The sequence below is a fragment of the Vicia villosa genome, unplaced genomic scaffold (genome assembly GCF_029867415.1).
Source record: "Vicia villosa cultivar HV-30 ecotype Madison, WI unplaced genomic scaffold, Vvil1.0 ctg.001467F_1_1, whole genome shotgun sequence".
Classification (NCBI taxonomy): domain Eukaryota; kingdom Viridiplantae; phylum Streptophyta; class Magnoliopsida; order Fabales; family Fabaceae; genus Vicia; species Vicia villosa.
This window is the reverse complement of record NW_026705627.1, coordinates 176,740-248,828: the sequence shown is the minus strand read 5'-3', so window position 1 is coordinate 248,828 and position 72,089 is coordinate 176,740. Positions and strand designations below refer to the sequence as shown.

General features: G+C 35.9%; 4 protein-coding genes and 1 non-coding gene across 5 annotated transcripts in view; 2 read left to right on the top strand and 3 right to left on the bottom strand.

Annotated features, from left to right (window-relative positions):
- LOC131635342 (omega-3 fatty acid desaturase, chloroplastic-like) overlaps positions 1–271 on the bottom strand; it is a 3,032-nt gene extending 2,761 nt beyond the window's left edge. The window contains exon 1 of the mRNA XM_058905958.1: positions 1–271. This exon is cut by the window's left edge and continues 680 nt beyond it. The gene's annotated coding sequence lies outside the window, so the exon portion shown is untranslated.
- Positions 272–10,527: 10,256 nt separating this feature from the next.
- Positions 10,528–17,403, bottom strand: LOC131635341 (uncharacterized). Its single transcript, XM_058905957.1, has 24 exons — positions 17,243–17,403; positions 17,000–17,133; positions 16,310–16,394; positions 16,119–16,172; positions 15,875–15,966; positions 15,683–15,786; positions 15,401–15,476; positions 14,734–15,187; positions 14,289–14,627; positions 13,987–14,193; positions 13,816–13,914; positions 13,657–13,729; positions 13,329–13,456; positions 12,924–13,212; positions 12,402–12,643; positions 12,188–12,312; positions 11,985–12,102; positions 11,834–11,889; positions 11,637–11,730; positions 11,383–11,566; positions 11,203–11,274; positions 11,015–11,124; positions 10,879–10,941; positions 10,528–10,737 (listed from the first exon to the last, which is right to left on the bottom strand). Exons 1-24 carry the CDS (start codon positions 17,291–17,293, stop codon positions 10,630–10,632), a joined length of 3,357 nt encoding a protein of 1,118 aa, XP_058761940.1. The 5' UTR covers positions 17,294–17,403; the 3' UTR covers positions 10,528–10,629.
- A 141-nt stretch (positions 17,404–17,544) lies between these two features.
- On the top strand, positions 17,545–17,617 carry TRNAA-AGC (transfer RNA alanine (anticodon AGC)). The gene has a single exon. It is a non-coding gene; the product is annotated as a tRNA-Ala (tRNA).
- A 31,304-nt stretch (positions 17,618–48,921) lies between these two features.
- On the top strand, positions 48,922–53,430 carry LOC131635350 (acyl-coenzyme A oxidase 4, peroxisomal-like). The gene is made up of 13 exons (XM_058905967.1): positions 48,922–49,079; positions 49,227–49,328; positions 49,667–49,773; positions 50,029–50,106; positions 50,196–50,319; positions 50,421–50,494; positions 50,785–50,844; positions 51,005–51,114; positions 51,443–51,602; positions 51,883–51,959; positions 52,127–52,298; positions 52,537–52,629; positions 53,059–53,430. The coding sequence occupies exons 1-13, from the start codon at positions 49,061–49,063 to the stop codon at positions 53,182–53,184; spliced, it is 1,302 nt and encodes a 433-aa protein (XP_058761950.1). The 5' UTR covers positions 48,922–49,060; the 3' UTR covers positions 53,185–53,430.
- Positions 53,431–53,687: 257 nt separating this feature from the next.
- On the bottom strand, positions 53,688–54,865 carry LOC131635351 (protein ZW2-like). Its single transcript, XM_058905968.1, has one exon. The coding sequence runs from the start codon at positions 54,601–54,603 to the stop codon at positions 53,905–53,907; it is 699 nt and encodes a 232-aa protein (XP_058761951.1). The 5' UTR covers positions 54,604–54,865; the 3' UTR covers positions 53,688–53,904.
- Between the last annotated feature and the right edge of the window lie 17,224 nt (positions 54,866–72,089).

Sequence of the window (72,089 nt, the reverse complement as noted above, 5' to 3'; positions counted from 1 at the left end):
GAAAGTTTATGGCTTTAAACAAGAAGAGAGAAAAGGGTGTGTTTGGAATTGATGAGTTATGGCTTCTGGGAATGAGAGACTTATAAATATAGTGTTTGGTGATGAAGGGGTATGTGAAGTTAGTGGGAGGGTGCAATTAGTGATTTATGTGTTTGTGTAATTAAGAAACACGATTATGTTACATTACCTATGACCAAACCAAAACGTGTTTACTTTTACTAGGAAAATCTTTGATGGGGATGATGATGACTCTCATGTGAAGAAACAAAGACTTGTTGAATGGAATTTTAATTTCTGTTATTTTTTATTGGTGCCGTGTATTTGACCTATCATGGTAGTGGAATGAAAAAAAAAATTAATAAAATATTTATTTATTTATTTTGGATTTTAATTTATTTAATTTATGAATGTTTTATGCGGTTGAATCATGGGTCGGTGTGAAAATAAAAATGTTGTTGTTGGGTGTGAAGTGGAATGGGAAATTTTATTGCGCAGCCATGCATGTGAAATTAGGGTGATATGTTTGTTTTCTTTTTGTTTATAATAATTTGCCACCGGCCTACTACTTGGTCGGAATGAAAGCAGGTGAAAAATGTGTACTTTGTGATTATTCCTTTTGTTCCAAATTTTTTTTATTAGTGTTTTCCTAATTGTTGAATGTTGAGGTTTTCTTATCACTTTTATGTTGAGTTTTTCTTATCACCTTTAGAAAGTAAAATAAACTTTAGAGTTTTATTTTTATCATAGGTGTAAATATAATTTAACTGTTTTTTATTTTTAAATTACTTTTAAAATACTAGTACAGTATATATTGATTTTGTTGAATTATTTAAATCTAGAAATATGTTTTGAAATTTCAGAAACCAAAAATTATTTTAGAAGTTGGTAGAGGTTGGCTGCAGGGTTGGCAGCGAGCGACGGTGGTCGGTGGGTTGATAATGGTTGGGTCAGTTTCGATGGGTGATTCGAATTTGTCGGGTATCAGATCTTATCCATGCAATTTTTCTGTATTGTTTCAATTTGCGTATCAATTTATTTATGAGTTATGTTTTTGACTCGTTAAGTATAAGTTGAGTTTCAGCCATTATAAATATGTATCTTCTTCATTTTTGTTTTCACAACCTTTAGAATTTTAGAGTTGAAGATTGAAAGAAGAGTTTGGAAATCATAGTGATAATCTTAGAGAAACTAAGATAAATTTCTAGCTGTGTGTTCTCAGAATTTGGAAATTTTTTGGAGATATCTAAAGGAGATTGGAAAATACTTTTAACATAGTGTTGGTCGATAGTGTTCAAATGCTTAATAAATATTTTTTTTTGTATTAATTCGATCTCGTCGACCAACTCTATTATTCAATATTGTTGCATCTCGCATAAATTTGCAAGTTTTATCTTTCCACTTATAGGAGTAGAACCCAATAGTTAGAAAATGTGTGTCTTTACTTCGTCACTCCCACTAGAAATTGGGCTAGTAGGTAAATTGGCAGTTCGAGTGGTGGAATCATAGTACTTATCTATTCTTATCATATCATATTCAATTTCTACGAAGTTGAAGCAAAGGAGGACGAAAAAGGTTGAATATGATAGTGTTGTTCAGTGGGATGAGGTTGTTACAGTTGTCATATACATGTGTAAATGATATGGAAGTATCCAAATGAAATACATGAATTTGAGTCATCATTCTCAAAGATATTAGATAACAGATTAAAATAATATTGAATATATGTAACAAATATTTAACAATAATTAAATATCAAACATCAACAAACATTAAGCACGACTTTAACTCATGTATCATAATCATCAAATAAATCTGACATGTGGATCTTTATATCTCCAAGTTGATGCGGCTAGAGAAATCATTTCCAGCGAACAAAAGAGTTTAACTAGGATGATTCAATATTCAATAGAAATGTTCTATCCATGTATCATCTTTACATAGGATATTCTCATTGAAGATGCCCTCGGGGTCTCATTCAGTCATACTTCAATTATATGGTGACTTGAGTACATCCCCATAACGCATCTTGGACATAAATATGTTGAGTACAAACTAGTAATTAGGAGGCATCAATAAAAATTTAAATCCAACAAAGAAACAAACAAGCGTTCATCCCCTCTAGTGTTACGTATCAGAGCAACGACGCCGACTCGAACTAACTGAAGGTAACAATCCTTCACTCTTAATCACCTGCACGTTACCCACGTAGAGGCAACATTCAAATAGAATGGGTGATATATCATAACATTATAAAGAAACGTATGATAATAAGCATATGAAGAATAAAGTCATACACATTTCACCAACTTCACAAAATTACCATCATCTGTCATCATTTAAAATGCAAGTATCAACACAAACAACTTATTATCACTTCATTGGTTATAGAATGCAATGAGACCAACACCGACTCAGATACATGTGGTACCAACAGGGCATAGGCCCTCAACAACTTGCTCATCCAAGACAACAACAGAGCATAAGCCCTCAACAATGCAATGTATACGACACTGACATGCAACAACACAGTTATGCAACCACAAGGCATAAGCCTTCTACAAATGCCAATATAGGTCACCACCTCATTGTCATCATACAGCCACATCATACAATTATACACAACAATCAGCAAACAAGGTTCAAGATGTATTTCTCAAATAATCATTCACTCTAATGCATAAACTTAGCAAATTCAAGTATTTAGTTTTCACAAAAATCGGCTCAAAGACCATTCAAACGATTCCAGAAAATTACGGAAAATTCACCAAAACTCAAGATAAATCATTAGTGTACACGACCTGATTCAGTTTTTAAAAATATAAAACTTTTTCTCTCAGGTCTCGCTAAGCGCCCTTAGCTCGCTAAGCAAACTAGCGATTATGCAGAAAAATTCTGCTATGGACAACTATTGTCCAAGCCACTTGTTCCCCCAAAAATCCATCATAGACAGTCCAGTTTTACGAAAGAATCATATATTCACGTTCCTCTATTCATATAAAATCAATTGGGATCATAAAAACGCAATTCTATGACGTCACTTTCGACACTGAATTTATGGTCAAAACATGGAATTTTGTGAAAATCAACTACAAGACCAAATTTCACAAGATAGAAACCATACAACACATATACATCACATAGCAACAAGTAATTGTCATCAAACACGCATCAATTTATCAATTCTATGGATTTTCCATTCAAGACCTAAGAACATCAACATATAACCAAAACCTCATTCCTATCTACTAATCATCATACCCAACCTTATAGAGTTAGAACCCCACCCTTACCTTGGATTGGTGATTCCCTACTCTTACAATGGATTCCTTGCTCTAGCCTATTTGTGCCTCTTCTCCTCTTCCACGATAACTTCTCTTTTTCACGTTGTGTCTAACTTCCCTCTTCTTGTTTACCTAGAATTTTGGTAAACAACCACTAGTCTCTTATTAAAGGTTACTTTGCAGGATCGACAAGTGAATCCTAAGACTTTATTGTGCTAAAATGTATTTTATTGTAATGTTTCTAGTAGTTTGATTGTATTTTGTGAACAAAAGGATGTAAATTAAAAGCCTAAAACTTGGAATACAAGGAAATGACTTGAAAGAAATGCATAGCTTAAAAGTAACGTAAACCTTTAAAATAAAGTAAATACATTGCATGATAAGAAAATGGTACGCAACATAGGCCCAATTAATAACGTAACCCCTTACTAACTTTTACCTCACTAACGGATTTAACCTAGAACACCACCATTATTCCTCATGCTAACACAACATAGGCCCAATTAATTATTTAATCATATTTTTCTATTATGATTATTATTCAACTTCTAATAAAATAGCATATACACTAATGTCTAGCCACACCCTCATGTTCCTACACTTTTAGACATACACCCCTCCAAACAACACAAATTCACAAATAAATCACAATTTCACCAAATAATTCACAATCGAACAATTAAATAATTGAATAAAATAAACAGGCGTTACATCTAACATCTATAAGCTTTCATCTTCCATGCATGATAAGATTCCTTGATAGTTCGATCGAAAAACTGTTGTCATAAAAGATTATTAGCCCTTGCTTTTGAGGCACTTTCAAATGAGCCAACACATTTCTTAATCATACACCTTGGCAAGCATATGAAGCAGCAACTACAAACTCTGCTTCTATTGTTACAATGTGACTATTGGTTGTTTCTTCGAGGATCTTGAGATTGACCATGATTCTATCTTGAACACATTCCCGGGGGTACTTTTCCTATCATGTACATATCCTGCATAATTAGAGTCAGTTCTTCCTAGTAACTAAAAGTTGATTGTGCCTCCATGCTTATATAGAATGCCAAAGTCCAAGGTGTCTTGTAGGTACCTCATGGTTCTCTTGACTGCAACAACATGCATTTATGTGGACCTTTTCATGTATCTAGCCACCAAGCACACATAAATTGTCATGTCTAGTCTTGTTAATATAAGGTACATTAAGCTTTCTACCATCTATTTGTAAATATTGCATTTGAATGATGTATGAGATTAAAATTCTGAAAATATTAAAATAGAGACACCAAATACGAAATTTTTAAAATGGGAATAAAAAATAAAACATATAAAACACTAAAACTGCATTTAAGTTTATTAAATAGAGATTAAATGTTATGCACTATCAATTCATCACAATCATTCATAGTTATTACTTTATATATAATTTAAATAAAAGTCAAACATGATTTAAAATCTTACTGTTACAATTCATTGTCACTGTAAAAATATTTTATACCGTCGTTATACTCCATTTGTCTCACAATAAGTGTCTTCTTTAAAAATTTTATATTTTTTAAGATAATGATTAATTGGATTTATTTCAATAATAAGATGAATATCATTTACTAAAATAACCTTATTAATAATAATTAAATGAATAATTACATAATTTAAAATACAATAAATAAGAATAAATCAATAAAAAGAAATAATAAATATCACATTTGAATTCTAAATAGATAAATAATTTAAAACAAATAAAAAAAATATACTATTTTTTTGGTAAGATGACCCTATTCAACGTTGTCTTTAGGTATTAGGAGGTATGTTTTGTGTTTTGACCTTATACTTATAACATACTCATATACTATTATAAATTTTAAATTAATGACTAAAATACAATGAATTCGCATTGTCTTGGAAAGAGTCAAACCTATTTTTGAATCTATTATGGATATACTCCATGACTTGACCATGCAACCTCCAATCGTACTCGTACGAAATTCATGTTCAATAACTATTAAAATAACATTGACAATCAAAGTTCTAAATATTATTTTTCATCAAAGTTCTAAATATTCAACTGCCAATGCGATACTATATCTCAAATTCAATGGAATGAATATGTATCGTTTAAAAAAAGTGTTAAATAATATATGAATCATAAAAACCTCTTCGCCAAATATTATTTAAATTACGTATACTTATATTTGTTTGACTTGATTAAATGGATTTTAAATATTTGTTTAAAAAATAAATTAAATTAAATTCATTTTAGTTTTAAATTAAAATATAACAAGTTGAACTAGTAGTTTGCTTTATTGTTACAAGATTCCTGAGTTTTCTTTAAAAAAATAGGATACTACTTGGACTAAGTTTTTTAGGAATTAAAATGTAATTTAATTTTGCACAATTAACATAACTAACATAACATGGTGACATAGTAGACTTCTTTGTGGACAACAAAGTTATATTCTCTAGTTTCTTTTTACATATATTAAAAAAATATAATTACTTTTTATTTGAAAAATAAATTTTAAGTTATTTTATGAAAATATAATTCATTATAAATTAACATAAAAGAATAATAATATTTAAAAATTTAATAAAAAGAAACATTTTTTTCATTATTGTAAAATAAATTATAATTTAATATGATTACTTTTAAAAAATTAATATATAATTAGAAATGGAGAAGCTGCTCAGTCTTATCTCATTAAATGAGATCGACTACATGGATCAATTTGTGTCATAATGCTTTATCTATGATCATGCTTTTATGCAAATCATTAGTTTCAAGATCTTTATTAATAACTTCTTTTATGGTCTATTTAAGTCTTCATCTCCCTTCAATTGTTTAACTTCTCTCTATTCGATTCACTCTCTTTATTCTAAAATCTATAGGTTTTCTCTCTATGACTCTATATGTCTAAATCATCTAAGTTTATGCAACCCAACTAAGGGTGTTCATGATTCATAAACTGCACTGAACCAAACCATAAAAATGGTTCAGTTCAGTTTTTAATGACCACATTAATAACAATTCAATTAATTAGTAAAACAGTTTCAATTCAGTTAGAAATTGGTTTAAACCGGTTTGTATATATAAACTGATTTAAAACCAATTTGTAGTTATAAACTAGTTTTACATTAAAAATTATTTTAAAATCAATTTATTTTGAAATTTTATTTTATTTTTAAACTTTATATATATATATATATATATATATATATATATATATATATATATATATATATATATATATATATATATATATATATATATATATATATATATATATATATATATATATATGAGAAAAGGGGTGATGCACTGACAGTGTAAAATATTTTTACACTGTCAACCAATCACCACCCATGTATCTAATTAAACTACTTTTTTATTTTAAAAAAAATTAATGACATGGAACATTTATGATTTTCTATTGAATGACAGTGTAAAACTATTTTACACTGTCAGTGCACTACCTTTTAACTATATATATATATATATATATATATATATATATATATATATATATATATATATATATATATATATATATATATATATATATATATATATATATATATATATATAAAAGAAGGTTTATTTAACATAATTTATTAAGTGTGGTATATAACAGTAAAGAGAAAGGGTGATATCCATCTAAATATGTAGTACGTTATTGATGCTCAAGATTTATTTAGTCCGATCTGAATTCCAATTTATTAAATACTTTTATCGGTGACGAGAGAGAATGGAAATTAAAAGAAAATTGAATCTGAAGTCCAATCAGTGGGCTTTTTGAGAATTTGGATTACAAGAGCTTTGGAAAACTAATTTCAATTTTCAGAATATCATATTTGTGTAAAATTAATGATATCAATAACTAAAATGGCCGTGATTGAAAAGTGATTTTATTTTGATTGTGAAAAGAATTACGAAATTAATTTGTTAGATGCAAATAATATGGGTCATGGTACACTAGCTGTCAATAATAATTTAGAAATCAAATTTAAGTTTTGAAAAATGACTTGATGAAGAAAAATAGGAGAATATTTTTAGAAGAAAAAAAAAACAGATTTTTTCCCCAAAATTTTAGTTTTGTTTTTAGGGAATTTTTTTATTTTTGATAAAAAAAAAATTTTTTTCAAAATTTTTTTTTTTTTTTAAAATTAATATTTTTTAAATTTTGAAATTTTTTATGAAAAATTAATTTATATAATTAAACTAGTTTATAAAACGAAACTGGTTCTGAACCGATTTTAAACTGGATTTGAATTGTTTAAATTAAATGGTTATTTTCATTTCTAATCATATCATGTCTAGTCTTACCACACATCCAACACAGTATTATCATCTCTGCTACCCTTACTTTATTCTTGTGTTAATTCTTAACCGCTCAATATTCTGTCTCGTACAACACTGTTGGAGGCAACACGGGGGGTCAACGATAGAGCATTTTAATTTGGGACACACCTTTATGAGAGACACACCACATACTCACCCAAAACCTTAAGGTAATATGTGTGTGGGTTCTCTCACTTATAAAGTGTTAATTCTTTCCTTTTCTAACTAATGTGGGACTTCTTCCTCACACTTGATTCTCAACATTCCCCCTCAAGTGTGAGTCTATACAATTCTCCCCCTCGTGTGAAAGCTCTCTATCCGTTGACTTTCTTCAACTACAAGTAAGTCTTTCTTCATCTACAAGTAAGTCGGTCCCTTTCTCGAACCAAAGGCTCTGATACCACTATTAGAGGTAACACGGGGGGGGGGGGGGGGGGGGGGGGGTCAACGAGTGAGCATTTTAACTTGGGACACACCTTTGTGAGAGACACACCACATACTCACCCAAAACCTTAAGGTAATATGTCTGTAGGTTCTCTCACTTATAAAGTGTTAATTCTTCCCTTTTCTAACCAATGTGGGACTTCTTCCTCACAATTAATTCTCAACAAACATCGCGGGTCTTACCGCAGTCTGATAACATTTTCCCTTCAGTTTTTGCAATACCTTTGTGTCACATAGAACTCCTGAGACCCTCATCTATTTCAGTCGCCCAACTTGAATTAGATGATTTACATTTTCTTATATTTCTCCATTTATATGCATTAAGACCCAAGATATTTAAACCGTGCGACTTGAAGGATTATATGATTTTCAACTTTCACCTCTAGGTTTAAAACACTTATTCTTTTGCTGAACTTACATTTCATATCTACGCCTTACTTCGACTCTTTAAGTAGGAGTATATCATCGGCAAAAAACATGCATCTCGGTGCTAGTTCTTGGATGTGTTTTGTGAGTACATTCAATATTAAGGTAAAAAGGTAAGGGTTTAGGGTGAACCTTGATGCAGATCTATTGTAACGGGGGATATATGCAAACTATGTGTTCGCACACTAGTCCATATCATTTTCATACATATATTAGATAGCTCGAATATATGCAATTCTAACTCTTTTCTTCTCTATAATTTTCCACAAAATCTCTCTAGGCACTATCATACGCCTTCTTTAAGTCAATAAAATTAAGTGTAAGTATTGTTGGTCCATTCAATAGTGCTTCATCACTCGTCGTAGTAGATTGATTGCTTCCATAGCCGATCTTTCAAGCATAAACTTGTTGAGTCTCTTTTGTTAGTCTCCGTTCAATCACTTTTTCCAATAACTTCATGGTAGGACTCATAAGTTTAATCCCCTATTATTTGCACAATTTTGTATATCCCATTTGTTCTTATAGATTAGAATTATAGTGCTTCTTCTCTATTCCTCTGATATTTTCTTTAACCTCATGATTCCATTTAAGCGTTTGGTAAGCCACTCAATACATTTATCTCCAAGAATTTTTCACACTTCAATGGTATGTTGTATGACCAACCGCCTTACTGTTACTCATCCTTTTCAACACTTCATTTACCCCTTTGTTTTTGAATTTGACTGTAGTAATTATAGTTTCAATCCTCTTCTCCAAAGTCGAGTCTGCTAGAGTCCGGTGAGATATCATATCCTTTATTAAATAGATTGTAGAAATACTTCTTCCACCAAACCTTTATATCTTTTTCCTGGACCAATACTTTACCTTCTTCATCTTTAATACACTTTACCTACTCAAATCTCTTGTTTTTCTAGTAAGCCTATTTATACATTTTTCTCCCTTATTGGTTCCTAAAGATTCGTATAATGCGTTAAAAAAACTTGGATTCTTGCTTCACTCACCGTCTTTTTGATTTCGTTCTTAGTTTTCTTATGTTTTTTTTCCAAGTTTAAGTATTTTTACACCTAGACCATTCTTTAAAATATTTTTTTTTTACTTTAACCTTACTCTAAACACTTTCATTCGACCAACACGATTCTTTTTCCATAGGTCCAAAACCTCTTAATTCTCCTAACGTCTCATTAGCCACTTTTCTAATCATTTGGCCATCTTATTCCACATATCATTTACACTTTCTTGAGGTTGTCCAAACCCTCCTCCAAGATCTTGTGTTAGAAACTTCCTTGTTTTTCACCCTTCCAATGTCACTTGATCCATGGCGGTCTCATGTGACTTCTTCTCTTCGTTCTTCCATTGATTCTTACATCCATAATTAATATTTTATGTTAGTCTCTCGAATAACTTTATAGTCCAAACAAATCTTTTTATCTAACTTCCTAATAAAAAAAAATATATTTGAGAACATGTCACCCAACTTTTATATGTGATCCAATGTTCATCTATTTTCTGAAATTAGGTATTTACTACTATAATAAGATCTAAAATAGACAAAAACTCCAAAGTTGATGGACCCTCAGCATCCACCTCCCCTAGACCTACCCCATGCACGCACTCAAATTACCATGCTCCATTTTCAAATTTTGCTTTTAGAAGAGGCCAAGTCTTTAATATTTTGTAATTTAAATATTTATCATCAGAGACTTAAACATAACAAAAATTACACATATTTTTTGTAAATAAAAATTAAAAATGATTATTTTAAGAACTTATTTACAACAACAAAAAAATGATTTTATGTTGATTAGTCAACCATAGAAGATATATATACTTGTTGAGAAAATTGATAAAGTAGGTGTTGAAGGAATCAAATATCTAGTGGCTATTATGATGAACTAATCAAACCAAGTGTAGTAATGGCTATAAAGTTTCAAGTCAAATGCAATGCATGAGGACTCAACATTAGCACTCCAATCGTATATAGCTCAATTGTTAATTCAGAGACTTGTATGCCAAAAGAATATATAATGCTACAAAAATGGCAAAAAAATCTTATAACTCACTGAAACAGAAACAACCATAATAATATACAAGACAACAAATACAACAATCCATAAGTATATTTTTTTTCACAATTTTGTGTTTCTATATCTGCCACCATTTCCTCCTTTCCATGGTCTTGACAAGCTCATTTGCTAATGATGCAAAATTCTCAGCTCCATTTTGCAGTTCCGCGGTACGTTGGCTTATTCTCTGGATCAAATTGAGCAGTAAAAAAATGCAGTTTAGCACGACTTCAAACGCACGAGTTCGATGACTATATGTACTATGCATGACTATCATAAGTAAATTGGCATGTTTCTAGCTATGTGTATATATTCGATAAATTTCTACCTCCAATTTCTCCTGTCTTTCCATAAGCTTGTTTCTTGCTTGTGCAGCAGTCGAAGCAGCGTCCTAAAATCCGAAATCAGTTAGATATTTAGCTTATTGAATCAAAAGAGGAAAACGATAGACGACTTGGCATTACCCCTGTTTTTCTATAAGCTGCCATAATCTCTTCGGCCGTTCTGATTTTTGGCTTTACATCTTCATTAGTCCCACCTTGAAATAGTTTCTCCCTATCGTTTTGTAACTTATCTGCACGCGAAGGAAGATTAAAGAAACTTTAACTAATCTTTGTAATTAAAATATGAGATAGCTTCTTAAGTAATTTACCTTTATGTTTGTTTTTAACATCAGGAGATGAAGTAGAAGCTACAATTTTAGGCTCGTCTATTTGAATGTCGTCTGAACCAAAATAAAGTATGTTTTGAGGGTTTCCGTTTGAGAAAACAAAGTGCAGAAGAATTATTCAAATTTAAAAGGAAACAACGAAGAGGCGTTTCAGTAGAAAACCTATATCGAGCTCCACTTCTTTTTCATCGGCCACTGTTGGACGTGAATCTGGAAATGAGGGCTTGAAAAAAATGTCTTCTAAATGACCAAAATTGGAGGTTTGAATTTTATGCAACACTGGTTGAGTGGTTTTTCCACCTTTCAATCCTTTGACAATACCACCTAGAATCCCCGGTTTTGTTGTCTGCGGCAAAATAGTTAGGCTTATTAAACTGTTTTCTGTCCAGAATGCGACAAATCGGAGAAACTAAAACCTGTTTTGTCTTCTGATTTGAAGAGAATGTAAATGCGGCATCCGAAGCAGCAGCAAGAACTTTATCGTGAAGACAAGGCAAATGCTCGAGACTCCTAAAACAAAATAAAATCGTCCGTTCAACTTTTTCTCCATCGTATGCACATTTTATATAGTAATTTACAGTGTTAACTCTTCGTTACAGAATAACAAACATACCTGAATTCATTTTCGCTGGCTAATAATGAGATGAATGCCAATTCAGAACCATTAGCCTGTAATTTATCAAAAGTTGTAAGCTTTTGAGAGAATAGAATATCATTGACCATGCAATTCCTCACAAATTTGAAAGTTTTTGAGAGTATTTTACCAGTACAATCTGTCCATTATCATCAGAACACATGGTTTTATCCATGTTCACTTTATAGTTCCACCTTAAAATCGATAATAAAGAGCTTTCCGACACCAGTTCCAAATCGGGTAAGGATCTTTACACAGCCAATCACGAATTTATCAATTATACATAATAGACAAAACCAATAAATTTAGTACAAACAAAACTAGTGCTCTCACCTTATTTCAAATGTTCCGGTCTGAAGCAACGATAGAATCCCACAAATTTTGTCATCTTTCTTCAAAATTGTAGTCCAATAGAAAGATTTTGAATGTTCCACTTTTCGAATCGGTTTTTTATTTCCCTGTAAGAATATCTTATATCATATCTATCAAATTCTTTTGCAACAAGACTTACGATGTGAATACAAAAAACTGATAATGAGTAGAAGACCTGCATCAATGCTTTTGCGGACAACAAATGCAATGAATTTTCACAGCAAAGCAGGACAAGTGGATCGAAAAGGATTTCCCCAGAAGGTGGAGTTTCTGAAGAGGAAACTTCAGCCTCCGATGAATTTACCACGGTTGAGCTACTTTCTTGCACGGGCTCTTCAGGGTGAGCACCAGCGGTACTCTTCAAGGGTTCCTCGTGCTTCTTGTCATTTGACACTTCTGGGGTTGAGATGATATCATCTGGAGCACAAAAATCTATTAGAATCAACAAAGCACTGCCATAGACACGAACATTGGACACTATTGACACATCGACAGCAGTAATAATTTGAGGAAATGGAAGTAATTGAATATAACCACATGTGTTGGTGCAGTGTCAGTGTTTGACACCTACACATGTCGGACACCTGACACGCCTTTAATCTGAAGTATAGATACTACATAGCTTAATGTTTCCAATTATATGCCAAGAGCAATAAAACTGAATCCATATAGTATTCTTGATGAAATTTGTACTTGCCTATAACATACATTGAAATTGCAGTTGACTCTTTCACATGGAACGGCCGGCTCGAGATAGTTTTACCAGTATCACCCTCAACTACATTAATTTTTCCATCCCTAGATAAGATAAATAGTATCTCTTCCAGAGATTTTCCTGAAGGTGTTTCTACTTTCTTTGGACTATTTACAGCACTTTGAAAACATGCTTGTTGTCTCCAAACCATTGAAGTAATTGGTGAACTTGAGCTAGGTACACCATCAATCAAGAACAAAACCGACAACGATATCATATCACAGACTGCAACCTGGAAAGAAGAAATTTAACGAAGAATAATTAGTTGAGAAATTATGACACGTCTACTAATGATCAAATTTGCTAACAAGAAAGGAAATGTGAATTAACTAGTCAGACGATACCCACACGACCACTTAAAAATCCAATAGCAAGTTTGGTTCCAGAATTTGCAAAAGATAACGCTTGTACTGGCGAATTGAAGAGAGAAAAAATAGCACTACAATGAGGTCCTTTTCCCGGTGGAACGTCATGAACTGCACACAAGTTTCACATCATAAGTCACTGCTAATTTTTTTTATGCACAAACATCATAGCTTGGGACACAAGCTACATATATGTAGCCTTTTATGATGATGACATAATAGATAGTTTTGCACACAATCTGCACAAATAGAAAAATGAAAGAGCCCAAACGGAGAAAGTAGCCTTCTAGAAACGTGACAGAATAGATCACCTTCAGTTTTAGTTTCTGTGACAAACTGGATTTTTTTTCCATCGGAGTAGTTTTTAAGGTCATATACACGAACCTACAAAGTCATCACGGCCAACGGTTAAGTATTGAATAATAATGCATTGCCTCAGATAAAGTAACCAATTAAGAAAGATTTCTGACAAGACCGCATTCATTGCCCACAGCCAGAAATAGGGAAACAGAACAAAAGTCCAATTTTGTCACCGGAGCAGTCGACCCTGCCACTTTTACACCATTAACCTACAAAACACATGAGATTGGTGAAAATAAAGTTACAGTTCAATTTTGTCATCAACATTGTGGAATTCATACCTCTCCTTCTATGTAAGAAATGTAAGACAAGATTGGATGTGTGGCATCACACAAAAGGACAGATCCATTAGAATAGCCCGCAAAGTAAACTCTGTCAACTCCGGCACCTTTAACAGTGGACAAGTGGCTGGGAACACCCCCGGTTAAGGGCCAATTTGCAAAACTAGCTGAACCAGGTTTTGCGCTAGTTTTCAGAATTGAGGCTACCTAAGAGATAAACAAAATAAGAAGTTGAAAAACCACAAGATGAACAAAGATCAGCCATCGGGTTTTGTATAAACTACTAGCAGACAACAAATTACCTCAGCTAGAGTTTTCGATGAGTTTAACTGACTCGGCAACTTGATAAGTTTTGCAACAGTCAAAGATGGATCGGCCATAGGTATTAGCACCGGAAACTCCTGCGCAGATACGGATGATGTCCTATTCTGCTGAGATAATAATGCGGACAAGCTATCATTATCGTAATAGTGTATTTGTCCGGGGTTTGTTAGCACAAAAAGATCATCTTTGCTATTCAAATCCCTTGCTCCTAGACTTGGAAGTAAAATCAAGTCTGCGAAAGTGCCATTTAGAGTAAGGTCTGCACGACCGATGCATCTTAACGATTCCATCCCAGATGACCATTCAAGAGTTAAAACCTGTAATGACGAGACACGTTAAAGTTTAGAGGACCAATAAAGATAAACTAAGTAAAATCAATTCAAAAATGAAATGATAATAAACATCAATAAACAAATAACTCACAGTCAAAACTTCTTCCGATCCAATTTCGTCACCGCCATAGACAAACAACTGACCAGTACAATCGTTGTGAGATTTGTGATTATTGGACCATTGTAAGACAATGACTGGGATTCTTCTTTCGGAGTTGGAAAGTTGTAGCCTAACAACATTTTTAGAAGAAGTGGTTTGTTGACCTTTGGAAGGTGCTGCAGATGACAAGTTCCAGAAAAGGATATCTCCGTCTAGGTATCCAACAGCGAGAATGGAGCCATCAGAAGATGCCCAGCAAAGAGCACTTATCTCTTTGTCTCCGAGATTTTGCTCTAAAATATCGGCTGGAAGATTGGCGTCCATATCAGAAGTGGTACCCCCCTCATTTTTTAATTCTAGATCCTTTCCACCACCAAGGAACACAATTTTAGCTTCGGAAACATCCCAAAGAATTAGTAGTCCATCCTGAAATGCAATCAACAATCTGCAAAAACATAAAAATGTAGAATCCGTTCTTCATCAAATTGAGAGAGAGATGAGCAATTTAAACACGCTAACTGATTTTCGCTCTAATTTTTCGAAATCATCAATTGTCATTGCTGTGGTAAATACCAATAAGTAGCTATCAAATCAAAATACCAAATTCAAGGGCAGGGAAGTAGACTTAGTAAAGCTCGGGGATGGAATTATATCTTGCCTGTTCCCAGAAGAATAAGGCTGCGAAAGAATTCCGACAATTGGTTGATCGCTGGACTCTGGAAACCCGGCAGCTTCTATCAAAAGGAACAAAACAGTGGTAATGAGTAATTCTTAAAGCAAAGAAAAACACTCTTACTCGGTGAAATTCAGTTCCTATTGAAGTGTATGTTTGAACATTTATGACTAACGCAAAAGATTGACGACTTGCATTTATGATTTTAAAGAAAAGCAAGATACGTATTAATTATCAATCATCATCAAAACATAAACGCAAAATTACCTCTTAGAAATTTAGCCGATAAATGATTAGATGACTTCAAAAGTTTTTCTTCCTCGGCATCAAACTTTATCACAGAAAACAGGCCGTGCTCATCTCCGACATAACTGCACATTATAGTAGCGTAATAGCATTAATAATCATGTAGTCATAACCATACAGATGTACAAAATTAAAAGTATTTCCCTTACATACATGAAATGTGAGCCACTAATTACAGAGAACGCCGTAATATTTGATTCCCATTGTAACGAACAAGTAAGACTCCGAGTTTCAAGATTCCAAACCTGCCAAAAAATAAATTGAATGGTTTCCATTTAGCGATATAAATCACAACCTATAATGAGCAAAGGGAATCAAAATCAATCACTTCACGGCGCCTCTATTAGAAAGCGGTATTGACATAAACAGAAAATAAAATCTAGAAAAATAACTTTACCTGAATATCGTTATCATTTAAGACCCCAACTAAATGCCCCTGATTTTGTAGGAACTGCAAATGCCAAACAATCCAAACATCAACATTACATTCATGTAGAAGTAATTACATCTCCCAGAAGCTAGCTACTAGCTAGCTAACATTTTGACTTTTGATAATTCACATCTCCAAGAACTGCAAAAGCTTCGTACCTCCAAGTATTTGTAAGGCAATTGCTTAGACGAAATCAAAAGTCCTTCAATATTATCACCACCAATCACCTTAAGTCTTCCATCCCTGCCATTAAACTAAACAATATAACCAATTGAAGAGCCAAAAACCTATTATTACTCGACGCGATACACCAAATAAGAAGAATCAAACATTATCGTAATAAAAACCATCCTGTCATTACCACACTGTCTTCCTAATCATGCCCAAGGATTATGTTGGTTTATACATTCTCTTAACAAAACAACTGCACCTTATAACTTTCAAATGTCTGTTTATTACCGTAACAATCTGAACGAATATCATTACGACCGAAAAGAAAAAAACTGAAACACTACCCAACAACTAAAAAAACCTAATTTACTCACCACCACAAAAAAAAAAAAAAAAACCTCTTTTTTCAGAAAATTCAAAAGAAACTAAATTACCCTTACCCATTATAGATAATTAGAATAACCCAAGATAACATTTTTACTAAATTGCTGAGTCCATTACAACACAAACCAGTAATAATTTGAAATAAATGAATAAATTGAACTAATCACAAATTTCAGTGTCAGTGATCCAGAGATTACAACTAACTAACATTTTTTACATGCAATGGGAGAACTTCAGACTGCAATCACAAAATAATAATAACAGAATCATAGAGAGAGATAGAATGAACTGACAGAGTCCCAATAGCCAAAAGCCTCTGAACAAAATCAAAAGCAAGAAGTGAAGCAGAAGACGGAATGCCATAGTGAATCACAATTCTCGGATCCAATTCAGTTGATTGCAAACTACCATGCTGCTGAAACTTGTACTGTAAAAAAAAAAAAAAAACAACCCAAAATCAAAAAGAATCAAAACTTGAAAATCGAAATCGAAACAAGAGAAACCCAGAAAGAAAAAAAATGATTTTTTTTATATACGTTGGAATGGTGGTGGTGGACAGCTTTATGCAACAACTTCTTGGCAAACATGGTTTTGATGATGTTGATGATGATGTTGGCGTAGGTTGTGTTTTAAGAATAAAAATGGTTTTGGTTTGTTGGACTGATTATACGATGCTTGTGATCGATTTTTTGAATTATAAAGAGATTAAAACAAAAACTTTGTTTTTTCTAGCTCAATCCACGAGTCAATGTACGTTTATTTGACCTTTTCTTAATTTAATTATTATTTTGCTTTTTGTATTATATATATTAAGAAAACAAGAAATGGATTTCAACAAGGGGATGTAGCTCAGATGGTAGAGCGCTCGCTTAGCATGCGAGAGGTGCGGGGATCGATACCCCGCATCTCCACTTTTGTGATTTTCGCTTCCATTTTGGTGATTTTTGTGACTCTCGCTCTCGTTGTTAAAGCACGGATAGTGTAATATAACTAACTATCCTTCACATAGTACAAGTGAATTCAAAATATTTTCTAATAAATGTGTGATAATACTTTTTCTGAATTTTTTTTAATATATTAAAAAGAGCCATATTGAAGATTGAATTTGAATAAATGAGAATAAATTATAGCATGAGAATTTGATTGATTTTATTTTAATTATAATATTAATAAATTTTTAAGTTATTTATAAATATAAAAAATTATTATGTATTATTTATTGTCTATAATAGATTATTATGGGATAAATCATCATAAAACTGCCACTTAAAATTTAATTTTTATGAAGATGTTTAAGTTATTTGGCCAATTATGTGATCGAATTAAATATTTATAAAAAATTAATTATTTTCCGACGAAGTCTTGTAAATAATAAAGGTTGTGTTATTCTATACTAGAATGAATCACTCGCGCTCTCACTAAAAGCGGAAAAAAAGAAGTAAAAAGCGAGGCTTATCTTGGAAAAGCTCAGCAACTTGACCCAATGAGTGACTCATTTCTTTAGGAACAGTGACGCCTTCGTCTCAAAATATTCACCCTAACATGAGTGATCTTGCTTCGACTTAATGACATTAAACAAATCTAGAGTGAGAGGAAATTTGTCAAAAATTTATTTTATTTTGTTAGTTATTTCCATTATTAAATAAAGATATAAAAAATTATCCCAAAAATAAATAAAAAGACCTAAAAATAGAGTAAAAGTAAAGAAAAGGAAAGAAATGTTTAACCTATTTGAGTCAATCAGCCTCATAGAAAATTGCAACGCAAATTAGACTACTCACAATGCATTTCACAAGGATGGTGTGATATAGCTATCAATGTTGCACACTTTATATTTTTGCAACGCGGTTAGGTTTAAGGCTAAAAATAGCATGCGCATTTTCACTTGCCTCATTTTTGTTCATCCATAAATTTTCACAAATTTCTAATCCTTTTCATCTTCATCTTAATTCTTCCATTACCAGAATCTAATGGCTCTCAAAAGATTGAAAATTTTCATATTTGATGCTTGTGCAAACAACCAATCACCTCAACATTCCCAATCATTTTCATACACGAAGTTCATTGCACTTGCTAAAAAGTACAATGAGATAATCATGTGTTTGTATGACTCTTTTATGTGTTTAGGATATTTGGACAACACGTAGGGCTTGCTCACCCAGAGTGGTAAAAAAAATGTTTATGTGTTTTTTTTGGGAAATTGGATATCCCTTTTCAGTCTTAAGAGTGAGATATTTATAAAGGTATATCTGAGCTCGGGTCAAGAAGTGGTGACTCGCTCCCTTGCTAGATACATAGGGAGGAAGAAGTTTATGCTTCCTTAAATCCTGGAGGAGGTGATTATCCTCCCTAACTTCCTATTTAACTCCATTTTAATGGAAAATGTCATTTTCCACGTTCGTAAGTCATCCTCCCTAACTTCCTCTTTGACTTCATTTTAGTGAGACACGTCATTTCCCATATCCGCGGAGAAGTGGGTAATGTGGTTGGTTCAGATCATCAGATGGACGAAGCCTAGTTGGGAGGCATGGTTAGAATATCCATGAGAACCCAATGCCACCTTACACAACCTAAGGCTTCGTGGGGAAACTCACCCCCACCAATGTGTTGGCCTTTAATATCTTATAGGTGGATTATCCTTTCTAAAGGCTCAATAAAACTATAGCGGTATGCAGTCCCTCAAGCACGGGGGTTTGAAGAGGACGAGGTGATTTAATCCAGGAATAAGGTAATTTATTCTTGGGAAAGACTCTAAGTTGAGTCCCTCAGGATATACTTTATGTCAGATCCCTTAGATGAGGCTTTAACTTGAGTCGCTTAGATGAGACTTTAAGTTGAGTCCCTCAGGTGAGACCTTAAGTTGAGTTCCTCAGACGAAACTTTAAGTTTAGTCTCCCATATGAGACTTTAAGTTGAGTCCCTTAGGCAAGACTTTAAGTTGAGTCTCCTAGACAAGACCTTAAGGTGAGTTTCTCAGGAAATACTTTAAGTTGAGTCCCTCCAACATTGCTCGAGGCAAGTTAAATATTGACTTTATATTTTCACCCTTTATAGGCCACTACGTTACCACGCCTTAGGGGTTTTTCTTTAATATCTATGTACATGCCTTTTTGCAATTTGTTTATGAAAATCTTGGATTTGTGATCTGTAATGTCCCATACTGCTTTCAGGATCACCGATTGGACCCACAAACCAACACAGGTCTTTTCAGCATGCTTTATCTTCACTCACACGTTGTTTGGGAAACTTCCTAGAAGGGCACCCATCCAAATACTACTCTAAGTCAAGCATACTTAACTATGGAGTTCTTATCTGTTAGGCTACCAAAAATAATATGCATCTTGTTTTTGGTAACGTAACAAATAAGAACTCCATAATTAAATTTGCTTGACTTGGAGTAGTATTTGGATGGGTGACCTTTTGGGAAGTTTCTTGTAAAGGAAGTGAGTGAGGATAAAACATGCTGAAAAGACTTGTGTTGGTTTACGGGGTCAGTCGGTAATCTTGAAAGCAGTCTGGGGTGTTACAAATGGTATTAGAGTTAGCCATCTCCTAGTACGATATGGTTCGGGGATGAACAAAGCAGAAGTCGGTGGGCATGTAACACCCGAGATTGACGAGGGCATGGAATGATTGTTGGTGTATGAGGCATGGAAATTAGACACTCTTGGCAGCTTCAAGGAAAAAAAACCAATTCACATCCGAATGAGAGGGATCCCGAGGCTGTGCAGGTATGGGATTTCATGGTTGAAGGAAGACTTATAAGGATTAATTGATACTACATATACCAACAAAATGCATCTTCTTTTGGGTAGCCTAACAAATAAGAACTTCATAGTGAAGAGTGCTTGACTTTGAGTAGTATTTGAATGGGTGACCTTTTGGGAATTTTCTCGGAAAGGAAGTGATGAGGATAAAACATGCTGAAAAGACTCGTGTTAGTTTGTGGGGTTAGTCGGTAATCTTGAAAGCAGACTGGGGCGTTATAAGGCCTTTCTATTATTCAGGACTTCAGCCAAGTTTCCTGCTAAGGTGGATATGATTCCTTGCTTGGTGTTAAATGAAAAGCCTATTGAGGCAACAAGGATCCTTCAATGAAGTTCAAGCAATGTATCACCTCATTACAGGGGTTTTGTACCATTGCCCTTCTGGATTTATTAATGAAAACATCCAGACCTTATGGCAATTTTCCTTATGTTATTTGGATTTTCTTTTAGTGGTGATTCCCTTTCATGTTGCCCTGACTAAATAAATTTCTTTCTAGGGCGATTCCCTTAAGCGTTGCTTAGGGAGAGTTGAGATTGCTTTTATGAGGGTTCCAATAGTAAGTTTCTTGAGAAGGCGACAAAGATCTTTTACTGAAGGTCCTGTTGGACAAGTAACTTCACGTACAATAGATGGGTGAATTGTGGTACTTAAAATTCACGATTACTTTTATATTTTATCCAATTAATATCATGTTAGTAGTTTCTTAAGAGTGAATAACAGCGAAAATTAAAATAGTAAAAGTAAATGTTTAGTTTATTTTATTAGAGGCTTCAAGATTCTTTGTCGGATGCTCCTGATCATATAAGCACTTTAATTTTCGGTCTATTTCTATTGATGAGGTATGAGATTTTTCTATGGTTAGGTGACCATCATCAAAGAGTTGAAAGCTATTTCCACAGACTTTAATCATAAATTTTGTCATAAAAAATTCGAATGAATCTTTTGCGGGATTTGCAACTTTGCATCTGCAAGCACATAAATCCACAGGTCCATCTTGTAATTACCCCATATGGCAGAAAATATCATTTAGTAAAGGTCCAATATATTTCTTAGCATGATCACTTATGACTTTAACAATCTTAGTATCATTCTCATTTAGCATCTGTGAGAAGAAAGTGGAGAACACAGAATGTGATTCATCCTTGTGTCTTAAGAACTTAACCCATGTCCATCTGTTGTAGTCATCAACAATGACTAAACCATACTTCTTGTCATTGATAAAATTAATTTTCATTGGTTCAAAGAGATCAATGTGCAATAGTTCCAAAGGTTCAGTGGTAGAAACAACATTATTTACTTTGAAAGAAGTCTTTGAAAACTTAGCTTTCTGACATGCTTTATAAAGAGCATTTAAAGAGAACTTCATATTTGGAAGGCCTCTGACTAAATCAAGCTTCTTTAGCTGAGAAATTCTTCTAATGCTAGCGTGACCCTATCATCTATGTCAGATCCATTGCTCTTCATTAACAGACATAAGACATTTAACATTTTGTTCTTTTAAATTAGAAAGTCTGATCTTGTAAATGTTATTCTTCCTCTTTTCATTGAACATAATGAAGTCATCTTTCCAACTAATAACTTTACAAGACTTTTAATGAAAAATTATATCATAACCATTGCCACTTAATTGACTTATGGACAATAGATTACATTGTAATCCATCAACAAGTAAAACATTAGTAATAGAAGGAAGAAAACTGTTACCAACTATTTCAGAGTCAATGATCTTCCCTTTCTGATCACCTCGAAACCTACGAAGCCGTCGGGCTTAAGTTCCAGGCTTTGGAACATATGCCTTCTTTCCATCATGTGTCGTGAGCATCTAGAGTCTAGGTACCATGACCAGTGTTTTAACTGAGTTGCTAAGGATGTATGCAACATAGATTATCTTTTTCCTAGATACCCACATCTTTTTGGGTCCTTTCTTGTTAGTTCTCCTAGAGTTCTTAACAAACTTGGGTTTTTGTGCAGGATAATCATACTTGTATGAATAGTTGAAACGAGAATGAGTTTTTGATTTTTCCTTAGGTTTTAAAATAGGTTTTTCTTTTGGCACAGATCTATTTTGTGAACCCTTAGGGAAAAATGAGAATAAAGAGTTTTTGGTTTATCATCTTTTTCTGAAGTAGATTCTTCATCAAAATCATAACCAATTTCTCTTGTTTCGTTTCTGCTAACTCCATAGGTCATTAAAGCCATTATGCTTCTACTTATGCTTCTAGCAAGAAATTTCTGAAAAGATTTGTCATACATCTTAATGACATTATCAGAATCCACAAAAGCTTCTGAAAGAAATTCTTCCTCAAGTTTTGAGCTCTTACTTTTTAGGGCAGAATTATCACTTTACAAAATAAAATTGTCTTTATTTATATTGGAGAAATCTTTCTTAAGCTTATAGTGTGCTTCAGATTCAGATACATGGACTTGTTTCAAATCCTTGTATTTTTTATGAAACTTCTGATACTTTTCCAGAATTTTAGATAAGCATAATTCTAATTCAAAACGAGATAGGTCAGAAAATACCTCTTCAACAATCTGATTCAGATTAAGATTCTGATGCAGTCTTTTCATCAGATGCATTTATGCTTGCCATCAGCATCATATTTGCTTGGTATTTCTCATAGTCATCTTATGAAGAATCAGAATCATCCAAGATAGCCTTCAACCATTTCTTCTTCCCTTTGAAGACTTTCTTCATAGGCTTGTCCTTTCTGAGCTTGAGACATTCATTCTTATAGTGACCTTTATCATTGCATCAAAGCACATGATTTCTTTGCTAGAACCAGACTTCTTTTTTCCAGAAGTAGATTCAAAGCGACCACATGTCCTTCTTGATCTTCTGAACTTTTTTCTTTTCTTCCAGAGTTGGTTAACTCTTCCGAAGAAAAGAAACAACTCATTATCTTCTTCAAATCTTCTTCAGATTCTTCTTCCTCTCCAGCTTGAAAGGCTTTAGTATTTTCAAAATTTCCCATAGATTTTAGAGCCATGGATTTTCCTTTTCTTTTAGGCTTATTTTCTTCAAGCTCTATCTCATGACTTCTCAAATAACTAACAAGTTCCTCAAGAGTAGTGTTGTTCAAATCCTTAGACAGTTTCACCGTAGTTACCATAGGTCTCCGCCTCTTAGGTAGACTTCTGATAATCTTCTTAACATGATTAGTAGTGGAGTATCCTTTATTCAGAACCTTCATTCCTTTCACTAGAGTCTAGAATCTTGAGAACATGTTTTCAACAGTTTCATTATGCTCCATTTTGAAGACTTCTTACTTCTATATCAAGGCAATCACCTTGGTTTCTTTCACTTGTGCATTTTCTTCATGAGGCATTCTCAATGAATCAAATATTGTCTTGGGTGTATCTTTATTTATAATCTTTTCATACTCTGTGTATGAAATAGAATTCAACAGAATGGTTATAGCCTTGTGATGATTCTTGTAATCTTTCTTTTGTTGGTCAGTCATCACTATTCTTTCTATCTTGTTACCACTAGCATCAACAGGATGAACGTAACCATCAACTGCCATATCCCGTAGATGTACATCATGACCAAGAAAGAAAATTTTTATTCTGTCTTTCTAGTAATCACACTTTTCTCCACAAAAATCTGGAGGTTTAACACTAAAGTGATATTTTCACTAACAGCGGGTGTAGCTGGTGAAGGGACATTTCCTGCCATTGTATTTCAAAGAATTTCTGGATCTTTATCTGACATAGTGAAGTGTTTGATAACAATCAATACTAAAACCGGAGCTCTGATGCCAATTGAAGGTAAAGGAAACACAAGAAAGAGGGATTTGAATTGAGTTTCAAGAATGAAATTTTTTCTCAACCAAGACAAACAAACAAAGAACTTATAATAAAAGTAAACACACAATATTTTTATTCTGGTTCGCTGTTAACGAAGCTACCTCCAGTCCACCCACCAAGGTGATTTTGTGTTCTTGAGATTATTGACTATACCTTAGTCTCTCAAGGAACAATATCAACTCACAAGTTGAAATACAAATGCGTGTTTACAAAGATGCTTTTTAATAAGCAGATTACACAAATGAAATAACACAACAATGTTAAGAGCAAGTATATGAAAAAAAGTTCCTTGCTTTACATCTTTTCTCACAAAGATGAAATATTTAAGATTGTCAAAGGTTCTTCTTTTTCATTTTTCGAAGTCTTCTTTATATAGGCATGAAAAAACCCGTTGAAGGGTGAAGATGAAATTGCACATTTCTTAGACGTATTCTTACAAAACAGTCAGTGAGAGTGTTACCCAAAGAAAATTCCTAGAGGCAAAGCAAGACACGTGTCTTCATAAGAAGACTCCCTCATTATAACAATAAATATTTACAAAAGAGAAATAAAGAAAAATGTCAACAATAGATGATGTCGAAATTGTTAGGAGTCGAAGCAAGAATAAAAGTCGAACCTGGAGGTACTATACTTAAGAAGATTTTTAGATAAAGCATTCGATGGTGGGATGTGGTGTCGATGGAAGGCAGTTACCAGTAACAAGTAAAGCGTGAGAATTCAAATGTTCAAAGTTTGAAATGTTAATAAAGCAGTTACCAAGCCAAGATCGTGCGTCAGAAGCGCCAAAACACAGGAAGATCCTACGAGACAGTTGATGCTAGTTTAAATCTTAGTCGTAGATTGTATTAGGTAGTTACTTCATGTAAAGCCTATAAATAGGCCAGAATAATGTAGAAAAGTGTGTTCACTATTACAATCAAACTACTTGCTTACACTCTGCCCATTTTCTGCCCTTCAGGAAACAAGAGTTGCTAAGAGTTCCGATGTATGTGAATCACCATCTTTATTTTCAATGCAATCCTTTTACTTTTTAATCACATGCTTCGAAGCTTTCATTTGTATTGTGTTCTTTAACCAGTATTTATTTTGTCTCTTGATCATCGTTTCAACCAAGTAAACTGAAACTGATTGTTGTCATCAGAGAACCACTCCTGAGTCGATGCTATCTGGTGGTCACGAGTCACCCCAGAAGGTCAGGATCGGGATAATCATGATATCACAAAAAAATCTAAGTCTAGGTTCGCCCTGTCGGTCACGAGTCACCTGTCGGTCGAATCTAATAGTAGCGTGGAAAAACATTGTATTTGTTACCAGCCTTATAAAACCGTTTCTTAGGCAAACACTTCGATGAGACAAATACAATCCCAAAGAACTTTAGCATGTGGTCTTAAGATCAACTGGTCGATCTTGCAAGTAACCCTTAGTTTCAAGGCTTTGGGAGGACCAACGGCTGTTTACCAATTTCCACAGTAAACAAAATGGCACGCCCAGTGGGACCATCGTGCTAGTTTTTTGTTTCGTCACATGTATGAAACTTAGGAGTGGGAAACAATATCAGAACCCACCCAAAAAGGTTAGGTCTAGAATGACGAACCCTCCTGACCCAAATAATGTTGATGAAGTTCCCTCTCATTCGTTGGAATCTACAAATATGGTGCTCACTCCAGTCGACCCAGCAACTGGCGCGGCAACAGAAACAGCAGTTCTGAGAACAGGGACGGCAGGTATCCCTGTAATACCACCAGGGGGAATTGGACCAAAAGGAACTCCTTTTTCACCATTTCGACCTAACTTGCCTCGTTTTGGGACCGCTGACCCCATGTATGGAATGTCGTATTCCTTAATGGATGGAAGTCAATCGACATCGAGTCCTGTGTTGGTGTCGGACACACAAGGATCCACACCAAGTACCCAAAATAGGGCAAACCAGAACAGAGTTGTACCTTTGTCGAACACGTCCATGGCTGTGCTCAGGTAACAGATGGATGATAGCAATCATGAGTTAATAAACATGTTAACTAACCAAATGGGAATTGTTTTTAATCCTATAGTGCAGGAATCAGCAGAGTCGAATAGATAGGTGGTCGATCAACTCACTCGACTAAGCAACTACCTGGGGGCACCTCAGACAGTCGGTCGACAACCCACTCAAGCTCATAGGCAAATGGTTGTGCATACACCTGCAGAAGAAGACTCGTTGGATGAGGAAACAATACAACAAAATCAAATTTCCAGATTGCGACCAAATCTAGGTGGAGTACGAGGAAGACATCAACAGGTTGTGATGGTGGGTCGACAGCAAGATGCTGATCAATTTGTCGAACAGTATCAACAAGAAGAAGCAGCCATGGAGAACAATCTAACCACGATGATAAAGAGGATTATGGCTAGAAATGGAATGAATACTCCACTGCAAAGGCCAACATACTCTTCCCCGTTGGCTGAGTATATTGTGCAGACAGAGAACCCTAGGGGGTGGAAAATACCTAAGTACACCAAGTTCGAAGGAGAAACTAGAGAATCGAAGGTCGAGCATATTGCCAGATGTCTTACTGAATCAGGGGACATGGCGAATAACGAAAGTCTCAGAGTTAAACATTTTCCATCATCTCTTACGAAGGCAGCGTTCACGTGGTTCACCACGTTACCCCCAAATTCTGTGGACTCATGGCCAAAATTGGAAAAACTTTTCCACGAGCAGTTTTATGAGGGCCATTAAAAAATTAGTTTGGTCAAATTGTCGAACATCAAAAGGAGGTTCGCAGAGACCATCGATGACTACCTAAATAGGTTTAGGTCACTTAAGGAAAAATGCTTCACGCATGTACCTAAACATGAACTAGTTCAGATGGCTGCAGGAGGTTTGGATTATTCCATTAGGAAGAAAATAGATCCAACCTTCGTCAAAAGCATGTCACAGTTAGCTGATAGGGTTCGACACCTCGAACGCCTACGACTGGAAAAAGTCAAGCATACTAAAGCTAAAGCTAAGAAAGAAAAAGTGGCCTATGTCGATTATGATGATACGTATCCCATATACGAAGCTGATTACATCTTACCGACAGAGGCGGAGATTGATCTGACCGAAATGAAACCAGGGCCACCATACGAATGTAAATCATTGTTTCCGTCGAAAGGAAAGAATGTTTCTGTGGATAACAATTCGAAATTCCCTGCTAAAACTTATACTTTCGATATTAGTAAATGCGAGGAAATTTTCGATGTGTTAGTTAAAGATGGTCAGATTTTAGTACCCCCAAATGTTAAATTACCACCATTAGAACAGCGACAAAAGTGAGGTTTTTGCAAGTATCATAATTATCTTGGGCATTCAACCTCTCAATGTTTTCTTTTCAGGGATCTGGTCCAGAAATCACTTCAGGAAGGTCGACTGAAATTCGCTGCCAGGAGGATGAAAATCGATGCTGACCCACTCAAACAAGAGGAAGCTTTGTTTGCTGACGCTGTCGACATCAACATGGTGGAACTGTTTGAGATACCTGATGATATGCTGGAAGAAAGCACCGGGGAAACTCCCCAAGTTCGAATGGCTGACGTGTATCCTAGGTTGGATGAAGATTTGCTGGATTTCTTGTTTCGATGCAAGAACCAAGATTCCCAAGTGAGACTATGCCCTAGGTGCAGTGCTTTAACTGACAGAGTTGCTGCAAAAAATTTCTAAAAGCTACAGCTAGAGCGAGGCAGAGCCCAATGGGAAAGGAGGGACCCTAGAAACGCGTCTCAAAACAGACCAAGAAGCTATGTACCTCCAGCTGCTGCACCCAAGGGTACTTGGATCAAGCCTCAGATGTCGACGGAGAAACCTGAGTTCGTCGAAGTTGAGAGAGACAGGAAAGGAAAAGCTCCAATGAACTATCATCTGGAGATTCACTCTGAGAGAAAAAGCCACATATTTGAGAGGCAAACTGCTGCTATTGCAAGACAGGCTACAAATGATCAGATTTACAAAAACAAGCAGTATAGGGTGAAGGTCGATTCAGCTGTCAAGCAACAAATCAAAGAATTTGTTGGTAAACCTGCGACCAAGGATCCAGACGAGGCAACAAACGACTTTGCTTCTGACTCAGGAGAAAGCCTCGACATCCTGGTCAATGTGGTGTCGATTCTGCCCCAAGAATTCAATGTCCCGACCGAAGTCGAAGACGTTGATGAAACTGCTGCTGCAGAAATGGCCTTACATAGGCCTACATGTTACTTTGTGATGAACAATGGTTCCATAGAGAACCAAGACGCGTTTTACGAACGTCCTGACATGGCAAAGAGAGCCCATTTGAAACCTTTACTGATAAGAGCTAAAGTAGAGGAGGTAACTGTGAACAGAGTGCTAGTCAATTGTGGTGCGACAGTAAACATTATACCACATCATATTCTGAAGAAAATTGGGATGTTCGATACTGATCCGCTGTCGCGCGCGGATCAAAACGAGTAGTTTTTCAAAAACGTAGTACAGCGACAAATTAACTCAGATTATCGTTCTCACAAGGATTCTTGAGTTTACTAACCGAAATCGAAATTGGGGGTTGTTTTAGATTTCGATTAAACAAAATAGTAAAATATCAAAATAAGCTGAAACGATTAATCTACTGTTTTGGCTTCCTAACTTATCATTGATCCAAATAATTTCCAACTTACAAGCGGATTCTATTCCCTTTTCGATTATAACAACAATTATACAAGCGCAATTGAAATTATATGATGTATGTTCCTAATTACCGAATTAAGCAAACGGATTATATATAGCAATCGTGAATTAAGCAAACACGACAAACATACGCGGATTAAGCAAACGCGATTAAAGTATAGGAACATGCAACCATCGAAATAAATCAATTTAACCTTGGATATTATCGAATTAAGCAAACAACATATCAAAGATTAGAATTGAAAGGAAATAGATTAATTGGAAAATATAAGAACCTCAAAGTATCGGCGGAAACCGTTTACAGCAGATTAACCTCTAAGAATTAGTTCTTCATGATCAAACATACAAGCTCTCAACCATGAATAGTAAAATCATGAATGGTCAACGGTGAACAATGTTTCGTGGCTGCTAGACCTCTTAGGAATCAGCAAAAAATTGTTAATGACCCAACTGGGTCGAATTACAAAACCCGGCCCACTTCTAGCGACCCGAAACACTAAAATAAAAAGTGTTGCAGCTTTAAACGCAAAACTGGGAATTATCGGCTCCGAATCTGACTTCGACTCCAACATGAAAGTCGTAGCTCTCTCTCTTAGCTTTCCGGAGATTATTAGAACGCCTCAATCGGACTCATGGAACTCCAGTTATGATCGTTTCCGTGCAAACTGCTAAAGCTGAAAAATAAAGTGCGAAAATTAAATAAAGCTAAAATAAAATAAATTATAAAAACGTATTAAAACATAAAAATAATTAAAATAAATGGAAGAAATGCTTGAGCACAAACATGGAAGAACGTGCATCAAAATGCACTGATCAAATTCCCCCACACTTGAACTTTTGCACTCCGAGCAAAATGAAAAACAAAACAAAGAAAGCACAAATACATCAACAGTTACTCATCCTAGGCTACAAATCTTCTTCGGGTAACTTTGCATCAACATGTACTAATCTTGCACATAAAGGACATCATAAGAACACTAACCACAGTTATGCAGACATAAGCCTCCTAAATACACAAACCAATTCAAATCATATTATTATACCATAGCCTAACTTACTCATCCTTTTTGCTCTTTTTCATTCAGGCGCAATCACATTAAGCCTGTTATCTCCACACACTTATAGCAAGACGACCGGTTAGTGACTCTGATCCTTTTCTGCTCGGGGTTCTGATACTTATGTGGCATAACCCTTTGTTTACTCAATTGTAGTTGCGAGGGATCGGACCGTAATCCTCCCTACCAAGTTCAGCACCAGAAACCGCTGAACCAACTAACAAAGAGTCTTATTTTCAACTTTTTCTTTTAAAGGTTCCACAACCGTTGGGTTAAGTGACCGGGTGAGGGTCACCAAACTTAGAAGGTGCATTCCCTTTTTCTTTTTCTATTTTTTTTCGGAACACTCACTTATATTCATCGGCTTCCCTGCGTAAAGTGTGTGAGAGATAATGCCGACTGCTGAAATAAACTACTCAAGAGCTGTCAGAGAATGAGAATTTAAGGCTAAAACATAATAAAAAATTCAAATCAATTTCCAAATGCATGAGACTTACGGTGTTAAAACGATACCGATCTTGTGAATTTTTCCCAAGTCTCCGCAAACTCGACTCAAATCAGTCTATAGCCTAAAACTTTCAAGAAGATGCATTTTTTTATGATTGAAATTAAACAAAATACTAACAAAAACAAAGAAAACACACGATTCCCTCCCCCACACTTAAATTAAGCATTGTCCTCAATGAAAGAACATAAATACAAAATAAGAGTTAGAGAAAGGACATAACACACCCGAGTAGTCAAGGAGGATATGTGATCACATAAACAACCTTTGCTAGTGAAGGCTATTCTACAATCTCTCCTTCCAAAACATAGTTCTCATGGATCAGCTTCGTGTAATGCTCATCGTCCTTAAAAAGTTGTTTAGCTCCTTCGCCTTTTATTCCAGGATCAAAGAATGTTCTTCTAAAAGTAAAAATGTCAAACGGGCACGTGAAGGTGCTCTCATCTTTCACAATATCAAGGAACCAAAGGTTATGGGGCTGCCTCACTACTTTCGCTACATCTTCAAGTGAGATCATATGCACACACATGGACGAACTAATATCATGAATGTCATCAAAGGTCCATCCAACTCCTTTCTTATGCTTCTTCAAAACCTGCAAAAACTTACTTTCTTGATCAAAATAAAGTTTAGAAGAAATTATAACCGGATTTTTTTCATTCATCTCTAAATAAGCATATTTAAGATTTTCAAGAATTGGTTTCAGCTCTCGGGAAGGTGGTTGTTCAATGGATTGTTTGTTCCGGGCAGCCGGGGTGTCGAGAGCTTCATCTACATGAACAACTTCATTTGCAACCTCATCTGCGGTAAGAATATCGTTTTGCAAGGCAAGCTCAATTTCAGCACAAACAGAGTAAATTTTAGTGTCAGTACAAACATCACAAGAGTAAACATCATCAAAACTAGACAATGATGGAAAATCATCTGCAAACAAATCAGTACAAGTATCATCAACAGTTTCAGAAAGAAACTCTATTTGAAAATCAGATTGCTCTTCCAAGGGTTGTTAGTTTGATCCTTGAGCTGGTTGCATGGCATTCATCAAAGTGACAAGTTGTCCAATTTGTGTTTGCAAAGTCTGAAGAGTAGAATCTATTTGTTGTTGATATTGGAGATTATTCACAACCATTTGTTTGGCAATATCCTCTAGTGAAGGTTCGAAAGGTGCAGAGCACACAACCTGAAATTCATTCAGATGCTTATGCGGATCCTCACCTGCAAAACCATTAAACCTAGGCAACAAATGTATCAAACCAGATTTTAATTCAAAAGGTGCATCAGTTGCGGGATACTCAATACATAAACCATTATAGTTCGCATCAGGGGCAGCCAACTGTCTCAAAGTTCTTTGTTCAGCCATGTTATCAACAAACACATAAATACCAACTACGTCCCAAACAGGCAGAAACAAATAGAAAGAAGAAAAACGATTAAAATAAATTCATAAAAATATAAAAACACAAAATTTAATCTAATTAAGACAAATAAGAATTTTGGGATTTTTTTTTGGATTTTTTTCGACTCTATGAAAACAGTAAAAAATTCATTGAAAATAGAGTAAGGGAGTATTGATCGCATAATTTTTCTGCTCCCAGTAGGCAAAAACAAATCATCGATCAGACTCAATTTCCAAAAAATCCGTTTTTTCGACTCAAAAAGGCGTTATGGCTGAAACCGCGAGGAACCTATGGCCTAAACGCACAAACACTTAACCTAAGACTCTAAAATTAGTTAATAACGATAAGAATCCCCGACAACCGCGCCAATTTGATCCGCTGTCGCGCGCGGATCAAAACGAGTAGTTTTTCAAAAACGTAGTACAGCGACAAATTAACTCAGATTATCGTTCTCACAAGGATTCTTGAGTTTACTAACCGAAATCGAAATTGGGGGTTGTTTTAGATTTCGATTAAACAAAATAGTAAAAATATCAAAATAAGCTGAAACGATTAGTCTACTGTTTTGGCTTCCTAACTTATCATCGATCCAAATAATTTCCAACTCATAAGCGGATTCTATTCCCTTTTCGATTATAACAACAATTATACAAGCACAATTGAAATTATATGATGTATGTTCCTAATTCCCGAATTAAGAAAACAAATTATATATAGCAATCGTGAATTAAGCAAACACGACAAACATACGTGGATTAAGAAAACGCGATTAAAGTATAGGAACATGCAACCATCGAAATAAATCAATTTAACCTTGGATAATATCGAATTAAGAAAACAACATATCAAAGATTATAATTGAAAGGAAATAGATTAATTGGAAAATATAAGAACCTCAAAGTATCGGCGGAAACCGTTTACAGCAGATTAACCTCTAAGAATTAGTTCTTCATGATCAAACGTACAAGCTCTCAATCGTAAATAGTAAAATCGTGAATGGTCAATGGTGAACAGTGTTTCGTGGCTGCTAGACGTCTTAGGAATCAGCCAAAAATGTTTATGACCCAATTGGGTCGAATTACAAAACCCGACCCACTTCTAGCGACCCGAAACACTAAAATAAAAAGTGTTGCAGCTTTAAACGCAAAACTGGGAATTATCAGCTCCGATTCTGACTTCGACTCCTACATGAAAGTCGTATCTCTCTCTCTTAGCTTTCCGGAGATTATTAGAACGCCTCAATCGGACTCCTGGAACTCCAGTTATGATCGTTTCCGTGCAGACTGCTAAAGCTGAAAAATAAAGTGCAAAAGTTAAATAAAGCTAAAAATAAAAAAAATTATAAAAACATATTAAAACATAAAAATAATTAAAATAAATGGAAGAAATGCTTGAGCACAAACATGGAAGAACGTGCATCAAAATGCATTGATCAGATACTGACATCAGATCCCATAACATGGTCCTTTCGGACTATGAAGGAAACACCAAGAATACAATGGGTGTCATTCAACTGAACATCACTGTCAGTTCAGTAACTCGACCAACCATCTTCATGGTCATCAAAGGAAAACCCATTTACAACCTGTTGGTTGGGAGAGATTGGTTACATGGTGTAGGAGCTGTACCTTCATCTATGCACCAAAGGTTAATCATCTGGAGAGAAGATGGAATTGTCGAGAATATTGAGGTTGGCCAAAGCTATTTCATGGATGATATTAACAATGTTGGCAAAAAACAATTCGACATGAAGTTGGCCAACATAGCCCCTTGCCAGCCAGCTGAAGATGTCTACCAAAATCTGAGTGAAGCGTTTGTCTCCTTGAAACTGCATGAGACCCATGGCTTTATTTGGGACGTGGAGCCTTTAGAGGATCCATATGTGTCAGACCCTACGCCGTTAGGCTGGGGAAACACAAGCGATGATGTCTGAGCTAGAAGCTCTGAAAAGGATTTCGGCATATATTGCTGAAAACAAAATCAATTCGGCTTTAGAAGCTCAAACCAACATGTCCAACGAAGCAAACAAAATTCAAGCTACCAAAGATAGTTCGACCACAAAAACAAAGGCATCGAAAGAAGCCATTTTAGAAGACATCGATAATCAGCGTTTCGACTGTATATACGACGACGAACCTTTGGGGTTCGAAAGAGATCCCATGGAGCCAGAAAAAATGCAACCACAAGATCCTTTAGAAGAAATCGATCTTGGCGAATGGGGAGATAAAAGACCCACATTCATCAGCGCCAACATATACCAAGAACTCAAAGCAAAGGTAATTATATTATTAAAAGACTTTAAAGATTGCTTTGCATGGGACTATAATGAAATGTCTGGTTTGAGCAGGGAATTGGTCGAATTGAAATTGCCAATACAAGCTGGAAAGAAACCAGTAAAACAAACACCTCGAATTTTTGCACCATCAGTAATGTCGAAGATAAAGGAAGAGGTCGAACGACTTCTTAAGAGCAAGTTCATAAGAACTGCAAGGTATGTTGAATGGTTGGCGAATATAGTGCCAGTTATGAAAAAGAATGGGAAGCTAAGAGTATGCATTGATTTTAGAGATCTAAATGTTGCTACCCCAAAAGATGAATATGCCATGCCGATAGCAAAAATTCTAATCGATTCGGCAGCAGGTTTTGAATATTTAAGCATGTTAGATGGTTATGCTGTTTATAACCAAGTTTTTATTGCAGAAGAAGACGTGCCGAAGACGGCAGTTCGATGCCCGGGGGGCATTAGGAACATATGAATGGGTGGTTATGCCATTCGGCCTGAAGAATGTCGGAGCCACGTACCAAAGGGTAATGAATTCTATGTTCCATGACTTTATCGAAGATTTTATGCAAGTATATATCGACGATATTGTCATAAAGTCGACTTAAAGGTCGACACATCTAGAACATCTTAGGAAATATTTCGAAAGAATGGTGAAACATGGATTAAAAATGAATCCATTAAAGTGTGCTTTTTGCGTGCAGGCAGGAGATTTCCTTGGCTTTGTGGTACATAAAAAGGGTATAGAGGTCAACCAAAGCAAGACCAAAGCCATCATGGACGTCAAACCTCCATCAACAAAGAAATAACTTCAATCCTTATTGGGAAAGATAAATTTCTTGAGGAGGTTCATATCGAACTTGAGTGGAAAGACGGAGGCGTTCTCACCACTGCTTCGACTGAAGAACGAAGACTTCATCTGGCAGAAAGAGCATGAAGAGGCTTTCGACAAGATCAAAGAATATCTGACAAAGCCTCCCATACTGGCACCACCTGTTATAAATAGGCCCACGAGGTTGTATATTGTAGCCTCAGAATCGACTATAGGAAGTATGTTAGTTCAAGAAAATGACAACGGTGTTGAAAGACCTGTGTATTATCTTAGTCGAATGTTAAATGGTCCTGAAACTAGGTATAGTGACATACAAAAACTATGTCTGTGTCTGTATTTCTCTTGTATGAAGTTGAAGCAATATATAAAACCAGTTGATGTGTATGTCTTTTCGCATTCTGATATTATTAAGCACATGTTGTCTAAACCAATTTTGCATAGTCGAATTGGTAAATGGGCATTAGCGTTAACTGAATAATTCCTAACATATGCTCCTTTGAAGGCAATGAAAGGACAAGTGGTAGCAGACTTTCTTGTCGACCATTTTGTGGTTGACGTACCTCAAAATTGTGTCGACTTGGCACCTTGGAAATTATATTTCGACAGATCCAGTCACAAAAATGGCACAGGTATTGGAGGACTCATAATTTCTCCAGATGGAATTCCAGCAGAGTTCAAGTATTCAATAGATGGTATGTGTACCAACAATGAGGCCGAATATGAAGCCTTAGTAACTGGACTTGAACTGCTGCTAGAATTGGGGGCAAGGAATGTCGAAATTATAGGAGATTCTGAGTTGGTAGTAAAGCAAGTCTCTAAGGAGTACAAATGCGTTAAAGAAAATCTAATCATGTACTTCGTGATTGCAAACAAACTGCTTAGAAGATTCGACTCAACAAATATTCGACATATAACCAGGCAAGAGAATCAAGAAGCTAATGATTTAGCGCAAGAGGCGTCGGGATATAAGAAAGGCAGTGATGAAGAGCCTATTCAGGTAAGAGAAAAAGTTCGAGCAACTGTGATGTCTCCCTCAGATTTGTCTGTGATAAAATTAGGAGCAGTCGACGCCGAAGATTTCAAAATTTTGACAGCCAATAATTGACAAGAAGACGACTGGCGTAAGCCATTGGTGGAATATTTGCGAATACCTACAGGTTCGATAGATAGGAAGATCAAATACAGGGCTCTTAGTTTCGTTTTGATGGAAAACAAACTATTCAAGAAAACAGCCGAAGGAGTGTTACTTAAATGTCTAGGAGAGAGTGAAACTTATTTGGCCGTGTCGAATGTGCACAGTGGGGCTTGCGGCGCGCATCAAGTCGGACATAAAATGAAATGGGCCCTAATACGCTCAGGGGTCTACTTGCCTTCGATGTTAAAAGATTGCATAGAGTTTGCGAAAGGATGCCAAGAGTGCCAAATGCATGGGGGCATACAACACGTCCCTGCAAGCGAATTGCATGCCATTGTGAAACCTTGGCCATTCAGAGGATGGGCTTTAGACGTAATTGGGGAAATAAAACCAGCTTCGTCGAAGCAGCAGAGGTACATTTTGGTCGGAATCGACTATTTTACAAAGTGGGTCGAAGTTGTAGCTTTGAGAAATGTCGATCAAGAAGCCGTGATAGATTTCATACAAGATCACATTATATGTCGATTTGGAATACCAGAGACTATCACAACTGACCAAGGAACAATGTTCACTGGGAAGAAAATGCAGGAGTATGCCCAGGAGGTTGGCATAAGATTATTGACGTCGACGCCATACTACGCCCAGGAGGTTGGTCAAGTTGAAGCTGCTAACAAGGTAATAATCAGCCTAATCAAGAAACACGTGGGAAAGAAACCAAAAACTTGGCATTAATCATTAAGCCAAGCCCTGTGGGCATGCAGAACATCTCCCAAAGAAGCAACTGGTGCTACACCATTTCGACTGACGTATGGACATGATGCGGTACTACCAGTCGAAATATACGTTCAATCAGTAAGGATACAGAGGCAGCACGAGATACCATCTGAAGACTATTGGAACATGATGATGGATGAGCTCATCGACTTGGATGAAGAAAGAATGTTGGCTTTAGATTCGCTGAGAAGACGAAAAGACAAAGTAGTAAGAGCGTACAATAAAAAGGTAAAAAACAAGATGTTCACTATTAACGATCTAGTCTAGAAAGTGATATTGCCTATGGACAGAAACGATAGAGTTCTAGGGAAATGGTCACCAAATTGGGAAGGACCGTTTAAGGTAATCCAAGTCTTCACCAACAACGCTTATGAGTTAGAGGAGTTAGCCCCAGATCAACGGATCACCAGGGTGAATGGCAAATATTTGAAGGAATACAAACCTACTCTTCAAGAGTTCACAATTTCGACAACGTAGATTGGAGAGTCGAAGTAAAGTTGGTTAAATAAATTAAAATCCAGCAAATAAAATGAAAATATGGCATTAAAAGGTTGGTCCGGAGACCAATTGTCAAGAAGTTACAAAAGAAATACTAAAAGAGAAATTACATCAAAACTAAGCCATACGCAGATGTTCTCGACAAGATTACAAACGGCCATACAACTTATGAAATTCATGCAATTCGACCTGAAGATTTGAAGCTCGGTTCTCCAGGATGTCGGATTCCTCTTTAAGCAGCTTGATCTTTGTTTTAATCTGAACCGTTGCTTTGCTAACAGCGACAACATCGACGGCCATCCTCAACATATGCGCCTGCTTGGGGGAAATATCCTTGGAGAACTCCTCCTCCTGTTTATTGATGAGGTCCAACTCCTTTGTCAAGTCAGCCATTTCTTTCGACAGCTCGTCAAGCCTTCGACGTATTGCTACGGACCTCTCAACTTTGGGAAGTTGCTCCTGAAGTTTCTGGGTGAGTTGAGCCTTTATCTCCTTAATTACCTGCTTCGCCTTGATCATGGTGTCGACATTGGTCTTCACAGTTGTTTGCTTAGCGTCAATCATATCTTCATTTTTCTTCGTCAACTCTACATTTTCAATAAGAGAAGGAAGAAGTTTAGCAAAAGCTTCTACCGCAAGCCTGCAGAAATCAGAAATCTCTAACTCCTGCAATTGGGTACAAGTTTCCTGAAGCTCTCGACCGAGGCTAGGATCATCATGCAGTGAATTTACCAATTCGTGGCTGAAGGCATGAAGTTTGAGCTTGTCAGTCAAGGCTTTGACCTTGGTGGCTTCACGGCCCATTTTGTCTGCGTACTCCCTTGATTGATCCGAATCAAAAGGAAAAGAGTATTAGCTCACGAAGCTATTCAGCCTCGCTAATGCAGAGTCAATATCAATGTCCATCGAGGAAGGCAAAGCGTTATCTTCGATAGACGCTGTCGAAGCCAAAGCTTTATTTGCTGGTTGATTAACATTACCATCAACAGTCGGTGGAGGCGAGGGAGCCTTCTCAGTAGTTGGCAAGACAACCGTAGGTTTTTTGACATGAGGAGTTTCAGCAGACGTCAGGGAAGGAGTAGACTCAACAACCAAAAGATCACCTTGCATGCCACCAGGCTGGGGAGGAGCAGTTTCGACAAGGTCAATATTGCCTTCAGCAGTCCCAAGGGCCGGTGAGCGATATGAAATTAAGACTGTAGTCAAAACTAGTCAAATAGAAAGTATAACATGTAGCAGGACTAGTGATAGAATCAGAATCACTTCGAATAGTCGTGACAATTAAGTCGATTAACTCACCAGCGGCTAAAGCAGGATATTCTTGAGAAGAAGCATCGTTGGAGAGAGGAGTGTATTCAGCCACACCAGCAGCATCAGCTTGTGGATCAGTAGGGCCAACCTGCGAATAAGGAGATTTTAAGAACATTTCGACTGGGCTAAAATCACAAACTCGCGGTAATTAGTTCATACCTGAAACGATGGGTCAAAGCTCCACTGCGCACCATCTCCGTTCAAAGCTTCTATGATTCTAGGAGAAGCTGGTTGTTTGGCTGGAACTGCTGGAGGGGGAGTTACCGAAGCTACGTATGAAACTAAAAGTTAGTACCAAACAAAGTCAAAATAGAGGTATTTTGAACAGAAATCTTACTCTTTCGTTTCAGGACTAAAGACGAATGAGTTTCTTCTGATTCCTCACCCGATTCGACAAGAAGCGCGGATCCTTGAGACGGGATCTTGAGTTTTTGTTTTTGTTTTTTGACCACTCCACCTTCAGGAGAAGACTCCTGCTTTCTTTTATGTGTGGAACGGGGAGATTGGTGAACGGTCTTAGCATCCTGAGATGGCTGGAAAAAGACAGTGTTATATATTCAAAAAATTCTGATTCGACACAGAGAGTCAAGTTAGATAAAATTACCTTCGGCCCTTCAGGAGTGTGCAGTTTTTCCTTCTTGGACGATTTGGATTGGGAAGGCGGAGCAGTCGAAACCACAGTGTGCTTTCGACTCTGGCACAATAAACACAAGATCAGACACAGATAATAAAAGCGAAACAAAAAGTCAGATATGGAACGAGCCATAAAACTAAACTGTAGAGCAGAAGAGATAGGTTCGTCATCAGAGGAAGGAGTGTCGGGTTTTGGCTGCAGAGGAAAAGTCAGACAAAGACAACATAAAGATAAAGATCTATGAGTTTTGAATGTGTACCTTTGCTTTGGAAGTAGCAGTTTTATCAGACTTGGTGGCAGGATTGTCTTTGACGGCTGCAAGGGGAACAACTAAAGAAAGGGCTAAGTTAGTACCAAAAAGAGTCGAAAAAAAGGAAAGGAGTTTTCCAAGAAGTTGTTACCATTGGGGATGGTAGTGAGTGTTCTCACATATCAAGGAGAAATATGCAAAGCACCTGGATAGTTATCCAAACTGTACTTCGTCAATTCCACTCTAGCGGCCTTTTTCTTATAAGCATTCTCAACATCCGACCAAGGACAATAATACCAATCTGGAATTGGCGGTCGAAATGCCAAAGCTAGAGGGCTAGTAGGTAAGGGAGGAAATTTAAGTTTCGAAAAATGAAGTGCGAAGAGATATTTGTCTTTCGCGTAACCATGGATTTTTAAAGAAGGGATCTTGCTGGTTACCTTCTCCCTTAATACCTCACCCGCCTTAGAGATGGTTCGACAAAGATCAGTGGGCAAATATACCACCCCAAAGTACTTCTGGAAATCTTGAATTTGTTTGATATTGGTGGCCTTACATTAAGTGGGTTTACCCTGCAAACGACCAATAGCAGGAGTTAGTTCTGAAATCTTTTTATCAAGATCGCCAACAAAGGTAACAAAATAAGTTCGCCACCAAGTTTCGAACTCATGAGTACAGTAAAATGACGGTTTAAAATTGGTGAAATTGAGAGAGGGCCGCCCTTTCCATATGCTGTCATAATCTTCCTGAACATGCTCCCATGCTTCGTCATTAAGAACATCCAGTAAAAATTCATGAGAAGTATACAGAGACTTGGGGACCAACTGATAGAGGCCAAATTATCGAGCCACCAACTTAGGCTGGTAGGCTGTCAAACTAGGGCTTGTGCTTGCAATGGAGTAGGATAGAAAAGTGGGGACCAAAAATCGTCGCCAAGTGTTAACAGAAAGTTTTTTGTGTTCTTCCCTCACAGGAGGAAAGATGTTGGTAAGCCACTTGGGACCAGACTTGCCGTCAGCAAAAGGGGCCATAGATGGTTGAAAATTGACCCTTTTTAACATCAGGTTGAACATCAACTTGAAAAGGTCGAAGTTGGGGGCACCTTTATCGACTGGGGTCAGAATAGACAGGAGTTCCCAGAAACTACAGAGTCTAGCCGGAGCACAAGTTACCTTCAAATTCCTGAAAGGTTTTACTTCTTCAGAAAAAGTGGCATTAAGCCATAGCTGCAGCAACCAAAAGGGTCCATGCACCAGAACATTTTTCTTTTTTGAGGCATTGGGGTTGTAGTATCTGATTTGTCGAGCCACTTCCGTCAGACACATGTAAAGGTTGGCCAATATCAACTGCCCCAAAGCAACACTATCACCATGATGTAGGTGACTAGCGAGATAGACAAATTGCTTCGCCACCTGCATAGACCTGGAACAAAAAACACATCTTGACAACCAGTATGTCAAGAAAGCGACATGTTCCCCATCACTAATGTCAGGAGTGTCTTTGTGATTGTCGCGGGCGAAAAATCGTTGTCTTTTTTCGGGATGAAACACCTGATGCCTTCTTTTGGCTCGAGTGCTCAAAAAATGATTTTTCTTTTGTACCGACCAAACTTTTTATTATTTCCAAAGTAGGAAAAGGAAAAAAGCTGCAATAACCTAAAAGTGGGGGGAGAGATCTTGGGTAAGAGGGTTGGTTATACGAAGGGAAGGTATTAGCACCCAACGTATCTATAGTACTCTATAGGTTTCTTTGCTTTGTTTTTCATTCCATATTATTGAGAGGTTCTTGTGAAATAGGTGAGACCTAAGGTGTTTGTTTGATTATGCTTGCAAAGATCATCGCGATCCTCTGCATACATATCCCTTAGAGGGAATCAGAGCATCTGTAGCTCGGGGTCTACGGGTGCTAAGGTTTGAGTGGTTTGAGAGAGAAGTTTTGCTCGCCAAGGAATAAGACCTTGTGCCTACGTATTCTCAAAGGGATGTTGAGAAAGTCAGAGCAATCGTAGTTCCCACTTATGCTAGTGGAAGCAAAGGATAAGAGACAAATGTCATCTAAATGTTCGATGTATCTAATCTATATCATCACATACATCTGTTTGTTTTTGTTTGAAAATATTTTCATTATAAGCCCTGGGCCATGCCGCTTATGGTGCTTAGAATGATAAAGATGTTTTTGTTGTTTAACCAGCCTTGTGGCAAAAACTTTCAATGAAGTCAGCCTTGTGACAAAAAGTTTTGATTAATCAGCCAGCCTCGTGGCAAAAGTTTCAATGAAGTCAGCCTTGTGACAAAAACTTTGATTAATCAGCCATTATGGTGGCAAAACGGTTTGATTGATTAGCCAGCCTTGTGGCAAAAAAGTTTGATAAATTGATTGATTGATTGTTTGTGATGATATAGAAGAGATACTCCTATCATAGATATGATAAATGTCTATCTGAGGGTCCTTGTACGAAGCCCAAGAGGAGGCTATCCGAGGATCCTTGCATTGTAAGCCCAAGAGGAGCCTATGGGAGGGACAATCCAGGGTCCTTGCATTGTAAGCCCAAGAGGAGGCTATGGGAGGGTCACTCGTTTGTACAAAGCCCAAGGGGAGGCATGGTATAGTTGGTTTGAGCTCTTAGAGCGATTTCACCGGGAAACCATACTCTATGTCCTAACCTAAACTAGGGAGATTCTTTGCACGAAGCCCAATAGGAGGCTATGGGGAACCTAGTGTTGTACTAAGTTGAACAAGCACACATATCACACATATGAACAAACATGAACAAGTATGAACAAACATGAACAGGTATGAACAAATATATATATGACAAAGTGTGTGTATATGATGGAGTTTATGAAGGAAACATACCTGTAAGCATGATCCATTTGTATACACGGGGGCTCGGGACTCATACTCGGGGAGAGGTCCACTTGAGTTTATTCAAAAGCTATGTAAACAGGCATTTACGAAAGGGCTTGAGACTTATACCTACATGGAGGCCCATGGTATTTTTGGGAAGATTTAAAGAAACCTTCATTTTGGTTTGTTATTCAAAATTAAATATCAAATTGATCGAGGTATGTACAAAAAAGTGTATGTATAAAAAGGCGTACAATGAAATACCTAATTTCATGTACGGGAATGGGACTTATACCTACGTGGAGGCCCCTGTTTTATTTTATAAAACATGGTTGATTGTTTTATTAACAGAACGCGAGGTTTCGCTTTTGTTTGAAGATTTGTTTTTAAAAAAAAGTTTATTTGTTTTGAACAAAAAAACTGTATAAAAAAAAAGGAGTGGGTCTTATACTCTCTAATATTCGAGAGGCCCCACATCGTTTTGAAAATCAATTGATCAATTAAAAAGATTTAATCAATAGTTTCAAAAAGAAATGGTTTATCGTTTTTGAAAAGAATCGCGATCGCTCGTCTTAAAACGATTTGAATTTTGAAAGAAGTTAATTTAATCAAGATAAGCAAAAAGATTATACTTAATTAACACTTAGATGATTAGGGTTTACTCAAAAGATATTTACAAGTGATTAAGTTTGACAATCAAATGAAAACAATATTTTAAAGTATTAAAAAACACTTAAAAACATGTCATTTTAAACCCAATTAAAAATACATTAAATAAATATATTTTTGTGATTTTTTTGGATATTCACAAAATATATGTGTTAAATAAAGAGTGTACAAAAAATGAATGAAAAATGAATTAATTTGGTTAGTTAAATAATTAGTTGAAGTTGTGTGAAAAATCAAAGAAAATAAGTGATAAAAAAGAAGGGTTTGGTCCCATAGGGACTTGAACTCGTGACCTTGAGGTCACTACTCAAAACAAAAGCCAACTGAGCCACGCTTGTGGCTTGTTAGTAATACGCGCTGGGTAAAATATATTTTCAAACTGAATTTTAAAACTCATGAACCAAAAAACGCGCCAAGAACACACCTTCAACTGATTTTTGAAAATCTTTGAAACTGGATTGTTTTGATCAAGTAGATAGTCTATCTTGCTCGGTTTTGGACGAGGAACCTGATGATATCATTTAATTGCATTTATTTTCACTCTAAGATCATTGGTTTTCTGATGAACACGAAGAACCCTAATCTTATGATTCAATCTGAAATTGTGTATAATTGATGAATTGTGAAATTGATTGAGGGCTATTGATCAGTGATAGTGCAGAAACAAGAAAGCAACTCAATTTTTCATTTATGATGCATGTATGTATGAGTTTGAAGTTCATAGCACTTACCTTCAAAAACGGCCAAGCTGGGATTCGAATTCTGCAATAGAGGTGTTACAAAAGTTGTTTGATGATCTGGATAGCTTCAATGGACCATATGGAAGGTGTCTGGATGCTTGGAGTGGATTGAAAACATCTGGATCAGTTGGTGGAACCCGATCTGCAGTTGCTTCAAGTATGAATCGAGCTTGGTGATTCTGAAGTTTTTGATTGATGATGAGTGTTGGGATAGTTCATATGAAGTATATGGATGGTGTTTGAAGTGTTAGTTTGGACAGAAATGACCTGGAATTGATTTTGGCATGATAAGGCTTAGGTTATGCATATTTGGAGGTGAGATGATGATTCTGAGTTTTGGGTGTTTTTGGGGTGTATGGATGGATCAGACAACTTCCAAATGATGTTTATGGGTTGTGGGAAGCATCATTTTGCTCAGAACTTGCAAGGGATGGAACTTGCACTTTCTCCTCTTTGAAACTCATGAAACTTGCAATTCAAGAAAGAAGAGAGAAAACCTATAATTGTGAGGTTTTGGTGTGAATTGAAAAGTGGAAGTGACCTCTATTTATAGGCCATGAGTTCTGAATGCAGAGCCTTGCAACTTGCTTCAAAGTTTGATGATTTGGCTTAAGGGATAGAAAGGAATCTTTCACATTTAATGCATATGGTTAAAAGTAACTAAACCATGGTTATTTCTCTAAGCTTCTTATCTCTTTCCATTCTGATCTCAAACCAGAAATATCTTTCAATTATTGCCTCTATGTGTCATCAATTGGATCATTTGGTAGAATAGTGCATAACTTTGGTAAAAATGGCTTGTAATTTCAAGTGAAAAGTTCACTAATGTCAAAATTCAAAACCATGGCTACACTCCATATTTTTCCATGCTCTTAGACATTTTGGAAAGCTCATATTACACATTTCAAAACCTTAGTTGAAAGTTTCTTCAAGATCTTTAAGGAAGTGGGTGAAAAAGATCCATGAACTTTGAGAAAAATGAAGTTTCAAGTGAAATTTTCCAAAGATGCCAACTTTGAAGCTCCATATCTCTTAAATGGTTGATCTTATGGAAAAAATTTATATGTGTCAAAGTTGTTTATTGGATCAAAATCTACAACTTTCATGTTGGAAGTTTTTTTCAGTTTGTAGGTGAAATTTTGAGAAATTCCCTTCCAAAGTTTGGAAAAAACCATGAAAAACACTTAGAAAAATTTTCTAAGTATGAAAGTCAAACTTTTGACTTTTTGATTCTTGATTGATTTTCTTGATTTTTCTTGATCAAATGACTTCATATATCATATATTGATGATTCAAAACTTCAAAAGTCATGGTTGACCAAAATTCCCCAAAAGTCAATGGTGATCTTGTACAGTTGACTTTTTCATACGAATCGCGTTTCTGGAGATTTCAAATGAAACCGGCTATCCTCACCAAATGAATAGTATGAATGGATCACATTGAAGCATTAGAGGATATTGAGCCATGGTTTGAGTTGTGGCACCATGTCCTGATTAAAAAGTCAGTTGTTCAGTGAATTAGGTCAAAAACCCTAATTGTCGACCAGATGAAATTGATGACTGTGGATCTTGAATTGAGATACAATTTCCATTGTATATTGTCATAGGGATTATTTGAGGATGATTGAAACCTTTGATTGACTCCCTGGGGATTTTTAGGGTTTCCCAAATGTGATCCCTGATTTCAGTCCCTGATAGTTCAAAACACTAATTCTGAGGATTTGTCTGATCAATCTTTGTGTAAGAGATGTTCTGAGCCAATGGATTAGGTCAAAATGATGCACTTGGGGTCTTGAGGTCATGTCCCAAGTCATTAGGTCAAATTCTGAGCAAAAGTCAAGAGTATGCTGTCTTCAGTCAAAACCCTAATTTGGTTGATTCAAAGTCTTTGAGCTTGTTGAAATGAATCTCTGAGGACCAAATGTTGATTGTTGATGAAGATAGTTCTTTTGAGATGAAGGGAGAACAAAACCCTAATTGATTGTTACTTGTACTGATGAGTGATTTCCTGATAAAATCCTGCTGAGTCACAAGTAGCAAACACAAGCTATGCAATTTGTTAGAGATGCAAATGATGCATATGTAGATGATATGAGGTGGTATCTTAGGTCATAAATTGGGGTATGACAGTGATGATGAGCAAGAAATTTATTAAATGTCGGGCTCTTAGTTTCACCGACGTCGAACTTCACTGGGACCACTTCGACATCCACATGGTTAAACACGGGGCCAGCCGGTTTTAGGCCCGTGATGGCAGCGACATCCAAGAGGGTAGGAGTGATCATGCCACAACCGATGTGGAAAGTGTTCGTCGAACCTTCCCAAAAGAAGAGTGCAACTGTCAACATGTTGTGAGAGTAAGAGATGCCTTTTTGTGACATGTTCAGGAGGGTGTCGATACCCAGATCTTCCCACAGTTTGCCCTTGCTGGGCTTCAAACGAGCCATCCAAGCAGCAAACTTGGGGCATCTCAATGGAGGAGCCGTTCGAAAGTTCCTATCGTAAAAACGCAAGGAGAAAGGTTTCAGAGAGGTTATCAACGGTCTGGAGTCTTTACTAATGGGGAAGAAGGCGCCTTCATCAATCGTATAAATTTTAGAAGGAGCATTAACGGGTAGCGGACCTAAGAAAGATAAAGGGGCACCTTCAAGTTGGAAGGGAATAAGTACCTGAGATTGCCATATTTTGGCTTTTTCATCAGCAAATGGGGGTTCTGGGACGTAGGGTTTGCCGTCGACGAGGCGAAGCTCATAAGATTTGGCTGGAGACACGTTTAAAGTAGAGGCCGCCATTGTTGTAGGAAGAAGTTTTTGAAGAAGAAACGGTTTTGATAAAAGAACCAGAAATGTAGAGAGTTGAAGAGTTGATGAAGACGTGAAAAGGAGAAGAAAGAAAGTTTTCTGAAGAAAGGCTACTTATAGCCAGTAAAAGAGCGTCACTGGGGAGTAGAGACGTAGCAAAAAAGGAGGCACGTGGAGCTAGATTTTTGCACGCGTGGAGCCCACTGGCGCCACAGAAATGGAGCCATCACATCGCATTAAATAATACCACGTCTCGAGGCAATAAAACGTGGGGGAAGCAATGATGACATGACGTCAGCAGACAAGACGTTACAGTGAACCTATTCCACTAGGTGAACTTAAACGTTCAAGTCGAAATGAGGGAAGTGGAAACGTTAGGTCGAATTCAAGATTTTCATATATGCCACTTTCACGCATCATCTGCAGGTCGAAGTGACATCTCTGAGGGGGCATTTTGTTACCCTAAGAAAATTCCTAGAGGCAAAGCAAGACACGTGTTTTCATAAGAAGACTCCCTCATTATAACAAGAAATCTGTACAAAAGAGAAATAAAGAAAAATGTTGACAAATAGATGATGTTGAAATTGTTAGGAGTCGAAGCAAGAATAAAAGTCGAACCTGGTGGTTTTATACTTAGAAGATTTTTAGATAAAGCGTTCGATGGTGGGAAGCGGTGTCGATGGAAGGCAGTTACCAGTAACAAGTAAAGCGCGAGAATTCAAATGTTCAAAGTTTGAAATGTTAATAAAGCAGTTACCAAGCCAGGATCGTGCGTCAGAAGCGCCAAAACACAGGAAGATCCTACGAGACGGTTGCTGCTAGTTTAAATCTTAGCCGTAGATTGTATTAGGTAGTTACTTCATGTAAAACCTATAAATAGGCCAGAATAATGTAGAAAAGTGTGTTCACTATTACAATCAAACTACTTGCTTACACTCTGCCCATTTTCCGCCCTTCAGGAAACAAGAGTTGCTAAGAGTTATGATGTATGTGAATCACCATCTTTATTTTCAATGCAATCCTTTTACTTTTTAATCATATGCTTCGAAGCTTTCATTTGTATTGTGTTCTTTATCCAGTATTTATTTTGTCTCTTGATCATCGTTTCAACCAAGTAAACTGAAACTGATTGTTGTCATCAGAGAACCACTTCTGAGTCGATGCTATCTGGTGGTCACGAGTCATCCCAGAAGGTCAGGGTCGGGAGAATCATAATATCACAAAAAATCTAAGTCTAGGTTCGCCATATAGGTCACGAGTCACCTGTCGGTCACGAGTCACCTGTCGGTCGAATCTAACAGTTAGCGTGGAAAGACATTGAATTTGTTACCAGCCTTAGAAAACTGTTTCTTAGGCAAACACTTCGACGAGACAGATACAATCCCAAAGAACTTTAGCACGTGGTCTTAAGATCAACTGGTCTATCTTGCAAGTAACCCTTAGTTTCAAGGCTTTGGGAGGACCAGCGGTTGTTTACCAATTTCCACAGTAAACAGAGAGTGGTAAACAAAATCGTGCCATAGTACAATCCTTACGCCACCAAATCAGTGTACTAGAAGGAATATTTGATCTTGTACCATGTACTATTCACCCAAGTAAAACCTTTTTGATCTTATCTTCTAATCTTCAGAGGCTTCAGAATGCGTGTTGATGAAACATGTTTAGAAGGATCTAATGCTTAAATAGAGTGCTCAGAACCTTGTCTTGAGAGTTTTGAAAACTTGTTCTCCAGAACCGTATCTTCAGAACTAGCGCTAAATGTCAGAGCTTGAAAAACTTCATAAGTCCTTTATCAAAGTCAGAGTCAGGAGTCATTTGATGACCATTCTATTAGAAGCAAAGTCAAAGAACATTTATGATCTTGACTATTCTATTGTTTTGCAAGGGCGAGTTGCTGAATTGTCAAAGGCCAACAGATCTCCACTGCAAATACAGATTCATATCTGATAACAGAGGCCTAATTGCTATAACGTGTCTAACATAAAGGACGTTGCAAGAGGATCCATCATCTCCGAGATTTCAGTATACTCATCCCTCAAATCTTAAAAAAGAATCTTGACATAAATATATTATAAAACATATCCTTATGATACCCCATATTTTTAAGTGATGGGATTGAAAATGAAGTGATGGTTTCGGTCTTGAAGATATACAGAGTACATGACGTGGAAATTATCCAACAAGATAAAAAACAATTGATATTTGTCTTTATCAGAAAAAAGGAAAATTAACGAGGTGGAAGATATATACAACGTGTACTGTCGTGTTGCGTTTTGCGTAGCCATCTTTTTTTCTCTCTTTCTCGCCCGTAGTTTTTTTTTTTTCCACTCTTCCCAACCAATCGCAAACTCAATCGCTTCAATTCACCGTTCCTCTTCCACCACCATGACTCGCAACAACCCAGGTTCATCCCTCTCTTCCTTTTCCATTTCCAATTTCTTCTTTCTTATTGAATTTTACTGACTTTTGATCCGTGAATTACGATCCCATTCTTATGATCTATTGTTTTTATTGCTAACTAGCTATGTTTTGATTGTATATAATGTCACAGATGATGAGAATGGAAAAAGGCCTTCATATTTTCATTTGCCATCACTTGATGTCTCTCAGGCATTTCCACAAGCAACTCCTGCCTCTACTTTTCCTCCCTGTGGTAACAACCTAATACCATAATCACATATGCTTAATCATTAATTTTCAATCATAATTGTTCTGTTTAGTCCCCTATTTTGTGCACTTAATAGGTTGCTGATCCTCGAAATTGAAACCTTTGTTGGATCAGTCTAATTCAGATATGTGTTTGTAATGTAACTCATTTTCAACAGATGTTCACTTTGATCTTATACAGTTAGTTGGTTAATGTTATTATGTCTTTAACTTCATATGATTTTTGGGTGTAAAGTATATTTTTTGTGAAACAAGATATGTTTGGGTTTGTGAGGACTGACTTGCATTTTGCATTGGTGTTGTGTTGATTGTTGGAAAGTGCAGCTTCAGATTATTTTCAATTGGATGACTTGTTGACTTCGGAGGAGCGGGCTGTTAGGATGAAAGTGAGAAAGTGTATGGAAAAAGAAATTGCTCCCATAATGACCAAGGCAAGTTCTTTTTTCCGTTTTAGAGTATTCAAAGTAAATATCTATTTTGGCCCTCCACAAGTTAATATACAATTCGGTTAAGATGCTACTTGAGTTGATTCGGTTTCAGAAAATATCTGTCTGGACATGTTGATCCGGTCCTCGAAGTTATCGTTTTGCTAATAAGTTTATCTTCGAGAGACCTGATTGTAAATTAAGCCGCGCGTGTGTGTGTTTGTGACTTTCTGTATGTGTTGACTCATGCTTTTTAAACAGTATTGGGAGAAGGCCGAATTCCCGTTTCATGCTATTCCAAAGCTTGGCGAACTGCGTATTGCTGGTGGCACAATCAAGGTTCTCTATTTACAATTTCCCTTATATTTCATCTTAAATAGGTCGTAAGACAGTTCAAGAGTTCTTAGCTAGTTGTGATTGATTCTCAGGGTTATGGTTGTCCCGGTATTTCCATAACTGGAAATGCTATTGCTACAGCAGAAGTTGCTAGAGTTGATGCAAGCTGTTCAACTTTTATTTTGGTCCATTCATCCTTGGCAATGCTAACTATTGGTAATATATGTGTTTGTTAATAATAAATCTTTGAATGGTAATTGTTTTGCTAAATCCATTGTTCCTAATATTTTATATGTTTGATTGTCTACCAAGTAAAGCTTTATGTGGGTCTGAAGCTCAAAAGCAAAAGTATCTACCTTCGTTGGCACAGCTAAAAACTATAGCATGTTGGGTAATTTGCTTTCCATGGATTTGAAGGATTTGTGTGAATTCGGATTGCCTGTAGTCAGCAACCCTACACAGTTAGGACATTGGTGGCAGTTGGGTCGAGAACGAACGGTCCAGATTTCAATACAGATTTTGAAGTTTTTTCCAATTTAATTCACCGAGTCTGAAATCTAGACCGCTCCAACTACCACCAAAGAACTGACTGCGTGGAATAAGTTAACTGTAGACTATCCAAAAACCTAAATTTTCTGAAGTCACCACTTCTCAAAGAGGTTTTATTTGTATTTTTATTAGGCTTTGACTGAACCTGATTATGGAAGTGATGCTAGTGCTTTGAAGACCATAGCGACCAAGGTCCTCTGCCTTATGTGGCTTTTATTTGCTAATTGCTTTGATAGGAAGTTTCATTTTGCTTCTTTTCAACTTATTTGTCTTTTTATTAAGACACGCTTTCACTGTGCTCAATTGTTCCAATGTTCAATAATGTAGTCTTGCTTTGCATTGAAAATATCAGGTTGAAGGTGGTTGGATCCTCGAGGGCCAAAAACGGTGGATAGGAAACTCAACATTCGCTGATTTGTTGGTTATCTTCGCAAGGAATACCTCAACAAACCAAATAAATGGGTATGTGATATGTGTATAGTGTAGTTAGTCCTGCTTCACTTTATTTACTAATAATGAATGAAATGCAACTATGTTTTCACTTTGTCTCCGACATTTCCTGTTAATATGGTCCAAACTAGGAAATAGAGTGAAAATAATGTGACATTTTAGTAATTATTAGTGAAAGTGCGAAATGAAAATATAAAAAGTTTTCTCCAACTAAACAGACCCTTAGAATACTAATTGTTTTTCTTTTATATTTCTTTAAGTTTTGTATTTTGTGGATGCTTTTATGTCCTGCTTTAGAAGTACTCATTTTTCTTATTTTATTTCTACGCATATTATTCAGATATATCGTACACAAGGATGCACCTGGTTTAACTGTCACAAAAATAGAGAATAAAATTGGACTTAGAATTGTACAAAATGGAGACATTGTTATGAGGAAAGTTTTTGTCCCTGATGAGGACAGAATAGCAGGAGTAAATTCTTTTCAGGATACAAACAAGGTAACATTTATGAGGTGTTCTTCTGCTGTTGTTCCAATAGTACTGTAAGGTTTTATTGTTTCAACTTCAAATGAATGTTACAAGTTTGGTCCATATAATTTCTATTATCTGTCCTCTTTTAGAGCCAGTTGCCGTGCCTTTGTAAGATTCTGCATGTCTTAGGTTGTGAACAAGATCAGCATTTGTCTGGTGCTACGATTCACAGTGCACTAGAAGGCTAATGCCGGTCCAGTATTTTGAATATGCCACTCTAATGCATGTTACTTTTATCTCTAAACAGGTACTCGCTGTTTCGCGTGTGATGGTTGCTTGGCAACCTATTGGTATATCAATGGGCATCTATGATATGTGTCACAGGTATGTTAGTTAAATAGCATGCTTAAAAGAGTGGCGTAATAAGAAATGATAGGATTAAATTCTCACTCCGAACCAAACACGAACACGAACGATATGAGCATGCTTATATAAATATGCTTAATCATAGCTTTCATTGCATTTCATTGTGAACTATATGTGTTTTAAAGGTACCTAAAGGAGAGGAAACAATTTGGAGCACCATTAGCAGCTTTCCAAATCAACCAACAGAAACTTGTTCAAATGCTCAGTAATGTTCAAGCCATGATTCTTGTTGGTTGGCGTCTATGCAAGTTGTATGAAAGTGGTAAAATGACCCCTGGTCATGCTAGCTTGGGGAAGGTAATTATTAATAAACTAATGACTTATTAGCATATATAATATCATAAGATAGCAAAATTTGGACAATGTGCGACGCTACGTTGTGATTTTTTCTGTGATTCACAATTTTTTTTCTTCTGTTATTTGCAATTTACAACACTATAATAAAAATCTTAGGTAGTTTACTTTGTTGTTATTATTATTTTCACTTTATTTAATTGTGGAAGGTAATTTATAATATATTGTCAATATTTTTCAGTCATGGATCACATTGAGAGCAAGAGAAACAGCTGCTTTGGGGAGAGAATTGCTTGGTGGGAATGGAGTTTTGGCAGATTTTCTAGTGGCTAAGGTTCTCTCATGCCTATTCCTTATATGATGTTCCATTTTTGTTCAACAAACAGTGGTGATTTATAATTTTTCTTAGTAAAACATCATATTTCCAAAGCCATCACTAAATAAAAAACTCAAAGGTCCAAAATAGAATTTTATTAATGTGAGTGGGTGCTGATGGTATATAGACACTGACCAAATTTATGATATCAATAAATGATGCTTTTGGATAAGGATAAAGATGGAAATGTGGGCACAACTGTATCATAATGACTTTTTCTTTCATCCGAATCATATCCTCATTTAAACTACCCAAGATCCTCTTCACACCATGACTATGCCTTTACTTGATTTGTTGGTGAAGATTTTGAGATATGTTTAGATTAGTTGTTCCAAATTGGACATTTTTGTTTTCTGACATACTTTGTGCATTTTTCTAATTTTGTAGGCATTCTGTGACTTAGAGCCTATCTACACGTATGAAGGCACATATGATATCAACACTTTAGTTACAGCCAGGGAAGTTACTGGTATTGCCAGCTTTAAGCCAACTACTCAAAGAAGTAGAATGTGAAAGTGTAAAAGTGTTCCTCTACAGACACACCATTGGATTCCATTGGTTTATATTTCTGTAATTATACAAAACAGAAGCATTCAATAATATCCATAAAATGTTTCTACAAAGCAGTTCAATAAAAAAATGACTATATTGGATATTCTTCTTTTTTCTTTTTTTCTTTTGTTGTTGAATGCTATGAAGAACAAGCTTCTGGATCACATGTTTTCCCCTTTATATAACATTTTCATTTTCATTTCTGCATTGGCATTCTGCATCTATTATTACCCTTGATGTGTCAAGAATGAACCTTCTGTTGAGAAAATCATAAAAAACACATCTGCTACAATACAAATATCCAAGTGCATGGGAAATTGAAAATGTGATTCTTTTAAAGTTCCACATCTTATGCATCTGAATTCTTCACTCACAAACATGTCTTAATATCACAAAAGGAAAAAAAAAGGTAAATATAATATATAATATAACTATAAACATATAATTAAATAATTGGAATCTGATTGAGTGGAGTGATATTGAAGCTTCCAGATAAAGCATGCATTGCATGGCTTGATCTTGTTCTCCATTTTTCAATGCTCATCAAGGAAACATCATAAGGTCTAAACAACCTGAATACACACACAATGTAAATCATCACTGCTAAGGCTTATGTATTACACAACAGAAAAACACTTCACAGAAAAAAACCTTAAAAAAATTCTAATGATTCAGTTCAGTTCATCCTTGATTTCCACTCTCAGCATCCTTACCCAAGCCCAAAGACCTGACCCTAAGCTGAAGCTCAGCCACAGAAACAAAAAATTTAAGAACTTGAGCTGGTCTCAGAATCTGCACAACTCTCAGAGCTGTCTCAGTCCTCAAAGCATCAGCATTTGTCACCAAATTCTCCAATTTTTCTTTAAATGTGTTAGGAACATTACTTCCCTCTGCCATGAATGACCTACTCAAACACACCCTTCCATGGCTTCTAATCAAATCAAGAAGCGGCGGCGCCGCGGTACTCTCATGAACCTTAGCCATCTCATCATTGAGTTCCCTCTCCTTCATCTTAGTCTCTTGCTTGAGTTCATCCAACCTCTCCTTCTGCTCCTCTGACAGATCATCCTCAAGAGTTTTGTTCACAAGATGAAATGTAAGCCCTGGTTTGAACCCTGCAATCCAAAGATATGATTTTTCCAATGAACTTAACCATGGTGGTGAGAAAACAAGAAGAATGTTCTGATGGGCTATCTTTGATTTCTCCTCATAGTATTGTCCATAGTGACAGATTACTCTGTTTAACAGATTCATCCTTTCGGTACCATCCATCTGTTGTCGAAGTTCTTGAGCTGAAAGAAGCTCATCAAGGTAGTTTCTTTGACGATTCAACCATCCTTGCAGAAATTCCTCAAATGCAGCAACATTTACATCACTCATCTATGTATTATTGTGAGAAACAGAGGAAAAAACAGAGAAAAACAGAGAGATAAGAAGAAGAAGAAGATGATGTTGGTGGATGATTCAATGGATTTATTGTGAAAATGGGAGAAAAGGGTAATAGAAAATGTTGGTTTTCTTAGAAGGGAAGCATTGGTAATGGTGGTTGTGTGATTGGAAAAGAAGGGTAATGGCGAAAACAGAGTCATTTGGATGAAAACAGAGTAAGCGGTGTTGAGTTAAGAAAATACAGAGGATAATTTATAAAGAGTAAAAAAATAATGGAACTTATTTGGAATGGGTTTTCGGTGAAATTTGTCTATATATGGTGTTTTTTATTTTATACAAATATATGATGAAATAATGAAAAAAGTAAACAATAATTTTGATTCTTGAATGTGCTAGAAACATTACTATTATAATATTTATTAAAATTTAATTATATATATATATATATATATATATATATATATATATATATATATATATATATATATATATATATATATATATATATATATATATATATATAAATTAGGTTATATATACAAATATTTTTAATATCCACTATGTGTAGACAAATTATTCAAGTTTTTGAAAACTATATAATAAATGGTATAATATAATTATTTTTTTCAGAAAAAGTTAACATTACTTCATTTTTAGAACATAATTTAACCTAAAATTTATAATTAAGTTAAAAAATATATATATTATCATCTCATTCAAATGCTTAAAAATAAAATAACTAATGCAATAAATTTAGAGAAAAAAATAACTAATCAAAGAGAAACTAGATGACATGTTTACAATATCAACATTTTCAAAAAATATAATGAGAGAGTCTCACTCATGCATTTGGCTTTTTACTCTAAAGAAAATAAAATAAAGGGGTAGAGGGGATGAACGGTTAGTTGAGTATTTTGATGAGTTATTGTGTTGGTTTATTCATGTGAAGGGTAGTACTCAATTATGAAAGAGTTTTATTGTGTTGCCATTTGAGATAGGGTTTGGAATTATTGGCTTTGAATAAATGAGTTGACACATGCAAATGATGGCATGGTGCCGTCTTTGTTTACACTATTGGTTTCATGCCAAGTAAGAGAGAGAAGCTTAGATATTGAGCCAAGTAAGTAAGAGAGAAAAAAACTATTCTCTTCTTTGACAGAAAGATTTTCTACATGAATTGTGTGAGAGGTGAATTTAAAGCATCTTATCCTACCATGCTATTTAAGGCAGAGTTGTTACTTTATCGTATATATGTACACAAGTTGGCACCTTTTGAGAATCTTGTCTTTTTCTTTTCCTAAATCAGTGCATGAAGGGTAGAAACTAATTTTAAAGATTTAATGAGATGATTCATACAATCTAATCCAACTATAATGAATCTTCAATAAAGTTGACATCTAAAAAATCAAAGAATATCTAGTAGTCAGATAAAAATACACATAATTTAAGGTGTTCATCTTGACATAAAAGAGGATACAACCCGATAATTTACTAAGCATCTAGAATTCAAACTAAATAAGTATTACCATTTATTTATTTAGAATGTCATATTTGTCCATCGATGATCTTAAATACTATCTCAATAAAAATAGTAAGTGTTTGGAGCGCACATGAGTCCAATCACTATAGAAACAGAGACTCACATCTAATATATGGTTAGTTATGTGTATTTACTTCGTCTTACTTTGACATCAAAATATCTTTGCAGGTACACCGTCCTCTTATAGAATGAGCATATAAGAAGATGGTGAGGTGATCAAAACACCAGATCATCAAATCACAATCATCGACGTGAAACCTACATCACTTATTTGGGTGATCCTCTTTGTTAATTCACATAAGAAAACTGATACTCATTGTGGGACCCTAGTAAAAGATTATTCATACCTCAAAGTTCAATAACCATGGTAGTAACTAAAAGTGAAACTTCTCCTAAAGTATCGCAAGCGTTATCAACTCACGAGAATCACAACTGCTAGAATTTATTTTTTTGACCAAAATGACGAAACTAGGTGCATGAACTCACCATCTTGAAGGCATGTTAATGGAGGCAAGAGTCTCACCCATCAACATTCTCGGGCATTGAAAACGGACGAGGCACAAAGATCTAAGAGAGGTGATATTTCAAAATCCAAACATCACGAACACAACATGTAGATATAGAAAAGCACTATGGAAGTGATGGAAGCCCAAATGAAATGACCTAGAAAAAGGTGGACATACAAAGAGGAAACTAAAGCGTTGGAACAACTCACTCCTGAAGGACGATGACTATGACAAGTTCGTCAACTCGGAGTCAAGTAGTGAGTTATCTTCTTTTAGGTGCAATGAAGTAAAAACAAATAAAGGAAGACATAAATCAATTCCCATTCATTGACAAGATAAAAAAGGAACCGATACCAAGATGGTTTCAACACTAGGATGACTATTATCTCGAAATAGTCGCTAACAATGTTCTAGATAAACATCAAAATTGAAACATCAACATCGAAGAATTCAAAGATGAAATTTGTCGAATTATTAGGACAAAATGATTTATCTTCACCCACCCCCGACACCACACCACTTTCCAATGAAAGATTTTATAGGACCAATATTTTATTTATAGGGAAGACATAATAAGGTTTGTAAAAAGATTTATGGGGAGTAAGGTTGGAAAGTACGCATGCCAGCCTTGTTTAGCTCCATCCTGCAAAAAAATAGGACGGGGAGGGGCTGAACATAGTTGAGGGTGCGAGGCTAAATCCTTGAACCGACTTGCAAAAAATAAGAGTGATACAGGAAGGTCCCGCGGGTACTACACTTTTTAAGTCTAAAATTGCAAACATTTATGTTAATGAACGCACCCACAAAAGCTTGCGAAAAACGAAGCGGGGAAGACAAGGCATATTAGAGTGTGAAGGCTTAAAATCCTGGCCCAACCCTAAAAAAAGTGCGGGCAAAAAAGACAAGTACATCGATCTAGGTCCATGTTTCCACCCTTAGCAGGGAGGAATAACCATTGTAGCTGCAAATGCACCAGAAAAATCAAGACCCACCTTCAACCCAAAAAACACACTTGTCACCTTGGTAGTGGGATGAGAAGATCCAACAACATCATCCCTTTCCCTTTTTCTCTCTAAGAAAACATGAAACGAAATAAACATCGGAGAAACAACACATTTCTCTTTCATCTTGTCCCTAATATTAGCATGATCCTTCCTAATAGATTTTGCCAGTTCAACCAACTTCTCCAACCTCTTATACTCATTTTTTGGTATCATTATGTCTAAAAAACAATATCTTTTTGCACATATCCTGACTAAAAAATAGTAAAAAGATGACTCAAATTACTTTCATAAGTACTTTTTTTAGATTAAGGGCAGTGTTTTAAAAATCGGACCGGATATCAAACTGGTGAGGGTATTAGGTCAATGGTTTATTGGTCGAACCAGTGACTGGTTTATTGGTCGAACCACTGAGTCACTGGTCGAACAACATGACTAAACCGGGTTAAATCATATAACTCGGTTGAATAGATCGGTCGTTATAACAAAATTATATAGGTATAAAATCTGTCAAACTGAATGATTGAGTCTCAACAAACTATAACTAGCACTTAAATTTTAAAAAAATACCATATTATAAATAAATTCACAAGTTCATAATTTAATTTCAAATTTTATACATAAGTATCACACACAATAAAAGAGTACATAATTATAAAATATAATTGCAAACAAAAGTTTAATCGCAACATAATCTAATTGAATAATTTATAATAAAATAATTCAATTGTCTAGTAAATTTAATTTCAAAAAAAGAAAAATTGTTTCAATGTTGGGATCTCCTTCTTCAATATCAAAATTATCTGTAACAAAATCAACCGCATATGCAACAACTTTTTATTTATTTTTTTATTTATTTTATTTATTTTATTTTTTATTTTAATTTTTCATTAAAATTAGTCAAAACCACATTGTTTTAATTTTTTAAAATTAAAAATAAATAAATAAATAAATAAAAAATACATTTAAACTGCTGGTTTTTCCGATTTTAACAGTTTACACCGGTTTTAACCGGTTTACACCAGTTCAGTGACATTCCCGATCCAGCTATTGAACCAAACCGATTATCTGGCCGGTTCTCGGTTCGACCGGTTCGACTGGCCGGTCCGGTTTTTAAAACACTGATTAAGAGGCTCATCATAAAACTTAAAACATCAATAAATCCATGTAACAAATGGATTGTAGGTACTCAATGAAGAAATAGGTAACATGAGTTATCAAATCATCATCTACAACTTTAATTTCTAATGGATAAATATTTACCATATTTGTTATGAGAAAGATAACAATCTCCCAATATGAACCTTACTTTAAATAAATAACTCTTAAAAAAATTGTGCAAATAATCAAATAAGGATACAAAATCCATATATGGCTGACCACTTAGTCACAAAAGAAACTTTACCCATGACCTTGAGGGCATAGAAACATATGAAAATAATGGTTGTGTAAGGCATTTTATTGTAATAGTATAGCAATTCAAAACATCTAATATATGTCCAAATATTGAAATAATATTTGGAGGGAGACACATCACCTCTTACTCAAGCTCAATGAAAATCTAAACATACAAAAAAATATAATTAATCCATTACACCCTTACCATAACGAACATTGTCACTCTCTTTATAAGGAACTACATAGAGCTCAGAGAAATGACATCCATCCTTAATAATTTGATGAGACACAATAAATGACTTAACACGATTCTTATCCAAGAACATAAAATACCTCTCTAATATTCTCTTATATACCACCGTACCCCGACAATTTCCTAATACAAAGCATATTATTAGGCTTGTACATGAATATACAAGGTCTTATTCAAACATCATATGTATTTGAAGAATAAGACAAGGTAATCTTTTCCTAGTTCTCTTAGAACATGGCCTTAATCGAGGGGTCATAATTTCTAATGGTTTTTTTAGAATCAACAACCTCAACAAAAACAAGGTTTATAATCTTGAACAATAAAAATATGCACACAAAGGAGAAGGCAAAGTACGTGATGAAGGCAATAACAAACTAAGAAATTCTCAAGGTTTTGAGAGAAAGTGTGAATTTATAAATGGTCAAAATAGAAAAGAATGATATAAATCTACATCAACACTAGAAAAAATTTCATGCTCTCTCATTACACAGTCAAATAGCAAAATGCAAAATAATTGAACCGACAATCCTTGCGTCTTAAATAGTAATGATCACATCATAATGTCATTTATGCAAATTGATAGACGCTCGTGAGACAATATAATTCACGAGAACATGCAAACAATGACATGAAAATTCAAAAAAACTCTTATACTTTCATATCAAGTCCAAACTACATGACTAGGAGGAACGAATACAACGTCAATACTATGACTTAACTTAGAAAAACTTGGTCTCGAACTTTTTAAAATTTTTCATACTTCAACGTTTTTTAGACCTATTATCTATTAAAATAGCTAATAGTATATCTAATACAACAGTTCGTGGAATGTGAAATAATTTCCATTATTGAACTTGACTTTGAAACTACAATAGTTGAATGTATATATACATTTGTTGCGGTTAGCTACACCTTATGCTTTTGAATCGGTCTCCCCTCAATCTCTTGGTGCCCCTACACCAAGTGATTGTGCTCCTCTTGCATCCCATGGAAACAAGCAGAATTGCATTCGAGGAAGGTCATCCAACTTCAAACCTCGTCCCCAGTGCGAACATCATTACCGGATTGGGCATACTATTGACTGTTACTGGAAATTACATGGAAAAATTCCATGCCAGGTGAATTCAGCTCAAATTGACCCTTCACTCACTCTTCATGCCTCACCTTATCCTCAGAGCTCTACGCCAAGCTACAATGATTTCATCAACTGCTGTCAGAATAATCAGAACTCTAGTTCCACAACTTCGATTGTACATAATGGTAATTCATCTATTCGCCTTTCTCAATATCTTCTCTAGGCCTTTAGGTCCTTGATTCCAACACGTCTGGTCATGTTATCGATAATAAAGGTCTTTTCTTTTCCCTATCTACCTTTGGTTTCTTACCTACTATAACTTTTGCTAATGATTCTCAAACTTGATCTGAAGGGGACGGAAATACTATTGACTGTTCTTGTTCATCGTTACTTTCCCCAAACATTGAAGTTACTTTCCCCTTGTTCTTGTTCATCGTTACTTTCCCCAAACATTGAAGTTCTAGTAGATCAACTGATCTAGTAGAACTTCTACTGATCTTGTTCATCGTTACTTTCCTAATCAAGTCAATAAACAGGTTCCGTCCCCTTTTTCTTGAGTTCACTCCAATGTTTGGGGACCCTCGCGTACTGTTTCTACTTTTAAGTCTAGGTATTTTGTAACCTTTAATGATGATTTCTCACATCGCACATGGTTATTTTGAATGAAGAATAGAATTAAATTATTTTCTATTTTTTAAAATTTTTCGAGAAATAAGAACTCAATTCGGGGTGTCCATTCGTACCTTAAGAAGTGACAATTCCCGTGAATATTTATTCCAACAATTTCAAAATTTTATGTCATGCAATGGTATTCTCCACCAAACATCTTGACCTCATACACCTCAACAAAATAAGATAGCCTAATGCAAAAATTGTCATCTCCTAAAAACCACTCAAACCCTACTTCTCTATGGTAATGTTCCACTCTATTTTTAGGGGGATGCTTGATCCGCTATCGCGCGCGGATCAAAACGAGTAGTTTTTCAAAAACGTAGTACAACGACAAATTAACTTGGATTATCGTTCTCCCAAGGATTCTTAGTTATTACTAACCGACTGGAATTCGAATTAAAGGGGGGGGGGGTTGTTCCGTGTTCAATTATAAAAATGCAGAAAATAAGTTATTATGAAAAGTGATTATCTGAATAAGCTGAAACGAATCAACCCATTGTATCAACTTCCGACTTATCATTAATCCCTATAAAATTCCAATTTCCTAAACGGGTCTGATCCTATTCGACTACAAAAACTACTGACAAGCACAATAGCAATTATACGAAGTCTGTGCCTGAATTCCGGATAAAGCAAACGGATTATAAGCTATTGTGAATTAAGCAAATACAATATGATCGAACGCGATAATGCAAAAGCTACACTAATCACGAAATTGATTCAAGAACAGACAACAATCAAATTAAAGAATTCTAACATATAAAAACAATTAAATTAAGCAAGCAATTGTAATTATAGATTGGATTCAAAGGAACAGATTAATGGAAAATTATAAAAGAACCTCAAAGCGGCATCTGATTATAGTGAATTGATCCTCGAGGTTTAGTTCTCCATTACAATTATCAAGCTCTTAAAAATTCGTGAATAGAAAACATGAATAGTGTTTGTTCGGCCAGACCTAGACTCAAGAGAAGACAAAAGTAAAAAGGGTCATAATAACCCAATTAGGTAAAAAACATCCAGAACCCTGCCCACAATTGACCAAAACTTAAACAAACTAAGGATGCAACTTAAAACGAAAACTTGTAAATTATGAGCTTCGAATCTGACTTTGACTCCAACATAAAAGTTGTAGCTCTCTCTCTTAGCTTTTCGGCGATTATTAGAACGCCTCAATCGGATTCCTGGAACTCCGGTTATGATCGTTTCCGTGAAAGCTGCCAAAGCTGAAAATAAAATACGAAAATCAAATAAGTATGAAAATAAACTAAATTATAAAAACACATTAAAAGGGGGAAATAACCAAAATAAAACATGGAAATGTAAAAGTATAAACATAGAGGATCGTGTATCAAAATACACTGATCAAATTCCCCCACACTTAAACTTTTGCACTCCGAGCAAACTGAACAACATAACAAAGAACACACAAATACATCATTAGTTACTCATCCTAGGCTACAACTCATCTTCGGTTAAGTTTGCATCAATAGGTACTAATATTGCACACTAAGGACATCGTAAGAACACTAACCACACATTATGCAGACATAAGCCTCCTAAATACACAAATCAATTCAAATCATATTATTATACCATAGCCTAACTTACTTATCCTTTTTGCTCTTTTTCATTCAGGCACAATCACATTAAGCCTGTTATCTCCACACACTTATAGCAAGACGACCGGTTAGTGACTCTGATCCTTTTCTGCACGGGGTTCTGGTACTTATGTGGCATAACCCTTTGCTTACTCAGTTGTAGTTGTGGGGGATCAGACCGTAATCTGCTCTACCAAGTTCAGCACCAGAAACCGCTGAACCAACTAACAAAGAGTCTTATTTTCAACTTTTTCTTTTGAAGGTTCCACAACCGTTAGGTTAAGTGACCGGGTGAGGGTAACCAAACTTAGAAGGTGCATTCCCTTTTTTTTTTTCTGGAACACTCACTTATATTCATCGGCTTCCCTGCGTAAAGTGTGTGAGAGATGGTGCCGACTGTTGAAATAAACTACTCAAGAGCTGTCAGAAAATGAGAATTTAAGGCTAAAACATAATAAAAAATTCAAATCAATTTCCATATGCAGGAGACTTACGGTGTTAAAACGATACCGATCTTGTGAATTTTTCCCAAGTCTCTGCAAACTCGACTCAAATCAGTCTATAGCCTAAAGCTTTCAAAATGATGCATATTTATTTATTTTTTAAACTGAAAACAAAACAAGAAAACAAAAGAAAATAAAACAAAGAATTCCCTCCCCCACACTAAAATAAGCATTATCCTCAATGAAAGGACATAATTATTAAAGTAGAGAGAAGGAAAGAAAACTCCCTGATCAGGTTGCAGAGTAGTTGGGTGCTTCCAAAGAAAGATCTTCTATGGTTGCATCTTCAGCTACTGAACTTTCATAAAATAGCTTTAGGCGCTGCCCATTAACCTTGAAAACTTTGTCAGTACCTGCACTTGTAATTTTGACCGCACCATGAGGGAAAACATTAGTAACAACAAAAGGGCCAATCCATTTGGATCGAAGTTTCCCAGCCATAAGTTTAAGGCGGGAGTTAAACAATAAAACCTGTTGGCCCACAGAAAATTCCTTCCTAGAAATCATTTTATCATGGAAGTGCTTAGTTTTCTCTTTATAAATCCTAGAGCTTTCATAAGCCTCTAGTCTAAGCTCTTCCAACTGTTGTAATTGGAGTTTTCTTTCAATACCTGCTTGTTGCATCTCCAAATTACTTTTCACCGCCCAAAAAGCACGGTGTTCTATCTCAACAGGAAGATGACATGCCTTACCAAAAACAAGTCGATAGGGAGACATCCCAATAGGTCTCTTGAAAGATGTTTTTTGAGCCCAAAGTGCATCTTCTAGACCACGGCTCCAGTCTTTCCTGTTTGGCTGCACCATTTTCTCTAAAACCTGTTTGATCTCCCTGTTTGAGATCTCAGCTTGCCCATTAGTCTGTGGGTGGTATGCGGTAGAGACTATGTGCACAACTCCATACTTCCAGAGTAAAGCTTCCATGGTGCGGTTACAAAAATGAGTGCCTTGGTCACTTATGATAGCTCGCGGTATTCCAAACCTGCAAAAGATATTAGATCTGACAAAATCTTCAACAACTCGAGAATCATTAGTCCCAGTAGGGATAGCTTCCACCCACTTTGAAACATAATCAACAACAAGTAAAATATAGAAAAAACCAAATGATACAAGAAAGGGACCCATGAAGTCGATTCCCCATACATCAAATACCTCACAAAAAAGCATAGGCTGCTGAGGCATCTCACTCTTGCGAGTGATATTTGTACCTGCTATCTGGCACTATTTACGAGTGCGGCAAGTCTCAAAAGCATCCTTAGAAATAGTTGGCCAATAGAAACCTGAATCAAGGACTTTTCTTGCAGTCCTTTGCGGAATAAAGTGTCCGCCGACTTGAGATGCATGAGAAAATTTCAAAATAGATTCAATTTCATTGTTAAGGATACATCTCCTGATTACTTGATCACTACCAAACTTCCATAGATATGGATCATCCCAAACATAATATTTGGCATCACTCTTGAGTTTGTGAATCTGTGATCTAGATGCACATGTAGGAAAAACACCAGCAACAAGAAAATTAACAATGTCAGCAAACCAAGGTGTAATCCCATACAAAAGAAACAACTGCTCATCAGGAAAGTCATCCTGAATAGGCAAAGGGTATTCATCTCTCTCTCTCTCTCTCTCTCTCTCTCTCTATATATATATATATATATATATATATATATATATATATATCCTGCTCAAGTGGTCAGCCACTAAGTTCTCAGCTCCACTTTTGTCTTTAATCTCGACATTAAACTCTTGGAGCAACAACATCCACCGAATCAATCTTGGTTTTGCATCCGGCTTCTTCAGCAAGTACTTTAAAGCTGCATGATCAGTAAAAACAACAACCTTGGAACCTAGCAAATAAGACCTGAATTTGTCAAGAGCAAAAACAATAGCTAGCAGTTCTTTTTCAGTGGTAGTGTAATTTGACTGTGAAGAATCTAAAGTCCTAGAAGCATAGTAAATAACATGGGCAGCCTTGTCAACTCTTTCTGCAAGGACAGCCCCAACAGCATAATTAGAAGCATCACACATAAGCTCAAAAGGGAGGGTCCAATCAGGGGGCTGGATTACGGGAGCGGAGGTCAATGCTTTCTTCAAGAAATCAAACGCTTGTTTGCACTTGTCATTGAAGCTGGAAGTGACGTCATTCTTCAACAAGTTTGACAGCGGAAGAGCTATCTTGCTAAAATCCTTGATGAAACGCCTGTAAAAACCTGCATGACCAAGAAAAGAACGAATCTCGCGAACGCAAGAAGGGTAAGGCAATGTAGAAATCACATCAATCTTAGAAGGGTTAACATAAATTCCTTTTTCAGAAATAATGTGACCAAGAATAATTCCCTGCTCAACCATAAAATGGAATTTTTCATAAATCAAAACAAGGTTAGTCTCAATGCATCTTTCTAAAATCAAGCTTAAACTGTTCAAGCATTCATCAAAAGAGGAACCATAGAAAGTGAAATCATCCATAAAGACTTCCATGCAGTTTTCAATGAAATCAGAAAAGATGCTAATCATGCATCGCTGGAAAGTGCCAGGAGCATTGCAAAGACCAAAAGGCATCCTCCTGTAAGCAAAGGTACCGAAGGGACAAGTAAAAGTGGTCTTTTCTTGATCCTCCGGTGCAATATGAATCTGAAAATAACCTGAAAAACCATCAAGAAAACAATAGTGTGATTTACCAGCTAGCCGTTCAAGCATTTGGTCAATGAACGGTAAAGGAAAGTGATCCTTTCTAGTAGCCTGGTTCAATCTCCTGTAGTCAATACAAACTCTCCAGCTGTTCTGAACTCTAGTGGGGACAAGTTCATTCTTTTCATTTTGTACCACTGTGAGTCCAGATTTCTTAGGTACAACCTGCACTGGACTTACCCACTTACTGTCAGAGATAGGATAAATGATACCTGCTTGCAAGAGTTTGGTTATCTCTTTCTTCACAACATCAAGAATCAAAGGATTAAGCCTCCTTTGGGGCTTCCTTACTGTTTTGGATCCATCCTCAAGTAGAATCATGTGCATGCACATTGATGGACTAATACTTGGAAGGTCGGCTAATGTCCACCCGATTGCTTTCTTGTGCCTCTTCAAAACCTGCAAAAGTTTGTCTTCTTGATCGAAATCAAGGTTAGAAGAGATAATAATAGTATGTTTTTCATTACTCTCCAAGTAAGCATATTTCAGGTTCTCAGGGAGCTCTTTTAGCTCTAAGGACGGGGGCTGGATTATGGATGGAATGCTTGGGCCAGCAGGGATGTAAAGAGCATCAACTGCAAAAACAACTTCATCGGTAACAACTTCACCAGTAGGAAACACATCAACCTGCAATGCAACATCAATCTCAACACACATAACACAAAGGTTAGTGTCAGTACAATCAGAACATAAATAAACATCATCAAATCCAGATAAAGACGGAAAATCAATGGAAAATATGTCAGAATAAGTGTCATCAACCAATCCAGAGATTAACTCAATATTAAAAACCGAATGCTCCTCCACAGGGTGTTTCATGGCATCAAAAATGTTAAATTTTGCGACAATGTCACCAAATTCCATGGACATGGTTCCATCGTCAACATCAATTTTTGTCTTCGCCGTTTTCATGAATGGTCTTCCGAAAATGATGGGAGCTTTGCTTGTCTTGGTTTCTCCTTCCATATCTAGAATATAGAAATCTGCAGGAAAAATCAAATCGTTAACTTAAACAAGAACATCTTCGACTACCCCGGCGGGTCGAGCGTTGCTCTTGTTCGCCAATTGAATGATTAAACCTGTATGTTGGAAAGGACCAAGACAAAGGTTATTATAAACAGAAGTAGGCATAACATTAATGCCCGCTCCCAAATCAAGCATGCAATTCTCAAATTTACTATCCCTGATGGTACAAGGAATAGCAAATGTTCCCAGATCCTTCTGCTTTTGTGGCAGAGCCAGAGTAGTGAGGGCTGAAACATTTTGCTCGCCTGCAACCTCTTCGGATGATTGTTTGGGCTGAATAAAGGCAGAAATATTTCGTCCTAAGTTCACTTTTTCACTTCCCTTAATCCTCCTCTTGTTGGTACACAAATCTTTCAGAAACTTTGCATACTTAGGAATCTGCTTAATAACATAAAGTAGCAGAATGTCACCGCAACTTTTCGGAAAACATCTAATATCTCTCTTTCTTTGTCTCCCTCCTCAATTCTTTTATTTTTCAGGACTCTATGTGGGAAGGGGACTGGTGGCACATACTCCTTTTCAAAAACGAGTAGTTTTTTAAAAACGTAGTACAACGACAAATTAACTCGGATTATCGTTCTCACAAGGATTCTTAGTTATTACTAAACGACTGGAATTCAAATTAAAGGGGGGGGGTTGTTTCGTGTTCAATTATAAAAATGCAGAAAATAAGTTATTATGAAAAAGTGATTATCTGAATAAGCTGAAACGAATCAACCCATTGTATCAACTTCCGACTTATCATTGATTCTATAAAATTCCAATTCCCTAAACGGGTCTGATCCTATTCGACTACAAAAACTACTGACAAGCGCAATAGAAATTATACGAAGTCTGTCCCTGAATTTCGGATAAAGCAAACGGATTATAAGCTATTGTGAATTAAGCAAACACAATATGATCGAACGCGATAATGCAAAAGCTACACTAATCACGAAATTGATTCAAGAACAGACAACAATCAAATTAAAGAATTCTATCATATAAAAACAATTAAATTAAGCAAGAAATTGTAACTATAGATTGGATTTAAAGGAACAGATTAATGGAAAATTATAAAAGAACCTCAAAGCGGCATCTGATTACAATGAATTGATCCTCAAGGTTTAGTTCTCCATTACAATTGTCAAGCTCTCAAAAATCTGTGAATAGAAAACATGAATAGTGTATGTACGGCCAGACCTAGACTCAAGAGAAGACAAAAGTAAAACCGGGTCATAATAACCCAACTGGGTCAAAAACACCCAAAACTCGACCCACAATGGACCAAAACTTAAACAAACTAAGGCTGCAACTTAAAACGAATACTTGGAAATTATGCACTCCGAATCTGACTTCGACTCCAACACAAAAGTCGTAGCTCTCTCTCTTAGCTTTCCGGAGATTATTAGAACGCCTCAATCGGATTCCTTGAACTCCAGTTATGATCGTTTCCATGAAAGGTGCCAAAGCTGAAAATAAAATACGAAAATCAAATAAGTATAAAAATAAACTAAATTTTAAAAACACATTAAAAGGGAAAAATAACCAAAATAAAACATGGAAATGTAAAAGTATAAACATAGAGGATCGTGTATCAAAATACACTGATCAATGTTGTGCTAACGGCATGTTACCTTATAAATTGCATTCGTTCAGCTACCCTTAACAACAAAACCCCTCTTACAATCCTTTTCCTCGTTCCCCATTCACCAAATTCCTACCCGAGTCTTCAGGTCTATATGTTTTGTACATAATCTTTCTCATGGTCTTGATAAACTATTCGCTCGATCACTAAAGTGTGTCTTTCTTGGTTATCATCGATCCCAAAAGGTTATCATTTCTATTCACATACTCTACAACGAAGCCTCATATAGGCCGATGTTACCTTCTTCGAGTCTATTCCATATTTTGAGTCCAGCCACGTAACTTCAAAACCCCTTCAGGAAAGTACTCCCACACCCTTTCGGATGTTTTTATTCCCCACCAGTCTATGGATCCTGCCCCACTAGATATACCTATGATTGAACCCTCCACTTCTCGACTACTTCAAACATATTAGCTTCATCACCCAACTGAAGGTAGAGAAAAATACAAGAAAGGGGGCTGAATTAGGTTTTCAAAACTTTGCCCTTCTTAGAAAAATATTCATTTAGATAAACATTAGATAATGCAATAAATAGAAAGATGAAACATTCAATTGTCCTAGTTCCCTTTAGAAAAAGTTAATCCTGTCCACTTGCCATGGTGATTTTGCCTTACAAAAGGACTTAATCGACTAATAATATAACTAATTACAAGTGCACGAGCTAACTGTCGATGACTAATAACAAAATCAATAATCAATCTGTTAGTGATCTCCTAAGAATTCTGACCCACCTGGTCCCCTAAGAGATATAACAATAAATGACTCAAGAATTCTGACCCAACTGGTCGCTTGAAGGAGATTTCTCCATGATGACAAACTGTCAAAGTCTTCTTGAGTATACACACTAACACTAGTCACTCAAGGAACAAACAACTAACAGTTTCTTAATGATTGTGTTTACATGATTACTTATATTAAGGTGATTACACAAATGTTTAAATACAAGAGAAATTAACATAAAAGTGTTAAGCAAGATATGAGCAGCAACTCCTTGCTTTTACATGATTCTACAAAGATATATTTTATGAATGTTTGGGTAGCATCTTGTAGTAATCTTCTTTCTCTTCTTTCTTTATCCTATTTTCTATTTTGCTTGAGCTTTTTTGCTTTGATTGAGTATTTTGACTTGAGCAATATAAGCAGCCTGAGCATTAGCTATTATAGGAGCATTTGGCTTTTGCTATTTCAGCTTTCGCTACTAGCGACTTTTTAGCTATTCACCTTCCAGCAATTTTGGCCGTTGGCATGCAACAACTTTTCTTCTGACGTTTTGATCTTCATTTATAGTCTTCAGAGAAAGAGACGTTGTGAGGATAGATGAGTCTTTTCTTCAAAGCCAACAGTTACTTTCCAACAGATATAAGTGTAGATGTTGGATATGGGAACATGTTACTTCCTTAGCCTTGTAGCTTGCAACTTTGACGTGATGGCTCGGAAGACAAATTTTGATTAGTATGAACGTTTTGATATTTGTGATTTGTTTAGCAGACCGTTATACTAATCTTATAAAGAAAGTTTCTTGATCTTATCTTCCAATGAGGTACTTCTGATTCTGAAGTAGTAAGCCTAGAGGAGATCATTTTCTTTTCTTTGTTCTTCTTATGATGTATTTGATGAGAAGTTCAAAAACTACTTTGTTGGATAACATAAGAACATCAGAACACAATAGGAGCAGAACTTTGTCTTTTAAAAATAATGACAGTTGCCTTTCTGAAGAGCACGCAGAACTTCCTAGATCAAATATGTATATGAAGAGCTAACTGATTTGATAATGAGACAACACGAGCAATACAAGCTATAGTGTTTGATTCCCTTTAGAATAGAACAATGTCTTAAGATAATAGTGCAACAACATGCAAATTCTGATTAAAACAAGTGGGAGCGATTTTACACAGTTAGCTCATCAGAAATTCTTTCATCGAAAGAAAATTACATTTAAATTCTTTCTGCACACACACACACACACACACACACACACACACATATATATTTGAATCTATTTTTAATTATGTAAGCAGATTTTAAGGGTTTTCATCAAAATGACACATCTTAACTTTCTCCTCATTTTTGTCATAATAAAAAAGTTTAAGATATGATTAATTGATTTAAAAGAGATCAGTGAGAAAAAAATAATAAACACACAGAATCACACGTAATTTTTATTAAGACAAACAGAAATACAAACAAGGTAAAGGGATTGTAGAAGATTACAGACAAACTAACAAAGCCAACAAATGGTAACACAAACATTGACAGACTAAAACAACGAGATTGTAGTTTATTTAAACCAATCATCCTAAAAAAATACCTAACAACTTTCTTCCACAAGAGCATCGTCAGGACCAAGACGCCTCCTTCGAACAATTCTTACAATTTCCTCCTGATAGAGTACTTCATATAGGACTCTTCCATATGGATTGAGGTATTTGTTAAAAAAATTTGATGAGACTATAAGTACTTTAAGATGGTTGAATATTACTTGTAGCAGATTAATTGGAACGGGATTAAGCAAGCATTAGATCAATAGTTTATCATCATGAAAAAGAAGGTTTTTGTTGGTACCACGGGGAGGAGATTTGAAAGAGAAAAATGAAACCAGTCTTTAGCAATGGGCAAGAGATTTTCAGGGTTGGTAGGTTTAAAACCAGAAGATACGTCAAAGAGGGACTCAAATAGTTCTGCACAACCTATGACATCAACAAGGTTTAAGGAAATTTTTATAGTCATACACCAAAAGTAATATCAAAACATGAAGTTTTCTCAAAACAATCAAAACACACATGTCGCGGGCGAAAAATCGTTGTCTTTTTTCGGGATGAAACACCTGATGCCTTCTTTGGGCTCGAGTGCTCAAAAAATGATTTTTCTTTTGTACCGACCAAACTTTTTATTATTTCCAAAGTAGGAAAAGGAAAAAAGCTGCAATAACCTAAAAGTGGGGGGAGAGATCTTGGGTAAGAGGGTTGGTTATACGAAGGGAAGGTATTAGCACCCAACGTATCTATAGTACTCTATAGGTTTCTTTGCTTTGTTTTTCATTCCATATTATTGAGAGGTTCTTGTGAAATAGGTGGGACCTAAGGTGTTTGTTTGATTATGCTCGCAAAGATCATCGCGATCCTCTGCATACATATCCCTTAGAGGGAATCAGAGCATCTGTAGCTCGGGGTCTACGGGTGCTAAGGTTTGAGTGGTTTGAGAGAGAAGTTTTGCTCGCCAAGGAATAAGACCTTGTGCCTACGTATTCTCAAAGGGATGTTGAGAAAGTCAGAGCAATCGTAGTTCCCACTTATGCTAGTGGAAGCAAAGGATAAGAGACAAATGTCATCTAAATGTTCGATGTATCTAATCTATATCATCACATACATCTGTTTGTTTTTTGTTTGAAAATCTTTTCATTATAAGCCCTGGGCCTTGCCGCTTATGGTGCTTAGAATGATAAAGATGTTTTTGTTGTTTAACCAGCCTTGTGGCAAAAACTTTCAATGAAGTCAGCCTTGTGACAAAAAGTTTTGATTAATCAGCCAGCCTCGTGGCAAAAGTTTCAATGAAGTCAGCCTTGTGAAAAAAACTTTGATTAATCAGCCAGT

Bases quoted from the DNA above. Each gene is read 5' to 3' on its own strand.
- LOC131635341 (XM_058905957.1), bottom strand. From the start codon at position 17,293: ATGTTTGCCAAGAAGTTGTTGCATAAAGCTGTCCACCACCACCATTCC. The intron at 13,730-13,815 runs GTCAGAAATCTT...ATGACTTTGTAG, and splicing joins TGGGCAATGAATGCGGTCTT to GTTCGTGTATATGACCTTAA. The intron at 11,275-11,382 runs GTTTTCTACTGA...ATTTTGGTTCAG, and splicing joins AGAAGTGGAGCTCGATATAG to ACGACATTCAAATAGACGAG.
- LOC131635350 (XM_058905967.1), top strand. The intron at 50,845-51,004 runs GTCCTCTGCCTT...TGAAAATATCAG, and splicing joins TGAAGACCATAGCGACCAAG to GTTGAAGGTGGTTGGATCCT. The intron at 51,960-52,126 runs GTATGTTAGTTA...TGTGTTTTAAAG, and splicing joins ATCTATGATATGTGTCACAG to GTACCTAAAGGAGAGGAAAC.
- LOC131635351 (XM_058905968.1), bottom strand. From the start codon at position 54,603: ATGAGTGATGTAAATGTTGCTGCATTTGAGGAATTTCTGCAAGGATGG.